Source organism: Chelon labrosus (genome assembly GCF_963514085.1).
Source record: "Chelon labrosus genome assembly, chromosome: 3".
NCBI classification, from domain to species: domain Eukaryota; kingdom Metazoa; phylum Chordata; class Actinopteri; order Mugiliformes; family Mugilidae; genus Chelon; species Chelon labrosus.
The window spans coordinates 11,989,482-12,059,916 of record NC_140339.1 but is presented as its reverse complement, the minus strand read 5'-3'; the positions used below and the strand labels follow the sequence as shown (position 1 = coordinate 12,059,916).

Genomic DNA, 70,435 nt, shown 5'->3' with positions numbered 1-70,435 from the left:
CTGTAATTACTAGCTGACAAACTGGTGTAAAAACCGCATTGCATTCAAGAACTGATGCCGCTAAGGGCGTTGTGTTAACACTTCATAAAGAAATGGCTCCAGCTCATCTGTTCAAACATGCAGTTTGGTAGAAGACGTCACTCTTTTCTTTGACCATCACAAGTATTTATTGTCTGTGATTAATCAACACAACATGATATAAGGTTTCAAAAAAATGCCTGTGTTGAATTTTAAGACATTTGCTCGTATCAGCATGGAGAAACGTTTTCTCTAAGGAACAGTGTGGTCCCTTCATCTTCCTATGATGTGACTGTACATGTGGCTCTTGTATGACGTGCATTTCCTGATACACATTTTGTTCAAACAGTTGTATCCAGATAGAAACTTTATCCCAGAGCTTAACTTTACGATACAGCCTGCCCTATATAACTATAACTATAACTCGGTTTTATCTTGAATTTATTTGTCCAAACCAGAAGACACTTTTTAACAGTTTCATTGATCTAACAATAGTTTAGCTGTTGTTCCATTCATTTAAATGCTGCATGTGTACAGCCATGCCCAGTGTAAGAGATGGAGAAAATATGATATTAATTATCTGAAGAAAGAGCAAAAGCAAAGTCCAGTTTTGTTTACTTCTGGTGCAATATTATCAAAAAAATGAAGAAATGTTTCTTACTGCTGTCCAAGTTAATCCTTGCATATTAGTGCTCCAAGTACTCGTAGTTAAAACTGTAAATTCTGGGCAGAATATCAGGTTTTGACAATTATGTTTTCTTTAACAACTATCTCATACTGAGCCAACCCCTCCAAAGGAAAATTGATGCAAACACGAAAGAACTGTAAACTGTTTCAGAATTAAATTCTGCTTTAAACCAAACATGGATAACTTCTGTGGGTCTTACTGCAACTTGCTGCTGTGCATCTCAAAAAGATTTTTCTCCCTGCAAGATTATTATCTTGGGGTCATCCTCGCTATAGAGATATTGGGTATCATCTTGTTCAAGCAAACAAAAACGACAGAAATAACGTCTATTAAAAAGACTCTCTAAAACCCAGAACTGTGTTCATTGTTCTTTGTTGAGTTATTTTCAAGCATCTGACATATGTAGTGCCGTAGGCTTTTTCAGTGGAGAATGGTAAATCAAGGCCACAATGCTCCAGTCCTTTCATGTCATTGATCAAGGGCTGTAGAACAGGATCAAATCCATCTTTTTTTTTTCAGATCTTTATTATGAAATAATGCTATCAAATGAATGTTCGTGAGAGCTTTGGTGGCATGTTTCCGAGGACAAAATACAGAAACCTTCCTACTTTGTGCATGCTCCCGTTTTGAACCCAGTGGATTAGTAATTTCAAAGTAGTAGCTAGTACAGCTGAATTCACGGAGAAGTCTGTTTTGGATGTTTCTTGCAATAACTAAAATCGTGGAAATCCTCAAGTACGTTTGTTTTTGGTAAATGTAGTTCCGTGAGCAATTTACAAATATCAGAATTATCCAAAATGTTCAACAATGTTCTCTTTAACTGGGATTTGATCATAAGTGTCTGTTGGTTTATTTCTCCTTGTATCAAATATAACTCCTAACATTAGTTATGAAGGCTTCACAAACCATCATTGCTCTTTGGAATATTTAATTTATTTGGTTTTAAAAAAAAAAAAAAAAATAAAAATAAATGCCAAGACTTTCTTCTAATGTAGTTCTTCCAGAATTTCCTTCAGGCAGAGCATACAGTACATTCATGTTTAACTTGGGGGTGAATTAAACTAGTAAGTTCTGTCAAAGAACAACTGTTGTATTTAACTTTTGTATTTATTTAATGTCTACTCTTCCTTGGCTTGTGTGCACTATCCTTTACTGTATGTTGCTGCAACACTGCAAATGTGGGGTAAATTACAGGATTATTGAAACTGTAGGCTACTATGTGTCATACCACTTACATGGAGTTTAGCTGAAGCAGGAATATGTTTTGCACGACTTGATCCAGTTCTCGGCACACGGATCAGCAGGACACCTTACAGTGCATAAAGAGATGAACACTGGCCACCACAGTGACCAAAAACTGAGAGAGAACAGCTACAGGTGTCCCCTCTCTCACCTGTGGGACATTTTTTTATGTAGGCTACACATAAAGTTGCAGAAAAATACTCGCAGAATTGTTTCCTGAAAATGAAGCACACTGCAAATAAATAAATAAATAAATACAAATAAATAGTTTCCTTGTTGTGTCGTTTTGCGCTGTTGTTGTCAATCAGGCTTGGATGACGCTTTTATGTTGAAAACCCCAGATCGGAAGTGTGTGTTGATCGACCATGTCAGGATCATAAAGTCGAACAGCCGTTTCGTTTTAGTTCATGTTGATGCTCCAGTTTTGCTAGTCCCTTGTTTTGTACGCATGTATCTTGACGATGGCCATGGCGGACTCTGCGGACGGACCCGAGGAGAGTTTCATACACCGAGCGGTCAGAATAGCAGCGGTGGTTGCTCTGTACTGGTTCGTGTCAATAACAATGGTGTTCCTTAACAGTCACCTGTTGGACAATCGGGACTTGGACGCGCCGCTGTTTGTCACTTTCTACCAGTGTTTGGTGACTGTCGGGCTGTGCTGGCTCATGCAGCTGCTGTCCAAAGTGTCCCCGGGACTCATCGACTTCCCGGCGGTCAGATTCGATTTAAAGACGTCCCGGGAAGTCCTGCCTCTGTCCGTCGTCTTCATCTGCATGATCACCTTCAACAACCTGTGCCTGAAATATGTCGGGGTGGCTTTCTACACAATCGGTCGTTCCCTCAGCACCGTTTTCAATGTGCTGTTTTCATACTTTATCCTGAAGCAAACCACGTCTTTAAGAGCTCTGGCGTGCTGTGGGATCATACTGGGTAGGTCGACTTCACTTTTCCAGGACGTGACAGTATTTTTATTTAAATGATCGGTGATTTGCACCTGACTGACAGTTGGCCTGTGTCCTCACACGCGTGTGGTTGAAAGAATACAAACCTGTTGCTCCACTTAAACCCGGTAGTGTGGCATAAAATACGCTTTACGTGGAATGCGCGCCGCCTCGTAAATCTTGCGCCAAGTCAGGTGTAAAGTGACACTCATTGTGAGATTTGGTTTCAGGAAGGGTTCAGGATGTGTGCGATCCAGGATGAGGACGTGGCGAGGTGTTGTGGGTGCGCCCACTACACATGCACCTTGAGGGAGGGCGCACCAGCGAGAGGGATGGCTTCAAGGCATTATGCTTAAACTTACTACTGCAAAGTCCGTCTACATCAGAGTCATTTCATTTCCGTTTCTTCGCCTCTGCAGTTTAAATGCATTTCTTGTCGCTGGTGTAGTGCGCTCTCATGGGCCCTTGAGAGCGCGCAACACCGCGCTACCACATCCTGAATCACACACAACCTGAACCCTTGATGAAACGAAATGTCCCTATATATCCAGAGATTTGATCGGGTCTCTCGTTACTCTTAAGCATTAATACATTTAGTAAATCATTCACTTTTCTTTACTTTTCTTTTTTGAAAAGACTGAGACACAGACTGTTCTGACAGTTAAACATTTGCACATATGATGAACATGTAAAACTGTTATTAAGATTAGTAATGTGCTAAATTTAGCTGACAGTTTTTACAATAATAATAATAATAAAAAAAAAAACACTATTTAGGGTGAACTTTTCAAAGCAAACTTTGTTGAACCATTTCTTTTGAAGACAAATCACCCACAAAACAATACAAAATTATGTTGATGTAATATGAAAAAGACCATCCACTGATGCTTGATTGTGTACTGTTATGTCTCAGTTCTTGACATGTCCTTGACTCTCAGGTGGATTCTGGCTTGGCGTGGACCAGGAAGGCCTGACTGGCGCCCTCTCCTGGTCAGGCGTCTTCTTCGGGGTCCTTGCCAGCGCCTGTGTCTCCCTCAATGCCATCTTCACCAAGAAGGTGATGCCTGCGGTGGACGGAAGCATTTGGAAGCTGTCCTACTACAACAACATTAACGCCTGCGTCCTCTTCATCCCGCTCATGCTCGTGTTTGGAGAGCTGGGCCGGATCGTCAGCTTCAGCCGCCTCGGTGACCTCGGCTTCTGGGGCATGATGACGCTCGGAGGGGTGTTTGGCTTCGCCATCGGCTACGTCACGGGCCTCCAGATCAAGTTCACCAGCCCGCTCACGCACAACGTCTCGGGGACGGCGAAGGCCTGCGCGCAGACCGTTATTGCAGTGGTGTACAACTCCTCCAGTAAAAGCACGCTGTGGTGGACCAGTAACATGTTGGTTCTCGGTGGCTCGTCGGCGTACACGTGGGTCAAAAGTCTGGAAATGCAGAAGTCTCCTCCCAAAGACCCTGAGAACTCAGACAAGGAGCAACTACTGTCAGGAGAGAAGGGCAACACGGGAGTGTGAGCTCTGTAACTCGGCAGGGTAACCTTCAGCTTTTATCCGTGCGGCGTGAGAATGTAAAATAATGAAGCACTTGTGTGAATCTGATTACTTAGGCCAAGGCTATTTATTTTCTTTTTAGGGCTGTTTTACAACTATTTTTTAAAATGACGTGTATTTAAAGATGCTGTCTACATGTGAAGAAAAAACAAACATATTTTTAAGAACTTTTTTTACACCTATTGTTTAAGTGTCTATACTACTGATGCACAGATCGATACAAATCATCTACCTGTCACCCAGCTGAATGAATCACTGTCTCAACTCAACACCACATCACCACTGGTTTCCAGTGGCATTGCATAGGTTGTATTTTTTTATAAAGATACCAAAGATTTGATGTTTTATCTTTGTTTGGTCTTCCTTTTCCGTCACTAAAATCTGCTCTTGTAACTTATTTTTTTAATATCTGCTGTATGTAAGCGTGGTGATGTGGTAACCTTGAAGTCTGCTGGTTTAAAACGTTCCAGTCAAACGCTCTGACTTTTGCACATCTGCGGTACACGTGCCTTTTTTTCTACTATATTTCTACACTCTGTCCAGAGATAATAAAATTGCTGTGTTGACACTGGAAATTTGTGTACCCCTGCTTCTTTAACACATAAAACAGACCAGGAATTATTAAAGAACAGTGCTGCCAGCAAGTGTCAGGTTATCAGAAAGTCTGCACCTACCTGAAAAAAAATCCAAAGCTTGCAGTTTGAAATTACATTTCAGTTCATTCAAAATATCAGAAGGGAAGACTTCATGTTTTTAATGTTAAAATAAGGAAACCATATTTTTTCACGTTCATAATTTCTATTTATAAAAGTGATATTTTGACTTTCTTGTCAAAAAAAAAAAAAAGAATGTGTTGAAGTATTTTCTGTCAATCCACACTCCCTGAATGGAGCTTTAATTTAGAGACTGTAATCAATTATTAAAAGAAGTGTTTATGACAAATCAAAGAATATCCGGATCCAGATTCTAGCACACTCCTCCAGGGGGCTATAGCACAGCATCTGTGAAAACTGTGTTGTATTTCATCCAGTATAGCTATTCTGTTCATCTTTATTTTTAAATATCTGAATATCAGTGTAGACGCTCCAGAAGTCCCATGATCCGAGGTACCACCTGCAGCATCTTCCTGCATTTTTGTGCAACCTAATAAAGCGTGAAAGTCTCCCCTGCAGGCGGGGGTCAGGAAGCCAGACCGTTTTGTGAATATTGCATCAGCTACAGCGAGGCATTTCTTCCCTTCCTAAATCTGAGCAAAAAGAAGCACGATGTGGGATCAAGCGCCCACTGATGGATGAGTTGTGTAGGCAAAATCAGGTTACACAACTTCTGTGTTCTAAGAGGAAGATGAGGAAGTTTTGTCCTTGCTGAGAGCACATATCTGCCATATAGCTTACACACTCTGCTAACACGGTACACCAGCAAACTGACTTATTGTTTTATGTAGCAGGGAATATAACACCAACAAACAGTACTTACTTATAAGAATTTTTACAGCAACTGAGCAAGACTGCAATGATAGAGCAGGAGAACGATGACAGTAGGAAGACAGAGGGTTGGACACAGAGTCGGGACAGAAATTTGAAGCACATGACACACTGTTGTTCCTATTTCTTATCAAACACAGCATTGTGAAGGGTGAAGGCCTATATTAAGAAAGCACATAAAAAAGACAGAGAGGCATTGCTGTCAGCAGGTGATGTAACAGATGAATGGATATAGCGCTGAGGAGTAAAAGCTCAGTCAAACATGTCTTAATATCTACTTTTATCTTACCAGTCTGTCTTCACGGTCAGATATAAGCAATGATCTTAAACCTGTACAGTATTTTATAAAGCTGACAGATAGTATTCAAGAGATCTGAGGCAGAGTATTATTGATTAAAGATTGGACTAAACAGATGCCTGCTGTTACCCATTGGTGGGAGTCTTAGTAAAACCACACAGAGGAATCTGTGCTGTTGCTGTTTTAGAAAAAGAAGGATGAATTTTTCAAATATGAGATACTGAGGCGCATACTAGACAACAAATAGTGTAAACCTGCCTTAGGGTTTAAATTCATAAATATTGATTTCATTTATTGGGATTACTAGTATTGTATTGTGAGTACTTTGTTTTAAAGTCAGTAACCCGAAATGAAACCTAAACCTATAACAACATGAAAACATGTGTCTTAACAACGTATACAATTATTGATCCATAGACAGTAAAGCTGCACTACATGGGTCTGAAAACCCGTGCTACTAGACGTAGTTAATAGACCTGACAAACTGGTACGAAACACCCGATGGCATCGTGTTAACACGTTGTGAAACTCTCTCAACTCCTTTGTTCTTTGCCATTCAAATCTGCAGTTTGGTGTAAGACATTACCTGTACTGTTTTCATTGGCTGTCAGAGAGTTTTAAGATGACTCTCTGGATTAGCCCAGTGACCTTTAAAGCGACGCAAGGTTGAGGATTTGTTTCTGTCTTTGGTGACCCACAGTGTAGTCTGATATCCTCAAAAAGGCCAACGTTATTCAAGTGAGAATCAGATCAGCTACCAAGAATATTTATTTTGAAAACCTGTAGCCTATTGTACTGCATGGTAACTTCATGGTATCTGATGACTTGAAGACTACACCCTTCCTTGGGGATATTGTTTCCCTATCCTGATACGAGCAAATCTCTTTAAACTTACAATATGGAAACACTGTTAATGCAGCAACAATAACAACCAGTTCTTAAAATATAAGTAATCCTTCAACGCGATGTAGAATACTGCAAGCAATATTTTAACAGGTGGAAACCATGCACCGCTACATGATACTGTCTCTTTAAATTTAAAAAGGGTCGAAAAAACAAGGAAGTAGTTAACTTGCACGAGTTTTCCGGTTTGCGATTGCACCTTCAAAATAAAAGTGATATTTCTTTTTTGTTTGCATTTGAAGTCAAAAGAGAGTTTGATGAGAGGATAGGCTCGTTCGACTTCATGCAGATCTGTGCAGATCTGACTTGACGTGATGCATGCTGGGTTGTTCTGCTCATAGACCTCGAATATGATTGGTTAAAATGAACTTGTTCAACCCAGCATGCATCACGTCAAGTCAGATCTGCACAGATCTGCATGAAGTCGAACGCGCCTGATGACTAATTATGAAATGAGATTTTAAAGTGTTCAGTCATTTTTTTTTAGGTACAGAAGTTAAAGATGGACAATAAGCCAGCCAATAAGATGCTTATATGGAAACACATATTAATCTGTAAGAGTAATGCACAAAGAAATCACGGATTCTGATTCGGTTCCCTTATTGTGCTTCATAAAATTTACATATCATTGGCCTTATTAATAAACTAAATCATAAATGCTGGAGATATTAGAGGTAAAACAACTTCTAATGTCTCCAGCATTTATAATTTGCAGTGTCTTGTGATATGTGTTGATAGGATGTCTGCCAGTGATGAATAATTTGTGGCTGGATTAGTCAAGGTCTACTTCAGTGTGTGTAAATTTTGAATTATTTGCTGGTTTTGGAAACTATCCATTAAATGTATGACTATATTTAAGATCAGGAGACTTTACAGGGTATGAATCTAGTCATTGTATACAAAACGTGCAGAGATACTTACAGAGATGCCACATATGAATATAGGATAGTGTAGAGAAAAGATGATTGCATTGGTGTGTGGTTTTGGAGGTTTGGATTGTGCTTTTATTTGGAAAAACTCAGATCGGAAGTGTGACTGTTGATGCCACTGGCGGAAGACGACAGTCATGTTTGATTCCTACAGTCAAACTAGTAGTCTGTAGCCTAATTTTAGCTAATGTGGCTGCATCAGTTTTTACCCAGACTGTTGTTGTCCCCTTAGCCATGAACAGGACACCGCTGAAGCGGTCCAGTATCTTGACGATGGCTCTGACCGGCTCCATGGACGGACGCGGAGACACTTTTGTACTCCGAGCGGTCAGAATAGCAGCGGTGGTTGCTCTGTACTGGTTCGTGTCAATAACAATGGTGTTCCTTAACAATCACCTGCTGGACAATCAGGACTTGGACGCACCGCTGTTTGTCACTTTCTACCAGTGTTTGGTGACTGTCGGGCTGTGCTGGCTCATGCAGCTGCTGTCCAAAGTGTGCCCGGGACTCATCGACTTCCCTGCGGTCAGATTCGACGTGAAGACGTCCAGGGAAGTCCTGCCTCTGTCCATCGTCTTCATCTGCATGATCACCTTCAACAACCTGTGCCTGAAATATGTCGGGGTGGCTTTCTACACAGTCGGTCGTTCCCTCAGCACCGTTTTCAATGTGCTGTTTTCATACTTTATCTTGAAGCAAACCACGTCTTTAAGAGCTCTGGCGTGCTGTGGGATCATACTGGGTAGGTCAACTTCACTTTTTCAGGATGCAACAGTGTTTTGTTAAAATTATCTGCGATTTGCACCTGACCGTATTCTCATTAGTACATTTTCTAAAATGGGTCAAAGGCTAAAAATAAATCGTCACCGAATACAGTCCTCATACACTTTTGTGGACACTAGAGCATCACCTTACCTTAGCATGCTGCTGCATCAGCCTCCACAAACCTGAGGTTTTGGGCCCTGCAGGAATTTGTCACCACAAAAAAACATTCATGATATTGTACTGAAACTACCATTTAGATATGGTTGTGCGCAACAGTTTCATATACTAATACTTAAATGAAAACAGTTTCATATACCTGAATGTTGTGGAGCCATGACTCTTATTTTGTGAACACAGGAAAACTTGAAGGCCTTATATTTCTATTGTCTTGTAGTTTCCTTTTAAAAGTACTCCCACTTAGATTTTGTGTACAAAAATAGCATAATTAGCGTTGAAGAGATTTGTCAACCAAACACAATGACAGCTTTTAGTCTCTAAGTCAGTTTGCTGTTTCTGTTTTCTTTTGTTGTAAATATTTACTCTGAAAAAAAAAAACATATTTAATGTGGGTTTTGGACATTGTCCACCAGCTACAGCAACAGTGTCAGCATGTGTTGTTGATATACAAGTCACAAAATCACAAAATCCCCGGTGTTCAAGATGTAACATACCCACTCAGTTGTGAAAACGCCGTTGCTAGGCAATTGTTGCCACCTGGTAACCACCATGTCTGACAGTTTAGCAAGCTAACGACTGGCTAACTTAGAAGGAAAAGAAGGGAATCCTTGGCGAATATCAACACCTGAAACCTCTACATGACTTAACCATGATATATTTACTTATCTCCACCATTTCTGAGAACTCCACAAGACACGTCACAACTAGAGAACTTGGAGCTATGACATTAGCTCATGTTCATGGGTGGACCCCCGGGGCAGCATGTGTTCACAGAAAGCTTGTCGCTTAACGCTGCGTTCACACTAGAAGCTACAACTTGGCCAGCGTGGTCCCTGAAGTGTTGCTCAAGCGACCGTTGAGGTTGTTGTTGACGTCATCTGTTAACTGGGGAAGCTAATGCAAACGATTGGTCGACACGACATCAAGGTGATATTGAAGCAGTTAAAAATAATATAAAACAGTTGTCTAGCTTCAGTTTGACTTGACACACGGCCAGCTTCTGCTTGCCGCTAGTGTGAACATAGCATAAGTGTTAACATCAGCCGTAAGCCTTGAGAACACCACTGCTAGGCAACTGACAATGTCTAGAAGGAACAGAGTTTAAAATTTAACCGTTACTGAAAAATAAACTTCCACATCCTCTGCCATTTTTTGAAAATGGCTGCATCAAACACACGCCACATCTCATGAACTCCCGCCTTTTAGAAAATGCTTATGTAGACTCTTCTTGTGAACACAATATACCTGGCCCCAGTCACTTCCAAGGCACTATTACATGACAGTTTCCTGTGGGAACCTATGAAAGTTTGTTGACATTTTTGGAAACAAAAGATAATTTTTACAGCCTGAAATTCAACCTGTATTTCAGATATTTTGTGAAGAAAGTGATGTACGTACAGTTTTAACAGTTATTCCCTTGCATGGCTGAAATACTGGTGTGACTGTTATTGAGATATATGAGTGCTAAAATTCAGCTAACAGTATTGAAAATAATATAAAGAGCACTTTTCAAGACAAAAGCAATCAAGCACGAAACAATTCAGAAATAAAAGAAACAGCTTCAAAACATCTCTGTAGTGTTCAGTCCTTCATATGTCCTTGCCTCTCAGGTGGATTCTGGCTTGGCGTGGACCAGGAAGGCCTGACTGGCGCCCTCTCCTGGTCAGGCGTCTTCTTCGGGGTCCTTGCCAGCGCCTGTGTCTCCCTCAATGCTATCTTCACCAAGAAGGTGATGCCTGCGGTGGACGGAAACATTTGGAAGCTGTCCTACTACAACAACATTAACGCCTGCGTCCTCTTCATCCCGCTCATGCTCGTATTTGGAGAGCTGGGCCGCATCGCCAGCTTCAGCCGCCTCGCTGACCTCGGCTTCTGGGGCATGATGACGCTCGGAGGGGTGTTTGGCTTCGCCATCGGCTACGTCACGGGCCTCCAGATCAAGTTCACCAGCCCGCTCACGCACAACGTCTCGGGGACGGCGAAGGCCTGTGCGCAGACTGTTATTGCGGTGGTGTACAACTCTTCCAGTAAAAGCGCGCTGTGGTGGACCAGTAACATGTTGGTTCTCGGTGGCTCGTCGGCGTACACGTGGGTCAAAAGTCGAGAAATGCAGAAGTCTCCCCGCAGGGACCCTCAGAACTCGGCCAAGGAGAAACTACTGTCAGGAGAGAAGGGCAACATGGGAGTGTGAGCTCTGTAACTCGGCAGGGTAACCTTCAGCTTTTATCCGTGTGGCGTGAGAATGTAAAATAATGTAGCATTTATGTGTGCTCACTAGTCAGCTAGTTGGGTTAAAGCTGATTTACATTCTTTTTGGGGCCTTTTTACAGGGATTTTTAAAATGAAGTGTCTTTTATGGTGTTGTCTACAAGTGAAGGAAAACGTTTTTTCATACCCACGTTTATCCAGACTGAGGTCAGTGGAGTCTAGTGTTTAATTTTGATTATAAGAGACTCATAATATTTTAGTTATGATTTCAGTGATTCAAATCGCTGCCGTTTTGTAGATGAAGGTCACTATTTCAATGTTTTACAGGTAGCCTCTGGCTTATACTCCAGATATGAACAAAGCCACGACAACAGGATACAGTATGTGTAATGTCCTGTGTTTTATGAAGGAGAGTGTATGAAGTTAATAAGACACCTTGTGTCATTGGCCAGCTGATATACAGTAGGCCATTTGTCATAAGAGAAAACACTCCTTAACCATTTCAGCTGCAACTGTTGCTGCTACAAACTGGATGTTACTTGCTACTGAGTCAGATTAGATATTAAAACCAGCCAGTCAGCGACCTCAGGTCTATGAAAATGTATTTGCATTTCAGAACAATTGTGGGGCAGACTGAAAGAGAGTCCTGTTAGAATATTCACGAGCAGGTCATTTGTTTCACATGTTGTTTGTAACATGGAAGAGGGACTAATCTATAACCACAATCTATAACTGCACCTGACATTAGGAATGGGAATTGAGAACTGGGCCCAGATTGCGTGCATATTTTCTTTACTTATTTAATTTTTTTTTTTTTGTGTAACAGTGGCTCATTTCAGCCCGTATGCTATCTGAATCCACATGCAGGTGTAAATAATTTCCTCCAATCTGCACCACATTACCATTGGTTTTCGGAGGCATTGCTCAGGTTGAATTTTCAAAAGTTAACCAAAATCCAGCACGGTGATATGATAATGCTAAACTGAGGGAGGCTGGATTTAAATAAACATTTACTTGAAGCAAAATTCTTTTCTTTTTTGTTTTTTTGATAAAATGCAAATGGAAACAGGTAGCCAGGGCACAGGCTGAAATCTTTAATGGATCTTTAATCCCTTCAAACTAAATTTGTGTCTGACAAAAAATCAGATTTTCCAGCGTGTAGCTGACTATGATTTCCCTCACTAATGATGTATGGTATGATTGCAGCCACCTGCACCCGACAGTTAATCAAAATGTTAATTTGTGTAATTTACCACGTCCAACCCGCCGATAAACCGCCGTCCCTGCGCATAAATGCAGCCTGTGTAGAGGAAGAAAGGAGGAGATGGAGTGGTTTAGTTAAATAAAGACAACAATAATGCCAGTGGTAAGACTTATAAAAGGATAAAATCAAGTAATGTGCTAAAACGTGGTTAAGAACTGGGGCTTAAATTTTAGCAGAGTAATAATGACTGTAGTCTCGGATGTTTTTCTTTGACTAAGAAAACCTGAAAGGTTGATCAGTGAGGTTGAGAACCAGTTCCAAATTAAACATAAATTAAAAAGTCAAGTCACCTATATATAGTCACATTTATATAGTCCAGACTCCAGACATTTAAGTAAGGAAGTAAAGTGCTTTACTTGTCATTGTACAACGTATACACTATACAGAATCAGAACCAGAATCAATAAAGGTAGTGCTATTAACAACATTTCATCAGTTCTCATCCCTGCCTGTCACAGACGAGACGAGAGGGAGGTTGTGGACCGTGGTATAAAATGTTGTTAAATCGTTGCAGCATTTCAGTTGATCACTTTTTTTCTTCTCATAAGAAAGATTGTACTTTGTTTTCACTGTTTAATAAGGAAACTTTAGTTTCTTTTTAATTTATAATTGTGATATTTTGACTTTCTCGTCAAAACAAAATTTCTGTCACTCCACTCTCTAGAGACTGCAATCAGTTAATAAAAGGCTGAACAAAAGTATCTCAGTCTAAGCTTTACATTATTATCTGTTTCAAACTCCTGGAGAAACTTTCTGAGAAGTTTATTTATGTTCTTATATCTGTATCTAAGAGAGACGGTGACACACTTTTGCTATCAAACATTTTAACCTCATAAAGGTCAACGCCTTATGCTGTTTTTCATGTTTTTTTTAGTTCCTAAACCGTTTTTGTGTGTGTACCTGTGTCAGGCTACATCCTGCTGGGGATGGCTGCTGCCATCAAGGAGTGTCATTGCTATGGGGTGGGGGTGCCTGGTCTGGTCTAGGTGGGTGGTACATGTCTAAGTAACATCCACATGAATCCAAAAGTTTCCCAGCAGAACATTGAATTGTCACAAGCTGGTCAGTGTTATTTACTTCTCCTGTCAGCGGTCATAATGTTATGCCTGATTGATGTACGTTCTCTCCATTTTTAGGGCCCCATTTAAGGAGCGGAGGTGTGTTTCGGTGAGTTGCCTCCTATCTGTTAAAATATTGCCAGTGTAGTTTGGTTATGGTCACTGGATGGAGGTGTAGCACTTCAGTAGATGTTGGAGCACGGTTGGATGAGACAGTCTGGGCTCTAAATGGAATATTTCTCTGAGCAACAGTGGGGCTAAAAATAGCTGACAGAGCACTGTGGGTAATTACATGAACCAAAAAAAAAAAAAGAAAAAGAAAAACACACACACACACACACACCGGTCTCTGATGTCAAGAACTCATTCCAACAGTGAATTTGGCCCTCTGACACCAATAAAAGTTTCATAACTGTGTCATAATGTGGAATAGACAATCCCCCACCCCTCGTCTTCCTCTCTCATGTCTGGCTGGGTCAGGTTCAACGTGACGGGACGAGAGAGAAATCTTCCGTGGTGATTGACAGTTCAAAGGGTGTAAGTGGGAGAAGCAGTCGCTCATGTTTCTTGATGTCTGTCAGATCAAAGTGGTGGTCAAAATGAGGGTGTCACTTTATCGATGGGAGAGTTAATTACCGCTGTGATGTTTTCACTTCAGAATTATGATTGAAAATATCTTGATCTCGTCGTAAAAAGTGTCTTGAACCTACATTAAGTGAGTTTTTCCCCACTTGTGGGCATCAGGATAATCTGCAAACTCCACCAACACATACATACATTTTGTCATATAAATTTGTCAGTCTCTTTCATTTTGTCTTTGTTTTTAGTTATTCCCCCTTTTGTGCTTTTCATCATACACAAATTCAGTCATTCAACTTTAAACAGCTTTCGATAGAAATTCTAATTAAGAATCTAACCACTCTGGATTTGTACGCAATATTCATTCACTCATTCATTCATCTTCTGTACCCGCTTATTCCTGTTAAGGGTCACGGGGTCTGCTGGAGCCTGTCCCAGCTGTCATCGGGCGAGAGGCGGGGCACACCCTGGACAGGTCGCCAGTCCATCGCAGGGCTAACACAGAGACAGACAACCATTCACACTCACATGCACACCTACGGCCAATTTGGAATCACCAATTAACCTAACAAGCATGTCTTTGGACGGTGGGAGGAAGCCGGAGTACCTGCAGAGAACCCACGCAGACTGTACGCAATATACAACATAAAAAACATGACTTGATAATTAATGCTAAGTCTATTCTAGTCTGATGTATATAACACGTAATAACATATATAATATGTGTCTACTATGTGCGTGCGTCTCTGGCGCTAATTACTGCCTTTCATTTTCTTAGACACATCTGTCACATTTTTATTTATTTTATTTTTTTTTTCCTCATTCCTCCCACGTAACACACTCAGTCAGGCTGGAAAGATTTCCACACACTAGCAGCTCAGCACCGAAAGCAATACGGATAAAGCAATGCGTGTGAAGTGAAACATGTTCAAATCGAATGTTTTTTTTTTTTGTTTGTTTTTTTTTTATCTCATAACCAAACTAGGCATGTGAATACAGAAACATTGACTGTTCTTTGTTTGCTTGACGTATAAACAGACAATTCTGTAGTGATATATAATGTAGATACGAATAATACGTTGTATTACTTCAAGACTACCCAGGTGGTTTAACCTTATGTGTTGTGAGCAGCTGCTGAGGAAAAAGTGAATCCTTCAGGTTGATCCATCCATCCATCCATCCATCCATCTATCTGTCTACTGTATGTTAGTGCCACATAAAATCTATGCATTGCAAGGACTATAAAATCAAAGTCTTGAAGTCACTCGGCCGCCTGTTGCACATCTTCTATCACAAAGAGCAAAAACAGATGATGAGAACAGGTACCAAAGCTCGGAAACATCTGAGCTAAGGTTTAGGTAATGGAAAAGAAACCTTGGACATGAGCTGCGCTGTTGATGAGCCGTCTGCATCATTGCTCCTGGCATATCTGCGGAGACTAACATCGTAAAGATTTAATGGCGTCATCGGAGAGGACATCTGTTATCTGTCTTCCAAGACACTGTAAATTTGCCGTGTCCTGTGTGACAGCTGGTGTACGATGATGTATCAGTAAACACGGTCTGGCACCGGTGATGCTCATTCAGATGTTCCTCTCACACGACTTGTGAAGTTTTTTTTCCTCCATGTTCTGAGGAGATTGATTTTGAATATCTACCTTGCAGCTTTGGAGAGTTCACTTTCCCTGAAGCCTCTCGCTAAACCGACAGATGGATTTTCCTCCTCATCACTCATCTCTGTTTTTCCCATTAGCATGTCTTTATTTCCGTCAAATGCATTTTCCACTCACTTTGCCAGAATTTTTCCCTCGTTACGATTTAGTGCTCGGCACAGCGGGTGCAGGGAACCAGTTGGGGATCCGGTGCTGATATGAACTGAACCGTCTCAAAGCAAACACAGGCTCTCACAAGTGAAAACCCAACAGAAGGAATGGGTTAAAGATCTCTGTCCTTTTTTTTTTTTTTTTTTTTTTTTTTTTTTTTTGCTGAGATGGGAAAAATTCCCCACACGTAGCTATGCTGTTATATTTTAAGCAGAGCAGAAGATTGTAGATAACGCTGAGCTTGTGCTGCTGTCTTGGGATTTCTTTGAAAGTTTGTTGCTGTGGGTTTGGCTGCCAACGTGCTCACTTTCCCCACAAGCAACATGCCCAGGCTCACTCTTCCAGACCCTAAACTCTTCTACCTCCTCCTAAATCTCTGTTTCTCTTTAACAGGGTGGGCAAATGGTAAGCGAAATGGATTTATTGCAGTCTTTATATAATGTTTTTCATGCTGTACATTATACAGGAAAGTCTTGGTGATTTTATTTTTTTATAACTTAGTACGCCTGTTGTCTTGGTTGCTGACTAACCGTGGAGTTATTCCACCACGGTGAGTCATTTCTTCTGCCTGTTGAGGCTTTTCTCACTTCGTGCCACATATTCTCAGATACACATTTAGACATTGGACATATCAGAGCACATTTAATGCATTTTATGGTGTCTGTTTATATCTGGGCAGACTTAAACCTGTGAACACAAAGGCTGTTATGAGCTTCAACCTGAGGAAGCTGGCATGCGCTGTGTTCCTAATGGAGAAAATCCGACATCTCCAGTGGTGTTTTGGGACATATTCAAACCCGTCTCTTCATCTCAAGCTGCTCAAAATGCGGCATAGTTGTGGGTTTTGCAACGTTTGGTGAAGCTGAAGGAAAGGGTTTTGGTTTTCAGACAGTATACGCTCCAGCTTGGCCTAAATAGCTTCACCTGCCACAGAATAACCTGCCAAGATCAGCTTCACCGCAGCAGCTTGTTCAGTCACGACAAAACGTTGCGTTGTAAAGGCTGATCTGTATCATCAAATGACACTAATATCTCATGATCACCACTTTCCACTAGTCACATTTCTTCAGCTGTGATTTATTACAATTTATTACAACCTAAGGCGCCACAAGTGTTTATTTTCCATCGGTTGTTATTGAGTTTGAAGCTTTCGCTTTGGTTCCAAAGCTCTGACAGGAGGCAACTGCCCGAGCTCTAAGTGGAACGCCATGTGTCGCCCGTGTTGCGAGTACCAACTCATCCACTGTCGGTGTCCCTCCAAAGAGTCCAGGGTAGGCTACACTGTTCCCTGCTGCCGCAATGCTCTGGATCAGTGTGACCCTTGTATCATTCACCCAGGTACTGCACACGCTTCGGTTTATTCTTAAAGAGCAGCTGCTGCTTTCAGTGACCAGAAAATGCATACCTTATTAGAAAAAACCTGTATCAAAGTGTTCTGTATAAGCTAAACTATTATAATAATTAAGAGTTGCAAAAGTTCTCACTCTCGCGCAGGATTAGTTTAACCTTCTGTCGGCTTTTGTCCACGCCAGGCTGCAGTCTGTTTGAGAACTGTAAAACCTGCCACAATGGAACATGGAAAGCTAATGATGACTTCTTTGTCGATGGAAAGTATTGCACGGAGTGTCGTCAAGGCTGGAGCGGGGGAGACTGTAAAAGTAAGATTGCTTTCATGCATTATTGCAGCTCGGCCTGATACTACGACAGAATGAGCCCAATTTTCTGACTCTTATTGCTGATGAAAAATCATGGATTATATTGAACTGAACAGCTGCACTCCATCATAGCCGAGCGCTGAAGTGTCCTTATATGTGATTTATACAATCTCTGGCTGAAACCTTGATTGTTGTTGTCTGGAGATTTTAATTTTAGATTGCATTTGTCTGTTATCTACTTAGGCACCGTGTAAAAAAAAAAAGACACAAAATTAGTTATTTCACAGTGATTAATAGCTCTCTCTTGGAGACTGGCAAACGTGAGCTTAAAGTGTCTTTCTGTATTGTACAAACAGGGTTATTTTTTATTTTATCAGTTTAAACGCAATCATTGTGCATTTTAAATTTATGAGGAAATGTATTATTAAGTTATGCAGAAAACATTAAGGGACTTTAATCATAATCAGTTTTCAGCAACATCTTTACTTGTAATACACATTCAGGACACTTGGGGGCGACAATGTGTTTTTCTTTTTTTCCTTCTGCCATAAAGATCTATGTGTAGTTCATTTTCACTTGAAGTACTGGTCAATAGCACTGCAACATGAAGCTAAGACAGAGGAAAGCGAACAGGTTTGCCTAGTTGCCTCTCCTGTTATTCCTTCCCATGGTATTTTGTCCTTTCTCTATTTTTTATGGCCCTTGGGAATTGCCTCTTTGAAACTGTCCTTTTATGCATTGTCAATTGGATGTGATACACAAGAAAAGGCTTAGGCACAACCTTTTTAAAGTGTTTAATAAAGAAACTGACCAAGCACTTATTTTCATTTAAACCTTTCAACTTTGGTCCCTTTCACGAATCAAGTCTCAAATTGCAGAATTGTCAGCATCTTGTTTTGTTGTTCTTAGTCGCCTGAAGAACACATGTCTGCACGAAAGCCAGCATGATGCCAATAATCACGATGATTGAAGGGGCTGGTTGGTTCCCGTAATCTCATATTTTTTGGGGGGGATATTATCTTCAAGCACAACACCTGTTACTGCTCCCAACTGCTACTCTGTGATAAACACGATGATGGGAATGCGTTTCCCAAGTGAAAGTAATTACAGTTCTCGTGTGGGCAGCATGTGGAGGAGTTATTCGCCGAGCTCAGGGTCACATAGTCCTGGAGAGCTACCCAACGAATGCCAGATGTGAATGGACTGTGCGAGTGGAGAGGGGCAGCAGCATCGAGCTCAGGTAGGCGACTTTTCCAAGGCTGTGAAAGTGAAAAGTTGTTAAACAACATACAGACGTCTTTTTTACCGAACAGTAGAGATTTACTGAGTTTGAAAACTTCAGGGATGATCAACGTGACCTCAAGTAATAACAAGTTATTAAAAAAGTCTGCTGAGCTTCAGGAGATATAATGATGAGTCAAGCAAGTCTGGGAATTGTTACATTCTGCTTAAAATTTGTAGCTGAACGTACCTCGAGGTCAGGATTGACTCAGGCTCATGAGGACAGGGATTGAAGGTTAATTATGTTATGCATCAGATTATTTTGCTGATTTGCTTCACTTTTCTACTTGCAACTGAAAACATCTGGTGATATGGTTGTGTGGCATATTTGTCTTCACGCACACACATAATCTTTATCACAAAACCAAGGTAACAAATTTTGTGTGTCCGGTAAAATTAGGAAATCCCTTTTAAATCTTGACGATGCATATCATAACTCAATAATCCAAGCTACAAGATAAATTTATTGCATCCTCAATGTGGACGTAGATCTATAGGGATCAAGTCTTTATCAACTGAAAAATGTGAGGATTAAGGTTAAAGCAGAATGAGGAGGCAGCACTGCATGATAGTCTTTGCACAAGACAACAGTATTTCAATATTCGTATCATTTCTCTTTTTGTGACTCTGCAGCTTCTCACAACTCAGTCTGGAGTCCGACCACAGCTGTCGTTACGACTACGTCGAGGTGCGTGACGGTGATGATCTGAGCTCACCTGTGATTGGCCGGTTCTGTGGGGATCGGCTGCCTCCCCCAATAAAAAGCTCTGGGAACTTCTTGCACATTCTCTTCTCCTCGGACGGCTACAACAACTTTGATGGATTTGTTCTTGCTTTTCAGGAGATTTCAGGCAGGTATAATTGCTGTTATAAATGCAAACTCGTAACACTGGTGGGCGTCATTCATGCAATATGGATGCAAGCTTCACAAAGTCACAGAAACACTTGCTCTCAAAGCAGTAGTGCTGTATTATACTGCATTGTAATGTGTAGTGCTCCTCTTATTTTACCGTCTCTGGACTGTATACGAGTGCGTACGGGGAGGGTTTCTCTGTAGAAACCACATACGAAGACTAATAACATATCAGTTGAATATAATCATATTCATGACATTCTGCAAGTGTCTACTTCAAATATCATGAATACATAATATAGATAAGACTCTTCTTCGCACTATTTGCATTCAGCACATTTGCTCCTGGACCCTTTTCTTTTATTCCTCTGTGCATTCATGTGAGACGGACAGTCAATGACACAGATTTATCATACCGACTCCTCTCCTCCCCATTTGCTGTCTTTGAAGCAAATCATGCATGTAGCGTGCAGGCCATTTATCCAGTCTTTCCCTTCTTTTGGCACCAGCTCTTGCTTACCTGAACATATCTAAGTGGCAACGTGCGAGTGAGTGTTAATGAACTCCTCTGCAGTATCTGCGTAAAGATGATCTTGCAGGACAAGCTTAGAGTGTTCCCCAGGGCAGTATCCTGGGGCCCTTGCTCCTTTTAAAAACCACCTGCTCAAGTGGTCTTTTTGTCTATGCAGATGATGCTCTATTATAACTATCGCATAGAGATAAAACTTTAGCTCAGAATATAGTATTAATATTCATATTCTCGCACAGTTGTTCTTTTTAAAGGTCATCACTCATCAAAGGTACACATACAATATTACTCAAATATATACAGTACCTATTAATGCTGTATGCAAATTACGCCCACGGCCATCAAATCTTCGCGAAATGAGTTTTTCAGCGTCAAATACATTATGTACACCTTGATCAAGTCGTGTAGGTTTGCCTTTCACAGCCAGAAATATATTTCCACAGTTTCCGCCATCAAGGATGCAGCATGTACACTCCCAGAAAACCCAAGCAATGGATATCTGCTGCCGGTATATGGTCCAAATGAGGAGCTTGTGTTCGTAAACTACTGGTGTCGTCCACCTTTCACACTGACTGGTGCCCAGAAGAGGACCTGTCAGCCTAATGGCACGTGGAGTGGCTCAACCCCCTCGTGCGTAAAAGGTACTTTTTCACCTAGGTCTCTGTTTTTATTTATTTTTTTTCATTTTTTTTTTTTTTTGCTTTGTTTTGTTTTTTTGCTGTTTGTCTAAGATAAATACCACATACAGAATTTATCGGGGGAGTTGTCTCTGCTCTGTTTCAACCACATACAGCCCAGACGAGCCCAAACAAGTGTGCTCCTCCATCGAAATTGCTCCATGGTTACCACAGACCCGCTCCTGGCGCAGCTGGAGGTTCAAAGACCATAGAGTTTTCCTGTAAAAACTCCTACATTTTAATTGGAAGCCACCTGAGTACCTGCCTGTCTAATGGATCCTGGAGTAGCAGGCCGCCAAAGTGTGTGAGAGGTAGCTGTTTTCAAAAACACACCGGAGTCGAGAACACGCTGTTAGACGAACACAAAGTAGCCTGTTTAGTTCAGCTTCATTTCTATGTGAGGACAGCATGAAATATGACACCCCTGCTTAAGTGGAAATGTACATATTATGACATGTGAATCAAACAGTTAGAGCCCTATGATGTGTGTACTGTCAACATATTTCAGCAAAGGAGGCTCAGGTAGCGATTCTTGCTTGATTTTCCCCTACAGTCTGTCAAGAACCCAAAGTGTCTGGACTTGTGCATCAAACTGTCGTGAAGCCACATCAGTTTTCAAGGTATCCTTTATGATGCTTATGTTTGTGTGTGTTTGCCTAATTTTACCACTGTGTAGGATTTCATTTTGGCATTCCACCCCTTTGCAGTTTATTCGGCTGTAAGGAGGGTTTAGTTTGAAAGAACATGTTTAATGGTCCCAAGAACTGGCTCACTCTACGTGCTGCCTTCAAAGCCATCCACTTCAGTGTTGTTAGGATGGATGGATGGATGGTGGCTTTAAAGTAACGCAGTCCGCAGCGTTTTAGTGCTCCTGGCTGGTTAAGCCTTTTGGATAAATACGTCCAGCATATGCAAATGAAATATAGCAATCACCACTTGAGAATGAAAGCAATTCATATCCTTAAATGTTTGTCAGATGATGTATGGATGACAGCATCTCTTTAAGTGACTGTAAGAGGTTATGTATTTGATTTTTTCTGATAATATAATGCGTAATAATTCCCAACTGCTCATGAGTTGTTGCCAATTTCCTCCAAAGAAATGTTCACTAACACTAAAATAATCATGCAGCACATCTAAAGTAGAGTTTGGAGGTTTATTATTGCGCCTTTTAGTAATGGCCTTTGCCATTTAGTATCTTTAAGTAGAAGTAAAGTAGGTTGAAACGTAGTTGTAGATGCATGGAGAAAGGAAGTAACATAAAGACAAGCTGCATCCCTTTCCTCCAGATACGACCTGCACGACTTGTTGTCGGCTGGCTTCACCCCGCTCAAGAAGGGCAAACAGCCCAAAGAGGAGCGGGATGACATCCCCCCGGAGGCCATTCCTCAAGGCTTTCACCCGGTTCACACAAGGATCGATTACAAGTGTGCTTCGCCTCTCTACCAGCACACGGGAAGTCCACAACGCACCTGCCTGAAGACTGGCAGGTGGAGTGGGCGCCATGTTTCCTGCTCACCAGGTGAGACCAGTTTAAACGGAACTGAGAGATGAAAAGCAGGTTTGGTTTCCTTTTAGACAATGGGACATTAAAAATAGTCTCCCTTTGACAAATGTAATTAGCAATGCATGACGTCATACTGAACAATTGATCTCAGTAGAAACATACTTTGTAAAAATAAACCGTCATTTGCGGCCACAGTAACCACTGAATCAACCAAAGTTCCACAGGCTCACTCAACGCTATCATTTTCTTTCTCCCGATCATTATCTTCCCACAGTCTGTGGCAAATTGGACACTTTCAGCAGACACAACCTGTCAGAGACTCAGTGGCCGTGGCACGCGGCCATTTTTATCCGCTCGCCCCCTGATCTCACTGCGAGCGACCGCATGTCCCGTGAAGGGACCGTGTTGGGCCAGCAGGGGGCCTCAGAGGAGTCCACATTCTGGTACCTGGCATGCAGCGGGGCTCTGGTCGCCCAGCGGAGGGTCCTGGTTGCAGCTCAGTGTGTGGTGGACGAGGACAGGCCCCTCCACCCCGCCCGTGTGAAGGTTGTCATAGGGATGCAGCAACAGACGTCCGGGCATCGGTTGAAAAGCCAGCACCATCTCAGGGTAAAGCACTAGTATAAATAACTAAATGTTTTCATTCTGTCATTCTGATGCATGTACAGATTAATAAATTTATGTATTTTTTTTTTTTTTTGCAATGATGCATGAGAGTCCATCAAAATAGTATGTCCTATCATTCTCCAGCCTGCATACATCTCTAGATTTGTTTTTTAAATATATTTTGCTGGTCACGGAACATTTATTCAGGTGTCCCCGAAAATTCAGTTTAAAGGCAAAAAAGCCAAATAATTTAAAGCTGACAGTCAAAATAATTCTTTCACACTTATTTCACTTATGAGCTAGAAGTTGAAAACGTTTAGCTTGCGTATACAGTACAAAAACTGTACCTATTACAGTCTATGCACAGGTTTTCTATCTTTTTACTTCCAGGTAATGGAGCATGGAAAAGTTTCTCACGATGGCAAAATATACCTAACAGCAGTGGCAAAGTATTAAGCGATGAATCTTCATTAAATAAACATAATCGTCTGGATAGGTTTTTATTTTTAAATGGCACACGATGAAATCCCTTGGCATCGACTGGCGCTGTTGATGTGCACTTAAGACTTAAGGGATACGACTGTATTTAGTTTGAAATATTTGCGCATCTTGACGCATATTATCTGATCTTGACACCTATTCCAAAAACAACAACGGCTCTTGGCGCGTTTTGAGTTGAATCTGGCGCTTTTCAGGTGTTTTGAATTGCGATTTTCTTCTTCAGCCTCGCTCTCTTTTTCTTCTCCAACAGGTTTCAGAGATTTTAGTCCATCCGCATTTCCACTCTGCGCCGGACTCTGACGTGGCCGTGCTCAAGCTGCAAGACAAGGCCAAGATCAGCGAGCGTGCGTTGCCAGTGTGTCTACCCAAAATGCAAGGTGGGGAGGTGACAGCTCAGGAGGCTTACGCCGTGAGGTGGAATTTACCCAGCGATCGCAGGCAATCGGGACCCTATGCGGCTCTGAGCCAGACGAAACTCGTTGAGCTGAGCGACGTTTCTCGGTGTGAAAGGGAATTTGCTCGAGGAGGAGCACACGGCACGGTGATCAGTGACAATACGCTGTGTGTCATTACTAAGCCGTCCAGTCCTCAAAGCCCTTGTCCCAGTGTTATTCCAGGCATCACGACCGTGCCAGCTGTGTTTTCATCCACAAGTGGTGCTTTGTCGGGTCACGAGGAGACTCAGAGAGCTTCTAACGCAGGCTGGCAGCTGCTTGGTTTAGAGAGTTTGATCCGTGAGAAAAACAACTGCCACCAGCAGATTTACACCGTTCAGACGCGAATTGCAAACTTTCGAGATTGGATAGAGGAGAACAAGAAGTAGACATTTATTATTTTGATTTAGTTTGTGCACTGTGTATGTCAGTCTCATGTGAACGTGTCTCTCCCGGCACTTTCTTTTCCCTCTCTCTCTTATGTGTACATGTTGTGGCGTTTGCACCTTCTGGGTTCACCTCCATGTCAAACAACTCACAGTGAGATGATTAGGATACCTTCTGATCAAATGTTTTGTTTTCAGAATAAAGCAGATACCATTTTTGGAGTCTTTGTTGCTCGGTATCTCAGTTCGTAGAATCTGGGTGTCCAGGTAGTGTGGCTGAGTGGTTCCCATCCTATAGTTTCTACTCTCCATCCTGCAGAAGTTTTCCTCTGCAAGTTACTGAATCTCTGCCAGCTTCAGGGACGCATTTGTGCAAGTGTGCATAAATGTTTTCTGCTCAGCTGAAGTGAAAAACTTTATTATTGCATGCACATGCACAGTTTCAAATTACCCCCCCAAAAACAAACAAAAAAAAAGGTAAAGGGGATTAAGGTACAAAGAGCTCATTACTTGGAATTCATTGAGAAACAATCTCCCTTATTTGCATGCATTTATAAGCTGTGCATGCGTGCGGCACATGCGTGGCAGTACACCGTGTACGGGCTGAACAGCCTCGGTAAATATGCACAAGCGCCTGTGTGTCTGCAGCGTGTGCGCATGTGAGGTTATGCGTTCGTGAGTTCCTCCGCGGCCTGTCCAACATGTGCTGTCATTGAGAAACACCACTGAGAGGATTTGCTAAACTTAGCTCTTACTCCTGAGACGCAGACGCCCGCTGTGCTCTCCCCGGCTTTGTGCAGGACACCTTTTAAGCCCGGCCAATTAAAGTGCAAGCGGCTCTGTGTTCGGCCTCTGCAACTTTGCAAAGTGAACTGCCGGGGAAATAAAGGGACTGGTGACCGGTGGTTTACGATGTAGTAGTTCTACCACAGGCGGAACAAAGGTAGAGGTCAAAACTGAAATCCATCACACTACAGCACTTGATTGAATCTGCCGGTCACTCAAAAGCGACAGAAATACTCACATGAGCAAACAAATCATGCAAGTGAATGCAGATGCATTCACAATCATTTATAGTTTTTGCATTCGAGTTAACACAATGGGCCTGAGCCTAAATGTTCTGCGAAGGCAGCAGTCCCATGTGTGATGTCACATGCTAAAAATGTGGCGAAAGTCTGCTAATCTATCACTCTTTAAGTCAGGGAACACCCCACCCACACCTGAGAGGAGGTACTGACATCTCAACTCAAATCCCCACCCCTCTGTGTGCGCATCCATGAGTGCACTGTGCAGTTGCAGGGCGTTCGTTTGGCTTGCTTAGGTTTCTATACCATAGTGTGGGAGAGACCTACTGCAGCACCTGACTTCTCTCCAGTTAACACTGCAAATATTAATGCTGCTTTAATTTCACACACACTTACGAGGAGAATAACTAAGGAACGTCCTCCAGTTTGAAGAAGAGAAGACTTTCACAGGTGAGCACTTGTTATTTAAGAATGCTAGAGGTGAACAGCATCCTTATGAGAACATATGCGCAGGCAGGCTGAATGTCATTTCCCACCCTGACGATGGCCGTTCTATGCCTGAACATGTAGCCATTATGGATTTTTACATTGTTAGAGCGGTGACCTAATTCATAGCACACCTGAATGTAATGGTTGCTTGTATTTCCACTCTTACTCCTGAGTGAATGGCTCATTGTAGGTCAACTCAGGATACTGGCAGAGTGCCTGTCGCTGAAAATCATCGGTGCACAAAGTCTTGAAATGAGCTGGGTTGGCTCTTATCCACCTAAAATGCTAGAAACACACAAGCAAACACAAAGTTAATGACTTTACAAGATTAATGACTCCGCGTCCCAAGCAGGGGACGAGTCAACTAATGCATTTTATGGACAGTGACAGTTTCTTAAAGTAATGCAAAACTGCTCGCCTTGGGCCACATGTGCATCATTAAAGATACGGTTCTCCGCGAGATTGTCTCCCACCACGCTCCCCAACGCGAGACAAGTCTGCAAGAAGATGAAGTTCAAAAGGATTGCTCGAAGGGTTTCAGTCTAAATCCTAAGAAAATTAACTAGATGTGCTGCAGAGCAGACAATTTCTTTTTCTGTGCTTCTCGTTCCCGAGCATAGCTACCAGAGGTGACTGACCAGTAAAGGGCACAAAGGCGTTAACCTCCCGAGGCAAAAAGTGCATTTTTAAATATACATACTTTGAAGCTATTTTTTAAATGTCATTATTATTGGTGGTAGTGGGGTGCTGCAGTAGCTTCATGTTTGTTCACTGTCTCCATACAGTTCATCAGTCAGACAAGTGAGATGTGTAAATTGCCGCTTGATTTAAAGAGGTTGAGTATTTTATTGCCCCAAGCAGCAGTGGTGATGCTCGTTGTTATTGAACACAGGACCGAATCATCTCTCCCATTTTAATAACATCTCTCCTTTAAAATCAGAACTTTGGTTAGTATAAAACTGGATGAAGTCATGCAAAGACCTAATTTAGTTATCCATTTGCTGAGCATCCATCAGAGCTTGTTCCAGCTACAGCAGAGAGTTTGAACCTGCCAGCCAGGCCGGGGCTTTTCTGTGCCGGCACTGGTTTTCTGCAGGTCTCCCATTTTCCTCTCGTACTCCAAAGACATGGAGGTTACTTTGATTGGCGACTTCGACATGCCATGGCAGACGTGAATGTGAGCGTGAGCAGTTGCCTGTCGCTATGTGTCAGCTCCGTGACTGACTGCCGGCCTGTTGTAGCCCGCCTCCCGTTCAGTGTCAGCTGGAATTGACTTCAGCTCAGCATCCGTAGCTTCTAAAAGGATAACTAGGTGAAGCTGAATGGATGGATGGATAAATGAATATGACAGTTAACTGCATTTGTTGTATATTTTAAGCAAAAATAACTAGTTTACCTAAATGCTATCTATACCTAAAGTTAAAGTACCCTATGTTGGTCATCTGCTCTTGCAAACATGAAACCTTTGCCTCAATAAAAATTCAAACTGCACCAGATTACAAAATAATGCACACAGCCAGTTTGAGTTTAGCAACATGACATCCTTTGCATTTGATTAAATTTCCTAAAAACAAACGGCACATGATTATTGGATGATCGTAAATCAGGATTTAAAAACAAATGCAATGTTGCAATTTCCACTAATTAACTGGTCTATTATTCTTCTATTCTTCATGTCATCAGGTGTTGTTTGCAGAAGAGGTGGTGAAGGTTCAGGTTCTGAAAAAAAAAAAACAACATTAACAACATTACGCATAATTAGAAGAACTTCCATTTTCCTGCCCGTGTCAACACCTCCTTTCAACACTGGACGCATTTCACCTGCAGCTACAGTTAACTGCAATAAGGGGCTAATTATATTCCATATAATGTATGCCTCGTAAAGTCAAGGATATGGTATACTTGGGTGGCAGGGTGGGGGTGGTGGGGCTGACTGAATAAATCACAGAAAGCAATTGTGAAACATTTCTGTGGTTTACTCCGTTTTCGAGCGGCTTAAATTCTTCATTATACTGTACAATTTAATCAGTGCCTCCTCTCAAATTTGTGTCCATTTAAAATGTTTTTTTTTTTTTAAGTCATTTAAAATTCCACCTCTTCCATTTGCTAATTCAGGGCCTCGGGCATGTAGCGAATTATTAACCTTTAAACGTGCAATTAGTCTCAGTGGGTGAAGAAAAGCCTCAAAAGGCGCAAGAGCCCCGAAAGGAACCTTGACGTGTGTCACAGATGTGGCCTCTCAGTTCTGATTTCTTTCTTTTCTTTTTCTTTGGCTGTCACTGCAAAGACCTGAACAGACACCACGTGAAAACTTACAATGACTTCACTTAGAGATGCTATAACGTTCTGAAAATTACACAGTATTTGGAACGAGATTTCATTTCTATATGCGTAATGAGCCAATAATTACCAAAAACACGTAATAACTGCTTAAACCTGCTAGCTACCATGATACGAGATGTACGTTTTTTTTAATTATTAGCGCCATCGGTAATTTCTGCCTCCAGCTCCAGATCAAGCATTTGCGGCAGAATGCCACGCCGCTCTTCCTCCCCAACTCCTGATAGAACAGGAAGCACATCCGCGTAATATAGCTGATGTTTTGCTCCACTCTCAGTGGGGAAGGACGGGAAGACTTTGTGAAATGAGCCCGAGTGGGAACCGCATTTCCTTCTCCACTTCAATCTAAAGAGGGCACGGCGGCAGAGCAAGTCAAGGGCTGCTCATCCAATGTGAAATTTTTTAATTGTACATCTCCTGCATCTGTAAGAGCTGTTAAGGCTCATAATCAGGAGACGCAGCTCAGATCCAAAAGAAGTCCTGCTCTTAGGAGACAGATGTCATTAAAATCATCACTGAAACATCTTCATTAGCCGCGCCGCGTAATTGCAATTCGTGCCTATGCAAAACAGGGTGGGTTGCTGGTATGTGCATCGACTGTTGTTGCATTTATGTATATCTTTGTGGATGGTATAAGCCTATTGTTGTTCAAAAACAGCACTTCTTTACATTTCCTTATCTAAAAACTCTGAGCCAACCACCAAAGCTAATTTGGATTACATATTTCAAACCGGAATCTCGAATACAAGCCGGAACTGTCTGAAAAAGGAAAATATGAACCGTTCATTCGTGCCTCCCCCTCTGCCTGAGTGCACGTGATTGATTTGTTGATTGGCCGCCTGCCCACACAGGAGCGCTGTGAAGCTTCGATCGACTCATTTCTCTCCAAATCAGCAATTAAAGTTTGGTTTAGTGCGAAAGTGTCAGACCCCGCTTTTAAAAACATCACAGCGAGTTCATATTTGTGTCTTATTAGTGTGAAAAGTCCAAATTGGTGGCCGTCTTCGGCCGACGAAAAACAAACAAACTACAAGATGAAAAGGAAAACAGTAATGGAAAACCAATAGGCTGATGAAAAACACAAATTACTTCGTCACTTCTGCTCGGTCCATAAGAACACTTTGAATAAATGTCCCTCCGTCGGGCAGAATAAACAGAGCCGGCATATCCAATCATTTCTGCATTGCTGCTGTCAGTGTGATTCATTAATGAGACGTTTAGTCTTGTGTTCATCATTTGTCTTCCAACGAGAAATAAATCCTTGTTTCCATTAAAGTTAGAGATTTCCACTCAAAATGAGTATTTTATTTTTTTTAGAAATCAATATGAGATTCTGGTGAACACTTGTTAAAAATCTTGAAACTATTCTTTTGAAGACGAGTAAATCTGTCTCACCTCTTTTGAATTCATCGTATCTATTATTTTTTAATATATAGGTGGTTTGCATTGGAGATTTACCGTGATGATAATCTGTAAATGGAAACTTTCACAGTTTAGGAGTGCGTCTTTGTGTTGACATCTATTTGATTTTCACGCAATAAAATCCCCAAAGCATTGACAGTTTGACACTTTGACGCCTGAAGAGTTCAGTTAATCCTCATCCCCTCACGTTTCAAGTCCGCTGAATTGTCAACGTTTCAGCTCCTAACCGACGCCTGAGCCGTGGTCCCCTTTCTCCGTGCAGTTAATGGACTTTACTCGTGCAGAGCAGCCACCTGTCCGTGTTACGTAACAAGGTTAAGTGCATGTTAGAGGTTGCATGCATTGCATTTGAATTTGCAGCCTGCAGAACTTCTGAAACGTCTGTGTTGCTGTGATTCCACCGGTGGGATATGCACTGCATACAAGAATACCTGTGAGACTTTACCCAGTAACAGAACACAATGAGCTTCTGTGCTTCTCTGTTGTTGACTGGCTTATCCTGAAAATCTGATCCCGGTAGTGCAATGAAGGGCTGCTAGTATCAGGTGCAGAGACTGATTTTAAGTTTAATTTAAAATCATGATTGCATGGATAAAGGCTGTTATAGTTTTGTCTTTTATTGTGTATATGCAATAACATATTTAAATGACATTTGATTTTGCTAAACATCTCTCCTTTAATTGCATTGCAAAAAACGGATTGATTTGTCGAATGTTACACCAATAGTCAGGTGTAGTCTAAAATAAATGTAAGAAAGCTTTAAATTATCTTTTCCCTGTGAATATTGTGGAATCGAACCTGTAGACTGTCCCTTCAGCACCCTGACAAAGGCCTCCTGCTAAATATCTGCAAAAATAACAAGTGGATTACGAGATGTGCTACCTTTCTTACACTTTTAGGTTTCTGCTATATTGTAGTAGTAATGTTTTGCCCGCCTTGTGTTTCATTCAGGGATTTTACTGATCTTTACAACTTTATACTTATTAAAAAACCTAAAACAGGATATGTAATAGCGAAAGAACAAAACCAGTCGGACATGCACGTTGCACTTATATCATTGTCTCAGTCGTGTTAATCTTTAGTTGTGTGTATATAATTAATATGAGGCCATAGAGAGAGATTAGGGAATAGTGTCCCTCAAGAGAGATTCAGCCAAAAACAAAGGTCTGTTCACAATCAGTTCTTCAGAAAAATATTTTCCTCCTTGCCAAGCAACACCCACTCTTGATTTTCGTACCATGTGATATGAAATGAAATGCTAAAACTTTAGTCATTCTTTTATTGAGTAGTTCAGTCACATTTGTTTGACCTGTCTGAGACCCTTTTACTCTTGACTTCATATTGATGACCCTTGAGCAGAATCTGCGGGATTTGGGATTTAGTCCAGAGATGTGTGCAAACATTGCAGCGATGGAAGTTTTTTCACTCTCTGTGTTATCGTTGAACTCATAAAAGGTTTGATCTCTTATCTTTATCGACACTTAGCTATATCCCAATAAAATATGAGACCTTCATTTTATTATTTTATGGAACATCTTCTAAGAAGAGCAGACTTGTTCTCTGAGTGCGTCTGATCCATTTCAGTGTGTATGTGTGCTGGATTAGGATGGCTCAGGACAGATTAGTTAATTATAGACACCTGCTGTCTAAGCGTGGCGTTGTGCTGTCAGGTGTTGCAGCATGAGGTGGGCTTGTTGCTGAGGGGAGAGAAGGCGGGGCGAGGCCCCGGGAACTGCACGGACAAATGTGTTGCCATGTGCTCTTAGACTGCCTCTCTTCTCCCCGTTCACGCTCTGAGAGCAGCTCCGTAATTGGAATCTTCACACATCCTTCATGTCACCTACTGGCCACACTTACACCCTGTAACTCTGCAAACTGCAGGGATAATAGCCTATTTCTTAAAAGCAGCTATATGGTCTTATAATAGTACCCTCGGACCGGCGATTCTCCTTTGGTACTGCCAAAGTTGATCAAATGTTCCTGTGACATTATACACGCTTTTGCAATCATCTCGCGCGCAACGCAACATTAAAAAATGAACGCTGCCATGGCAACACCACCGCCGTGACTACGTTCAAAACGGCCATGTCAGTCTGAGAAGCCACAAGAAGCCGCGGTGACTTCCAGGAAGAGAATAATCGCGCTCCTCGGTGACTAAGCAGCACTAAACAGCTGCACCTCTGCAAATACCTCACATCCACCCCTAACTGCAGTCGCTGCCGTGCTGAGATTCTGCTGTTTAATTTTGGAAACGGTAAAAAAAAAGATCTTGTGCTGAGAGCAGCAGAAGAAACAGTTCAATTTGCCCTGATTGGCTTTTTATTCGCCTCCAACCGCACCATCAAGTCATCTGAAGCTATCCAGTGTCGGTTCAAGCCGAGGTACAGATCTGACAGAAGCCACTTGCATGCGGTAATTGATGTCTGATTAAATATTCCAAAATGAAAACCAAAGGAGAGCTGCAATCAGCTTTTTTTTTTCTCTTTTTTCTCTCTAATAAACAACTTTTATTCCGCTAAACGAGTTCTCCTCGAAGCTTTTCGCTGCCTAATTCGGAAGTTACTATTTACTGTAAATTAATTGAGAACCTGACGCGAACCCTTGAATTTCTGCCTTTATTTGAACTGGTTCGTAGATTAATGAAGGATAACACGTGTGAATCCGTTTGCCAAAGTGGTCTCCATGTTTCAAAGGGCTTTGAAATTTGCAGATTGCACATGGGTTATTTTCAATCCAGAATGGGGTGGCAAACATGAGGTTATACATTTCCATCACACACTCTTATAGCACAAGATCTCCTTTCATGACAGGTATCAGACGTGCATCATTGGTTGCTACTTCTGATAACATCCCCCCGTGACTGTCCGTGAATGAGATTTGCAAGCCTTGTCACCTTTTCAAAGATACTGTGCAAACACTTCTGCAGACCTCTTGCAAGAGCAGCATGTGGACGCTCAGAAATTGGCTGTGAAAACCACGTTTGCATTCCCCCTCCCCGGCGAATTACGAAAACAAACCAATCACTTTGGGAAAAGAGGCAAACCAAACACAACAAGGCAGAGGCAGATATCAACAAGGATTTTCGCTGCCTCGTTAATCTCGGCAGGTTGACTCCACCCTTCCTGTCTGGGAGCCTTCTGTCAGACTTCCAGGACAGTCAGTTTACCTCTGCGCACCTCCCTGCAGCTGAACAAGCAAGCGTCTGTGATTGAGGATATACATCCCAAGCTGAGCAAGAAGTGATCTACGTATATTTTCTTTTTCTGAAGGACTGAAGACCCTTCTTTTCTAAAAGCACAAGATACTTTTTGGAGATTCTGACTGGATTTAAGAATGTATGAGCCATGACTTTCTTAAAAGTTTCTTTGACGCCAATGATTGTGTAGCACCTCTCCGCCAAGTAACATTTCAATCTCAGGCAAGGTACAAAACAACTGGTAAGCATTATTAGTGGCGTGCGGTGTTAGTAGTTCATGGGATGTGTCATCAACGGTGCAATTGAGAAAGTGGCATTGAAATGATGTTTTGTAGTTCATGTGTAGTTGCGCCCTGAGAAAAACATGATGCATCAGGTAAAATAGCACAGTGGCAACGGTGTCATTTCATATCCATAAATAATTGATTTAAAAATGTGCTTTTACATCTATCTTGTGTCCTTGGTGACGCTTTCATAGATTAAGTCTTTATTTTCACAGTTGAAGTCTAAAAAGAGCGTATACTTTCTGCTTTCTCAGACCTCTGACCCTTGTAAATCAGCAAAGATCACGACAGAGTGCATACTGTTTATGTGCACTGTTGTGTTCTGTTGGTACAATGTGTTGGGATTGGATAGAAAAAAAAAAAGCGAAAGTTAGTAATCTCCTGCATGATGCTTTCAGGCCCGTGGCGGTGACACCTTGACTTTTCTTGGGAAGCCCCTTTTCTGTTACATAACTCAATCGCTTGTGCGGTGGGGGTGCTAATTATATCCTCTTTAAAAGGCTTAAGCCTCATTAATGCTAGAGCACATTGTATCAGACCGGCGTGATTGACTTGGCGGTTGTTTTGTCCCGACCTTATGTGTCTCCTGTTCACTTTGATTTCTTGCACAGAAGGTTATCTAAATACTGAATAATTTAACATGTTGCCGAAGGTGGAAAGCAGAGCAGAATCCGTGTCTACAGTTGAAGCTTTGTCGCCTCTATCATCTCTGAACGCGTCATCTGCAGCGAACCGTTTTTAATGTAGGAACGTTTTTTTTTTTTTCTTAATCCACAGCCTTTGCTACAAAACTCTTATTTTTTTCTGCAGTATCAGCCGCCACGATTCGTTCCAGGTGTGAAAGTCATCAAGGTCGAAGTTATCCGAACGACACGGGCTTTCGCTGTTACATAACGTGTACGTCCGTGCTCTCCAGGGGATTTAAAGGCTGCACAGGGGAGAGTTGATCTTTAAGTCAAAGAGGCTTTGCGCCAGACCACAACAAACCTGACACTTGTTGCTTCAGAGGCCGATAAAGCACTTAGATGAAGAAGTGAACTCATGATCTGCAGTGAACATCCAGGACCTCTGAGCAACATTTCACCGAGCCCTGAAACAACCTTCATAACACTTCAGAGTGCTAACAAAGAAAAAGCACAGGCGGAATCACTGACTTTTTACGCAAACACGTGCGGTACACCGTGCAGTTTATACTTGTAAAAATGTCACCATGCAGTCTCTTAGTCTTAGCACATGAGCACAAAATCTTAAATTGCCATGAACTATCATACAAAGACATGCAACAGAAGTAACATGCAGCAGCGGCTAATTATGAAGGCCATCTGCAAGCATTTTTATATTTGCATGCATTCACAACTCAGGATGCAGAAATAACTGAATTCAGTTATGTGCAGGCGTCTCCATATATCACCCAATTTCACTGTAAGAGTTATATTCTTGTGCTTAATCTCTTTGCACTGATGACATTTCAAGATGCCGCCTTAATGTGTAGAAAGTTCAAATTATTCACCCAGGTCCAGCCACCACCTCTGGGTGCCCTGGTAGTACCTCTGCTGGGAATCAAGCCCCAGGACATTACAGCAAATAATAGTACCGCTGTGGCCTTGCATTCACTCTTCTCTTTTCCCTTAGCGCCAAGCGGCTGTGCATGAAGCGTACTGTCTGCATCCCCTCTATTTTCTATGTCTGACCAGCAGCTAAACGTGTGTCATTATTGAGCTGATCATTGTGTTAATTCTCGGCTCTCACTTATACCACCGCATCTGTCTTTGCTCGTTTCAGTGCCAACAAAATGCACAAGCAAGTGGAGGTCAGGATGGACGAGAGCCACATGGAGCCGATAGTGGTCACTCAGGAGAGCATGTGCAGCAGCTTCTGCGATAAGATCATGAAGAACATGGTCCTCACTCTCACAATCCTCGGTAAGTTGCTTCATCTGTCGACGCGCAATGCATTTATTTTCCACTCCGCCATATGCCGTTTTTCAGCAAAGTCTCCAGGGGCGATGCGTCCTTTTCCCAGCAGGCATTAGGCACCTTGAAAATATGTGGCAAAATCTGCGGTTGTCCATGTGAGACACAACGGTTGATTTGGAGACAAAGGCTCAGTGGAACAAAGATAAAAAGCTGCAGGGAGAATTAAAAATTTCCATCAGCATTCATAGTCTGCACGGTAACTCTCTCATACTGATATTTATCAAAAGTTGTCGCACCAATATGTTCAGCTTGTCCACCGTTTCCAACAATAGTTGTTTTTATTATGTTCTTCCAAATGACAGGTGGCTTATTATAATGAGATATCGGTAATCTAATTATCGTGATAGCATTTGTGTTCAACATGCAAACTTGCATGTGCATGAACAGACTGGAACGTGCTAGGTTGTAATGTTAAATGAGTCTCTAACGAGCAGAATGTGAGGTTTCATTCATCGTGCAGGTGTAAAAATATCCCATGTGAACACTTGTGTCCGAACAGGTGCTCGAAAGCGTTTTATCTCGTGCCTTCAGACTCACCTGGCCTTGCGCGTCACTTGTGTTTTCTCAACGTCTCAGGTGTGTTTCTGGGCTCCATCACCGGGATGCTCCTGCGGCACATATCACCTCTCCCTCCCGATGTCGTAATGATCATCGCCTTCCCCGGAGAGATCCTAATGAGAATGCTGAAGATGCTTATTCTGCCTCTCGTCGTTTCCAGTCTTGTCACAGGTGGGTGGGAGTCGCTGCCGCGTGCTCTGTTCTGCTGAATGTGCCGTCCTGAAGTGAGGTCACGCGGAGCTACTAGTTGTTACTTGGGAGACGGCGGAAGTGGGCATGTAGTTTTTCCTGGCAAAAAAAAACTGAACAACGCTTCTTAAAATACTCCTTTTGTGTGCAGGCAAATTGCTGCTCAAGCTGTTTTTGTTACGCGTATCCTACAAAATACACAAATGTTACTGTTTTCCCCAATATAAAATTAGTTACTCATACCTTTTCAGAAAATAAAAGCAAAAGTACAACATGCACTGATACAAGCGTATAGACTTATAGACATTTTCCAAACAGTATATGTCTTCACAGATAGAAAAGTCACAACCTCAACATAATCTCTTATAAAAGTAGGTAAGCTATAAGTGCCGAGGCTTTACAGTTCCCACGTGGCAAGCTGGTCTGATTGATTGGAAGGACGTTGCCAGTTCTGTGGGGTCAGCTGATCACACAACAGGAATTAGACTGAAACACTGCAAATATTGAATCTCGACTCTTTCTTTACACTATGCCAACAGGGCTTGCCGGTTTGGATGCCAAATCCAGCGGCCGTTTGGGCACCAGGGCCATGGTGTACTACATGTCGACAACAATCATAGCAGCCATCCTGGGAGTGATCCTGGTGCTGCTAATCCATCCCGGGAACCCGAAGCTGAAGGCTAATCTCGGACAGGGAAAGAAGAACGACGAGGTGTCCAGCATGGACGCTTTCTTTGATCTCATCCGAAACCTTTTCCCGGAGAACTTGGTGCAGGCCTGCTTCCAGCAGGTAGGAGTCTCACAGGAGTCTTTCGCCCACCACATAAAGTATGATTCATATGTCAGTTCCTCCAACAGTTTCTTTTTTCTTTTCTTTGCTCCTCGCCCAGATCCAGACGGTAACCACCAAAACCCAAGTGCCCACTAACAGGACCAAAGCACCTCCACAGTTCACAGTGAAAAGGTCGCTGCAGTTCAAGAGTGGAATGAATGTCCTGGGTAGGTGAACAATTTAAAAACACACCCACTGCATAACTGAAATGAACTGGTATAAAACAAAAGCTCTTTTTTTTGTTTTTAGTTACATAATAAGAAAAAGCACAAGCCTCCGTACGCCTGGATCCACTTTCTGCTGCCCTCAGTTTCAAGATGTCTTGCTAAATAAAACAAACTCTTTGGTCAATTCCTGTTCTCAGTTGTACGAGGTCAGCAGAAAATGCTAGTGGATGCACATACCAGAATGCTGTTTTAGATTTTACGTTGATTAATTTGTCTTGATTACCCCATTAGGCACGGAAATAACTATTCAGTCAGTCATGCACCACGGCACTAAATTAGCATCATTACGTTCTGTGTCTTGCAGGTCTGATCGGCTTCTTCGTTGCTTTTGGAGTTATTATGGGGAAAATGGGGGAGAAAGCCAAGCTAATGTTGGAGTTTTTCAACGTCCTGAATGAGATTGTCATGAGGCTCGTTGGCGCAATTATGTGGTAAGTGCAGTTCTCTGAAACCATTTTTCCACGTTGAGGTAAACTGCCAAAACCTTCCCCGTGTATTCTCACATTTCTAATGGTTTGCATTTCTGAAGCTGTACGTCTAATTATACATTTCTATAACCAAACACAAACTGTGTCTGTTTTCAGGTACTCCCCTGTCGGTATCGCCTGCCTCATCTGCGGGAAGATCATCTCCATCGCCGACTTGGAGGTGGTCGCGAGGCAGCTGGGGATGTACATGGTTACCGTGATAGTGGGCCTCATCATCCACGGAGGCATTTTTCTTCCGCTGATATATTTTGTGATAGTAAAAGAGAACCCTTTCACGTTCTTCATGGGGATATTCCAGGCTTGGGTGACCGCGCTCGGAACAGCGTCCAGGTAAATGAAGTATTTCTGCCTTTGTGTTTTACATCGCGAGCCCACGCCTTACTTCAGGTTATAATCCGGTCAAGCGTGCTGCACATATTGATGAATAAGTTTTAAGTGGTAACTTTGAATAAATTTTTGCCAGAAACAGCTTCTGACTTTGCCTCCACGTGGGATGTCTTTCCTTCTGTCTGTGTTTTAATTAATGACATGACACACGCTCCTGAGGCGAGCTCAGCCTTCTGCGTGCTCCGCCGCCTACGAGGAGTGATTTTCAGACAAAACAAACAAAACAATTCCACGAAACTTACACTTAAAGTGTGACTCAGTCGAATTAATTCTGATCTATAATTTGCCCATAATTTGTTCTTTAGTAGATTCCTATTTCTGTAAGTTGTGTGTGCCGAGTCGGTTACAGAGTTTGCAAACTGATTTTTACTTCATGCTGTTCCTGACTGTCGAAATGTCCTCCTTTTTGTTTTTTCTGCAGTGCCGGTACCTTGCCTGTCACGTTCCGATGCTTAGAGGAGAACCTGGGCATCGACAAGAGAGTTACGCGTTTTGTCCTCCCGGTGGGTGCCACCATCAATATGGACGGCACGGCGCTCTATGAGGCCGTGGCTGCCATTTTCATCGCTCAGATGAACGGGATTGATCTTGACTGGGGCCAGATTATAACAGTGAGGTGAGAAAACTGCTACAGAGCGGAACGTATTTTACCAATACAGCAGCTCAAACATGTACTAGAGCAAAAGACAGAATGGTTAAATGTTTTTAAATACCCTGTGTAGTGGTATATTTTCTTACTTCCTCCCGCTGAGAGTTGCATTTGTCTCCCGTTTAGCATGACAGCCACCTTGGCCAGTGTTGGAGCAGCCAGTATCCCCAGTGCTGGGCTTGTGACCATGCTTCTGATCCTCACAGCAGTGGGCCTGCCCACTCAGGACATCAGCCTCCTGGTCGCTGTCGACTGGCTTTTGTGAGTTCCACATCAACACCGCTATCACAATTCGAAGCACAAGCGGGACAGATTACAGACAGATTCCTGCACTCAGCAAGCACTTTGATTTTGATTCCCAGATTATTTCCACATCACAATGGCTATCCCTGACCACAATATATATATTCTCAAATGTATTTTTATTTATCATGCTTTCGGTTTTAAACTTTCTATAATCCAATGCATGAAAACTGTTGGTACATTTTCTTTGCACTTAAGACAAGCACATAGCAGCACAGTAGGTTCACACACAGAAAATGTGCTTTTGCCCAATAGTGTTTGTATTTAACATATATATTTGAGGTGTAAAACATTTATAAAATTCTGTCTGTTTTTATAGGTTCAGTAAGAAATACCATTTTACATTTCATTATTGTCATTATTCCCACTTAGTGACATTTTCTGCGCTGAATGCAAAAAGACAAACGGTACTGGCACTGGAATTACTCAGCGAGGAATTAACTGCTTCCACCTACACACATTTTACTTGCATAATTACAGATTGCAGCTCATATGAAAGGTGTAATTTGTTTTATGACTTTTAACAAATGACTTAACTTGAAATAACATAATCATTCCTACAGAAAGCACTTTCCTTTTCCCTTTGTAACTAACTTCAAGCTTAGAAACGAGACAAAGATGCTATGATGCCAATACTAACAGATACAACAATAGGCGGTTAATGCTTCTCCATCAATATGACGCCATATATAACAACAGCCCAGACCATACGCAGACACTAACGCTGTAGCCTTACGTGCACCTTCCCAGAAATGTAACTATGCATTGCGGCGACGCAAACCACAAGAGCTGTGATTGGTCCGCTTGGCAGTAGCGTGTTTCCACTTTAGTATTTCCAGCTGCTTCTACATCTCTGCAATTTTCAGAGGTTCGGAGACACAATCATTTGTATAACTTTGGTCTTCGGACAAATTTCGGCATATGTTTCAGTTGAAAGTGAAGCAGGAAGTAGAAAGTGGATCAGGAAGAAGACACATAAATTAACCCAGCTGGCAAAAGAGACACAGTGCCAACGAGTGTTTGGGTGACGTTTTTACAGAGCGAGTCACACTGACTGGGTTAATTTTTGTTTGTGGAGGTGTACGTCAGGTTGCGGGGTTAGGGTCTGGGCTGTCGCTGTAGCGTCTTCGTCAAATTGATGCAGAAGCGTAAACCGCTTATTAGTCAGGCTGTGCTTAGAGATAGTGGCTCCTATAGCAAATGTGAGCAAGCTAACGCTGAAGATAATCCATGCATTTCATGCGTCACATAGACACTAATTTATCACCAGTTCACTTTGACCAAGTGAGACAAAAGAGTTTGATCATAATATTCCACATGAACCCTTATGTTGGCTCTAGAGGAAATATCAAGGGATCTCCAGTCAAGGGATTCATTGTCTAATTTCATGACAAACAAACCAATAACTCTTGAAACATGCCAGTTTTAACCATAAATGTGGACTAACACACTTTTAAAGAGAAAATAATTGTTTTTATTGCTCCACTGTCCGTGTAGAAATGAATTTATCATTCATTTTGCTCTCCTCCTCAACATGCAGGGATCGCTTCCGTACTTCGGTTAACGTGGTCGGAGACTCCTATGGAGCAGGCATCGTGTACCACCTTTCCAAAGATGAGCTTGACAGCTTTGACGCACAACAGAGCCGGATGGATGAATTTGAGATGGCAAAGACTCAGTCCTTCTTTGAAAATAACACCAACCAGAATGTATACGCTCACCACAACTCAATCTTGATAGACAACTGCAAGGTACATTTCACGTTAACGGACATAGAGACCTGTATGTAGAGAATCCTCCCCAGCTCTGTGTTCCGTCTTTCTTCCTGTGTCTGTGTTTGTGTTTCTCTTCTCTGTGACTTCCTGTGTCGGTGTATTCGTGTCCACGTGAATAGTCATATTTTCATTGAAGAAAATATTTCTAAAAAGTGGTGAAAAAAACAACAGAAGTATTTCTATGTTTATTTATTCACCTGTACATCACACGAAAAAGCAGTTTTTGTGACACCAGGTTGATCTAAATCAAAGTTTGTTTTTTTTATTTTCAAAAACTCTGTTTATCTTATCTTTAAGAATCGGACATACCTGTACGCAATTATTCATGACTTGTATTTTGTTGTGTCCTGATTTCGTAAAGAGACTGTTTTATATATATATATATATTTGTCTATTTAATTGGACATGTATTTATGGCAGCCCTGACCAAATTACTGTTTTCAGTTATTGGTGATCTTTCCAATTTTTAATTTTTTAATTTTTTGGTATTCATAAAGACTGCTGTTTCACCGTATTTCGTCCAAAGTGATGCATACATTCATGAAATACCTCAGATCCTTTCCTAAATTTTGTCTATATCTATTTCATTGCCTGTATAATGATGAATATATGAGTAATTCGGTTGGGGAGAGAATCCATAAAATACATGGCCAACTTTGGAAAACTATCTGTAAATAATCTCACTGTATCATTCTATCAGTGTATGAGATGATATGCTTTTCAATGTTTGGGATTCACAAACTAAACTCAGCCCCAAGGTCAATGGCCTGACCTTAATAATGAAGCAATGGCTTCTCTGCTCCCAACCACTGATGGTTTATAAATATTGGTGCCTTGGCCCATGAAGTCAGTTGTTCTTGATAATTGCTTGCAGGTCGCCAAGGGCAAAAATGGCAACACCCGTGACTTTTCTCTTGTTGAGGAAGAGCCATGGAAATGCGAGTAAAGCAGAATCAGATGCCGCTGCAGTTTCACCAGCTTTTACTTTCTGCCGACACAACTATAAAAACACCACAAAACCAAAAAGTCACATAAACAGGAAAACACAAAGAGAAGAAAACACAAAGTGAAGGATCAGTGTGCTGCAAGACCAAATGGCCAGTTACCCGTCTGGGTGGCTACTGGAGCAAATCATCACCTTGCACTAACTACACACAGACTGTAAGGAACTTGTGCATTTCGCGCACTTGTAGAGAAGAATCAAATGTTCGGTTGACAACACTCAGGGCCTTACTTGGTGCTGCTGCAAGCTTCCTGTCCTGTCAACGGAAAAAAAAAGAAAGAAAGAAAAAAAAAAAAATCTTCTACCTTGTGCAACATCTTTTCATTTTTTTTCCTTTTGTATTGAAGTATTTTTGTTGTAGTTAAAAGGGCACCGAGAAGAGAAGATGGCCTTGCCAGATAAATTACACACAAGGACCAATCGAGATAATATAAAGCTGGAGTGAACTGATGTTAGAGACCAATATGTCTGACAGACTTCATTACTGAATGGTTGTCATTATCAGTGTTGTTCTTTGTTGATGATGTTTGAAACTGTCGTTTGAAGTAAATATCGGAGTGAAGGTTCAAAAAAATACCATAAACTGGATCAAACCGTGTTTCTTGCGGCATTATAACGGGGGTGCAGGACAATAGGTGCTTTCGGATCGAATAGTTCTGGGGACTCTCTGAGGGCATCCAAGAACTATATACCTTAAAGGGTGTTGTGTATGCATTCAAAAAATGAACCCTGAAGTGACTTAATAGCCAGCAGCACATTAACGTGATCTATTATTACTTTATTGTCGGCATTGTCAGACTTTTTCAATGGGTTTTGTTTCATTTTCAAGTTCAGTGTTAAAACTATCGTTTACATGCCCAACATCAAAGCCTGGACTTCACTGTTGATCCAGTACTCTGCGTTTTGTTAAGGCTAACGCAAAGAGCCGTTGTCTGCACGGCTAATGCTTTCCCAGAATTTACAGGTTGGATGCCAGCGCTGCACTTATGTGTTCATCCAATCACCGTACACTTATGTCACTCAAGGTAACTCTACTGATGGGGAAAGTACCTGCCATTAGTAGGCAGGAGCTAAAAAAAAGTCTAAAAACTGATTTCTGAGAGCTACGATTGTCCTCGGTTCCTGCAGTGCGGGCGCACAGAGAGGAGGATACTTCTCCTGCAGTTATAGGTCCGAAAGCACCTAGTTAGATACTGCCTCACCTTTGACTGTTTGACTTAAGGGATTATGCCCACATGTCACACACATGGGTCAAGCCTAAGAAGCGAAGCTTAGGACTTAAGAGGTGTGGCCTCTAAATGCGGCAGCAGATAGTACAGAACGTGACGCTGAAAATAGGGAACATGAAGGGTGCCCCCCGTTATTATTATTTATTTATTTATTTATTTTTTTCTATGTATGTTCTTTATGAGTGAAGCACTGAGTTTCTGTTAGTGGTCAGAAAGTCTGCCTGTGTCCCGGGAAATTTTGTGTTTTGATGTGTGTTTGCGAGAGGACGAGCCGAAGATTAACGAGAAAAGAAAGCTGAAAGTTAAGCGAGAGAAAACAAAGGAGGAAAGTCTCTCCCAACTCTCAGCAGGCCAGTGCATTGTTCAGTGTTTTATTTCAAACTGTTTATTTCTTTGCTATATGACAACCTTGCCTTGAAGATGTCACCTGCAGAGTGCGGTCGGTACGACGACTAAAACGCTTCTGGATGAAAGTCACCGCTAATTGTTTCAAAAGGACTCGCATTTTTGTCAGAGGAAAAGAAGCGGCCCCACCTTTCCAACTTTGCTACACAGCGAGTGAGGACGGCTGGGCCTTCCTCAAAAGATTTACTTGGACTTTGTGGAGTTTGGGTTTTAAGCGGTTTAGATATAAATAACAAACTCATGATTACGTCTAGGGATAATTAGCCACGGCTACATCTGCCTGGCGAGTGCACGCTAAAGCACTTGGATAAATCTGATGGTGTAACAACAAGGTCACTGGAAGTTGGTTGAAAATGTCACAGAGTTTGACCCTGTATAGAAACTCTGTTCAAACTGGACTATTTATTTCCCTGTCATATAAGCAGCGGCTTATATATTCATGTTTAAAGTGCCTCCTTGCACTTTGTGTATATACTCTCTTTAGACGAATTGTACAAATCAAATGTATAGAACATGACATTTTTGTCATCATAATTGTTTTTGCTATGCTAAACGTTTGTATTAAGACTATATCTATCATCATATATGTATACAGTATATACGCAACAATGTTAGCACAATGTTATTTTCTTTCTCTTATGGGCCAATAGGCTGTGAACTTAGAGTTATTATGGTCGTTTATTTACAAAAATCTGTTTTTATGAGAAACTACTGTCTGCTTCCAAAAGGTTTCCGGATTTTCTAGGGAAGGAAGTCCAACGTTTCGACCTTCTCCTTTCTTTTAATGAGAAAACGTGGTTGCCGATGCACTTCTAGATTTGGTTATTTAAGGTTTCTGAGCACATTAAGGCGGGTTTGGGTGCATGAGAGCGCTAGTGTTGGCAGCTACAGCGTGTCTGCATATTGTGAGACCTTAGCAAGCCATCTAGTGTTTGGCTCAAGCACCACCTTGGAAGAGTGTCTTCCTCATAAATTATGAGAAGGAGCTTGATCTATGTCAAAATCCCATTATCCATGAATTCATTAGACCACTGTTTGCTATTGTTCTAATTTAGACTATGTTCTTAGTCAGCTGGCATAGCGTAGCAAGTGTTTTCTATGGAACTGTACTTATCTTTAGGTAATAAAACTCATATTTTCTATGCTACTTTTTGATTCTATGCACACACACTGGTCAGAGGATGTATTAAACCCTTTTCTTGTGTCTGACCTTCCTTACGCTGCAAAACTTTCCCGACTTTGACTAAATCCAACTAGGATCGCATGGACTCGCACTGACTACACAAAATATTTGTCGGGCAAATGGACTGAAAGTGTGTAAATGTTTTAATACTTGTGTGTAAATATTAATGGAAACAAATAAATGGTTACTGATGAGGTGCCGTCGTGTTTTATTTTCTCATATGGGGGGATGATGCTGCGCAGAACGGCAGAAAGTTATGTCTGTTAACGGTTGAGTTTGTGGGACGAGCACTGTTCAGCGCCCTGAGCTTCCATCTCGAATGTGGGGAAAACAGCAGAGCATCTTAATATAAGTTACAATCCACAACACAGTCTTCAATAAGATTATGACAAATATACAATAATATTACAAAAACAAAAACACACTCAACATAGGATCATTTGAATCATTTCCTTGTCGCCGTTAAGAGACGAAAAGAAAATCAATTATTTACATTGGGAAAAACAAAAAACAAAAAAAACACTGCAAACACTTGACTTGAAATATCCGACAATTGTGCATCGTAACGACCCGGCTGACATGGGAATAAATATATCAATAGATACTGCTGTAGCTTCAAAGTTAAAGAGTGCTAAAAGTTTTTTTGGTTTGGCCCTGTGATGAGTCTTCAATCTCCAGTGCTATGAATAATTATCTGGGAGCTCGTCCAGGGGAATGACTGTGTACTCCGCTGACTTTCCGTTCTCCCTGGGCTTTTCCTTTTCCAAAAAAGTCTCCATCTCTAGCCCCCTCTGCTGGTTTGAGGAGTTAGTCTTGGTATCTAGCTGGGATGCCTGGTTTGGTGCGTTCCACCTGCAAGACAACAAAGAGAGGGAATTTAATTCTGTGCTCGGAAGAAGTTATGGTCAAAGATATAGCTATTCATTTTAAGTCTCACTTGTCTCTTGTAGCGATGGCGACGCAGACCATTATAAGGGCTCCAACACCAACAATAAAGGCAAGAATGATGATCCATCCTGGACATATGGAAGAGCAGGAGTTACTTAGATGTCTTAAGCTAAAGTTAAATCATACAGAATTTTGGTTTCTTTTTTAATAGCTTTTTTTTTTTTTCTAGACTCACCTGGTGTACTGTGTCCTTTGTGAAGTGAATCTGTTTCGCCCGTATTCATCAACTCATCTTCATGACAAGAAAAGAACATAAAATCACAGGGTTACTCTTCCACAAGCATTCAATAAAGATTAATTATACGTATGACTACTGACAGTAATAGGATATTTACCGGGTTCACTTATCAATGGACCCGATTCCTGGACCGCACTGTTATTTTCAGGGTTCACTTTTAATATGCTAAGAGTAGCAGTGGAGGTTGGCGCTGCAGTACTTGCTTCAACAGTGGAGCTATCGTCTGACACCAACACTGTGGAGGTAGTTCCTACGGTGGAGCTATCTCCTGAGCCTGATCCAGACAGGTCTGTGGTCGTTGTATCTGTGAACATACTAAGAGCAGCAGTGGAGGTTGGTAATGCGGAGCTAGTTTCTACGATGAAGCCATCTCCCGAGCCTGATCCAGACAGGTCTGTGGTCGTTGTATCTGTGAATACACTGAGAGCAGCAGTGAAGGTTGATGATGCGGAGCTAGTTTCTACGATGAAGCCATCTCCCGAGCCTGATCCAGACAGGTCTGTGGTCGTTGTATCTGGGAATATACTAAGAGCTGCAGTGAAGGTTGATGATGCGGAGCTAGTTTCTACGGTGGAGTCATCTCCTGATCCTGATTCAGACAGGTCTGGGTTATTTGCCAGTGAAGGTGTGATGTCAGACTGATGGCTTTGGACTGTAGTTGATTCTACACTGGAGTCAAACATGTCCATTGAGGGGGTAGAGCCCTGAGCATGTGGAGCACTCAGTGTTGTGGTTGGACTGAAGAGCACAGGGGTTGTGACCCTGTCATTGGGATCTCCTTCAGGATTGCCCTCAGTCAAGTTGCTTTCTTTGGAGTCAGAGGACGGTTGCTGAGATGTTTGAAAGGCTGTGTTTTTTTTGGGCGACTGGCTTGTAGATGAAATGACAAGGAAACCATCTGTGATGACCTCTCGCATATCTTCATCCTCAGGTTTCTTAGGTGTAGAGATAATGGTGAGGAAACTGTCTGTGATGACGCCGTCCTCAACTGTGGCAGGGCTCTGGGTCACAGCTAGGACTGCAAGAAGAAAGAAAAATCCATGAATCATGCGTTCAGCACTCAAGTATTTGCCTACCAGCAAGAGTGGGGAGGAAAGTTACCAAGGTTTTTTGATGTGTCACAAAAGCCCTACAGAGTGCATATGTGCTTTGCCCCAAATTCTTGTGTTGGCTTGCTTCGTGGCCAGCTTTGATAAGGTGTGGTGAAAGAGTACAATGATTAACCCAGATGACTAATCATGTACTAGCGGGTTAACAAAAGAGAAAGAGCCTCATCAAAGCGTAAGTTTTTAAGTGACACACCCAACGCAAAACATGACGGATCCTTTTCCCAGTTATAGTTGGAATGAAGCCATTGTCAGGGATTTGTGTCTTTAAGTAAGGAAGCAAATCAAAGGAGGATAAATCAGGCATCGAATTTCACACATAATTCACGGCAAATATGCATTGTTTTCACTCATTTAAATGCCCGCATCATATCATAGTAGAGTAATTTTATTGCATATTACGAGAGTCAGCAGTGGAGAGTAAATATTGTACTTTTTACTTCCCTGTATTTACCAATGGCTTTTACAATAAGATTTCTCCTTTCATTTCTATTGCAGTTTAATAACCAGTGAGATCGAATTGTCCAATATTTCACTAAATATAAGAAAAGGATTAAAGCATGGTCAAAAGCTGAACATGCATTTGAGTTTCATATTCATGCTCAACTTTTTGCGCAGTAAAATGCCCTAAAATGTTTCTAACACACTGACAGTATAGTATAGTGCATGTCAGTGTGCAAAATGTCACAAAATGCCTTTGGACGCCTTCAGTGTATTTTGCTGAGAAGATTTCTGCACTTATATTCTGGGGTGGCATTTTAAATGCTGTAATTAAGTGCTTTTTTACACCACTGACCACAGTAAGCCACAATCTGGGTTAAAAAGTTCATTTAAAAAGGCCTAAGAATCAGATCACAGCACGTCCACTCTGAATTTCTGCCCGGTCACGTTCAGCTCCACGGTTCTCAATGAAGTTACCAGTTGCCCAAACTTGCGTAACAGCTCTCTGCTGCTCTTTGGTTTCACCGCATTCAAGACCAGCGCATTAATGCACCTCTTGGAGCAGCTCAGAACATTTTTACAAAGACGTCTGTGTGTAATCTGGAGGTGCAGGTGAGACCTGCGCGCCAGCAAATGAAACACGACTCTTAACACATAAAGTTAGACCTGAAACATAAAGAGCATCTAAGGTAGCGGCAGGGGAAGTGCTGACTCACAGGGTGAAGAAAAGGACACCATGGCAATTACTGAAATTTCAGAGGTCTGAATTAAAGAATTGTGTGAGTGAAAACACATTTTATTTATTAACTGTTGATGAAGCCTTTTCTGTATGACGTTGCAAGGAAAATAAATAAATAAATGACATAAAATTAAATTGCTCACATTGCTAAATGATATTATTACTAAAAATAAACTATATTTCTTGCTATGCTAAAATATAGAGATTTGGTTTAAAATATAAGATGAATAACAGTGTTAAAAACAAGTATAATAATAATGATAATAATAATAAGATTACTTACTGTCAACAGGTGTTGTATGAACAACAGCAAGAAGTCCAAGAGCAGCCACCAATAGAAGAGTCCTCATTTCCATTCCAGAGACCGATGATAGAGCCACTGACTGAAGTTCACTATCAGCAAGGAGGAACTGTTCGCCTAAATTGAAGCAGATGATTCACTCCGTCGCCTTTTATACTGAGGGGCAGGTAGGTGTACATCAGTACAATGGCAAGCGACGCACAAGCACACACACACGAAGGCTGGCACACCTGTCAAACACACCCTCTTTCTCGCGCATTCTCACGCTTTTTCTTTTCTCTTCTTCCCTTTCCTCAGGCAAAATACACTAGCACTCATGACTAAAGAGAAAAAAAATATATATGTCAATGGAGCTTACTTCATTTCCGCGTAATAATAAATAAATGGCAACACTTGACAACACACGAGGCTGTAAATTTCAAGGGCTGTGAAACCGTCCATGGCTGTGATTATCTAATTACAAACAGTTTTAAATAAAAAGTTAGACTTTTTATTTAGAAGTGACCAGATTCCATAGGATGTGAACTTTTATTTGCTTACAGGTACAGTTTTTATATCAGTATCTAAAAAGCCGAATACTTTGTAAGATGTCGATGACAATAATATAAAACAAACAGTTGCATGCATCTATTTTACGAGTCAATAGAGCAAATGGTGCATATACAGATATACCTGACTTGACATAATTTATCAGAAAGAACATAAGAAGGAAGCATCCCAAGCAGAAAATTAGGTATTACAACATTAAATACAAAGTTGTAACCTTTATATCAAATGCTTTTTAATTAGGAGTGATTGATATGGTCAGGTAACTGATTACCCACAAGCATTCACATTCACACAATGAAAGAGGCAATGTTCACTCTTTATCCAACATCTTGTCGGATTGACGGGTTTTTCTTTCATAATTAAAGTAAATGCTAGAATGTAATCTGACTCCCAGTCGAAGCTGTTGACGAAGAAAGCGCACGAAAAGCAACCATTGTTGTCTTTGTCGGAAAAGGGACGTCAGAGGGAAAGATTATAGGTCTGCATGTCAGGAAAGACAGGTTAGGAACATGCCAAACGAATCAAGTGATCATCAGTGATCGCTGGGTTGTTATGTAACGCAAGTTCAAGGAGCAGTTTGAGATAATCTGGTGAAACTACCTTGGGCACTGTGTGAACCAGCGTACGCGGAAGTGTTAAATGTGTTGGCTGGCTGACATGCGTTGGAAACGGCTCAACATCTCAAAGAGACACACAATGAGTTATGTGCGGTTGAGGAGATGCATGTATCAACACAGCCTTTCTCATCAGAACTTCTTTATCGTTCCATCTTCCGCCATTCCCATGTTCCAGAAGAAGCCAAAGCTTTGAACAAAACTGGCTTTGTTTCAAAATTCGTACAGGGAAATTTAGACTTCAATGGAAAAAGAGATTTTTGCCACAGACTCAGCTCAGTATCGTCTCCCTAGAGGCAGTGTGCGTTGTATGTAATGATGATAACCGTGGTCTGCAGGTATGTGACGGAAATACTTGCGTCAGCCGGTGCGGAGCTATAGCTTCGGGTTGTCTGGCACATTCATGAACGTTGCGACATTTGTCATGAGTTACTCAGCATGTGTGGGTGAGCTCTCGTCCGGACTTGCAGTCCACGCCCTGTATAGGTTCTTTTCTGTTGCTCTTAAGAATGGAATTTTACTGTATACTCTCTGTGATTCTCAACGGTAATAACCGCAAGGCTAAAACACTAATCTTGCTTTCATTGACGTATAATAGTGTGTTTTCACTGACTAGACACTGCTAGTGATTCAGCATTCAAAGTGCGACATCAACCTATGATGTAGATAGATAGATAGATAGATAGATAGATAGGTAGATAGATAGATAGATAGATAGATAGATAGATAGATAGATAGATAGATAGATATGGAGAAAATGCAGTGTAACTATGGCTCAGTGTTTCATCATCCTTCATATTTCTGTGTTTTTCAGCTAACATGAGGTTTCATCACTCAATAATGGCTGAAGTCCCATCTCGGGCCGAGCTTTTCCTTTACTTTCCAAGATGTTTGGACTCGCAGCGGTATTTCACTGCAGTTGAAGATTTTTCATTTTTCAAAAGCAGGTCTTGAAATGAACATTGGCCCTGTGGTGTTGCGCTGGGTTTCCTTCGAAATGAATAAATAAATAAAAATTCAAGCGCATGTAAATCTTGAAATGTGAAAGCCCGAATTCCTAAAAAAAAAACAAAAAAAAAACACAAGCACTGGCTGGCCGAACACCTAAGGAGGAAACTTTCAGGGGATAAATATTAGATTTATTTATTTTTTCCCCCCTCAAGTGACACCTTCTCCCCGTCACTCTCAGTATTTCTAGATTTTTAAAGTCTTTAAACACGACACAGGATTTTCCTCTGCGTTCACGAATAGCGAACATGAACGGTCAAGCATTTGCAAAGCAGCATGGGTCTTTCGAGGGCATGTCCACTGGGCCTGTGCAGCCCAATTAGCAGCCATTCTCCCCCTGCCTCCCTCCCTTTTGCCTCGCTCTTATCTCATGTTTCATGGCAGCCTCCATTGTTCAATCTCCAAAATCCCAAGCCAGCCGAGCCTGGTGACCTGTGCACTGCAGCTCTCACATGTATCACCACCAGCAACAAGCAAGGCAAAGTAGTTAAGACTTCAGATAAATGTGCAATCTGGTTTTTTAACATTTTTTATTTTTTATTTTTTTTTTGCATCATCAAGGCTCACCTGAAATAAAGTTTTGGCGAGGGAAAACAGAATTATTTAGCGCGTGACTGCCATCCGGTTTATATCTTATGAATGAGACGTGAAGAATTTATAAATCCCAACAGAGAAGAAGATGAATGTTTCAGCTGCATTGGAAGTATTGTTTTCACTGGGTTTTTTTATGAAGCTGAAAGTGTCATTGTTCAAATCATCTAGAATTTTTCAGCACGCTGTCACCGAACACTTCCGTGTAATTGCCCATTGTTGTCTCACTTAAAACCGTGATTGCACATTTTTCATTTCAAGGCACTGAAGTGATTTGTCTCCATTGTATTTGCACATTTAAAACGTTGTGGTGAAAAACATAAAATGACAGTTCTTCTGTACGAGATTTCCAAAGGCTTACATAATATTTTTCCAAATAAAAAAAGAAAATACTATATATATATATATATATATATATATATATATATATATATATATATTCATATATATATATCTTTATATATGTCTTTTGCATTAAACAAATCAAAAATGAATCTGAATCAAGTGTGATGACTGTTTGTACATAGCTAATGTGTACGTAGCTGCAACAATCCAGGCTCATCAGGGAGTTGTCATGGCACGGCCGCAAATAACAGATATTAAAGTGAATTGATTTATAGCTGTGGTGCGTTGGCAGTGAAGGTAACCTGTGAAACATATCGGCACCAATCCAATATTAACCGCTTATCGATTATAAAAGCTGCACCCATGGTTACTCTGTGACTCCAGCTGGATGCCTGGCAGCAAAGTTAGGGGAAAACTATTTAACTGCAAGGCAGGTTTCAGGCGTCACGCTGATTTACTCAGTTCATCATCCAACCGTTTCGCTTAAGTAGGGTGGGAAAGAGTTGTTGTAAAGTTGTAAAACGCTGTATTAGTGTACAGTCGTCATGGTTGAAGTTTGGAGTGTGCAGCCAGTATGAAGTGTTTTCATGATTAATTGTTGTTCGTCTACATGTGGTGCCCAGCACGTCATTTTGTGAATGTTTTTTAAGAAGAATGTGACTTTCACTGGATTTTTGTTTTTTCACACCCACGAGAAAACTGTGACTACGCTCACTTCCTGAGAAATTCACTACAAGCCGAACCTGAAACCTGGCACGTCTTCAGCTTCAACAGTCATGTAAAAGTATATTCAGTGGTAGTTGTTGACTTAGTGACACACGCAGACAAGGAAACTATTGACCCCTGTCTTGTGCTTACGTGTAAAGGTGAGCAACAGGCACCAGTCTCTTGAAATTTTGGACAGACGTGATGCAGCATTTCTCGGTGAAACAGTGACAGCAGTCTCCCCCCCGTCTCCAAGTGAAAACCATCGCATTGTGATGCAATTTGGGAGTCCTTTGTGAACTGCACAGCTAGTCTTGCACAAATCAAATCTACACCGCTTTATGATTTCTTGATGATAGATAATTTTTTATCCCTCACCAGACTCAGTGACATCCGAGGGCCAAGATCTTTAGATCTCAGCATGATGATACCACCTTCTTCAGTAGCTGTGACACACTAGATTCTAACCATTGGCGCCTGAATTGGAGCATCAGATTCTCTCTTTTATTGATTTAAAGGTGTGATAAATGTGGGTGCTCACTTTGTGCATGTGACAGTTTCTAACAGTATTTGTTATAATTTGACATTATAATAAAATTATTCTGTGTGGAGTTTGCATGTTCTCCCTGTGTCTGCGTGGGTTCTCTCCGGGTACTCCGGCTTCCTCCCACCATCCAAAGACATGCTCATTAGGTTAATTGGTGATTCTAAATTGTCCGTAGGTGTGAGTGTGAGTGTGAATGGTTGTCTGTCTCTGTGTGTGGCCCTGCGATGGACTGGCGACCTGTCCAGGGTGTACCCCTGCCTCTCGCCCGATGACAGCTGGGATAGGCTCCAGCAGACCCCCGTGACCCTTAACAGGACTAAACGGGCATAGAAGATGAATGAATGAATGAATGAATAAAATTATTATAATGTCTGATTAATAATAGTTTTTTAATTAAATTTAAGACTATTTTTAATAGTCACAGTTTAAAGATTGTCCAACAAAGCAAACTGTTTCCATATTATTTTCCACATGGCTGTGGATTTGCACTTTCCAATTCAGTGCAGTTCCATTCATGTGGCATCAGTAACTATATGAACAGACACCCGAATTTTCTCAAGAAGTGTAGATCCTGAAGAGTGAACGCCTGTATGATGGTGGCAAGGAAAAAAAAACACTTGCAGAGCCCATCTGCTTGAGGTCAGCAGGAAGAACTACAGGTTTCTTACTCGGCATGGACCTGGTGCAACTGAAATCGTTGAAAAAGCTCCAAAATAGCATGCGAACCGTCCTGGATAGTCTGACTTAACGGTCGAGTGAACACATACAGTTTCATTTCAGTTAAATTTTTTTGTTTGTAATATGCGGTTCCACCTCGTTTAAAGCAAAGGTAGTCTTTTCCTCCATGGCTGTAATGCTTGAACAGCATTTCACTCAGCTTTGAATGAAAAAAAGGGCCACAGCAAATGAAAAAATACAATACTTTATGTTTATCTTTATCTTATCTGATGGCGTGTCCCATGACTGTTATATGTCAGTGCCTCTTCCCTGTTGATTAAGTCTTTTTTTTTTTTTTTTTTTTTTTTTGCAGCTGCCAAGTGTCCCGTATCCTCAATAGATATCACTGTCAGATCTCATATGTTTGACATTCTAAAATACTTCATCTCAATTTGGCATTTCCATTTCGCCCTCTTTTGATTAATGGCAGTTTATCCAGTAACTGTTGATACATTCACTCGAAACAACAGCATTACCAAAAATCAATCTTATGATGACCCCTAAAAGTCACAGGGTCAAAATTCGGCCCTTTACCAAAACACTAATATTTGTTCGTAAAGGAGCTATGCAGTTTTATAAAGCAATAAACTCAAACACACAGTGAAACTCATCTCATAGAGATGGCCAAAATGTAATATTAATATAAAGACAGCAGGTGTCTTTCCTACAGCCAAAGTAAGCCTGTGTTTATCACTGGTATCACTAGTGCAGCTGGAGAATTCGATAACACTTGACTCCGACTCGAGCTCGCTGACAAGAGGCAGACCCGCACTGACATTTGCCAGATTACAGACTGGCCAAAATGGGAGCTTCCACGGAGTACTCACAGGGCTCTTTGAAGTCACTCTTTCATTACGCACTAAGACTTGGAGTCCATTCAGCAGGTAAGCCGAGAAGTCAGGAGGAGTGGCTGTGTGGAGCAACAGCAGACCATTCCAAACAGAGATCTTTCAAACTCAGAGATAGCATGTTCGGACTAGATGCACAAACTGTTATGAAACAGATTTCTTTTAAATGCTTCATTTGTTATGAATAAAAAAATACAGTTTACGAGTACAGGTTGCATATAAAGTCACTCATATACCGTATTAGATAGTATTCTTCAAAAAAAAAGGGGGGGTTCATTTGAGGTTGGTTACGCAATACTCATTTCAGTATCTCTAGAGGAAGTTATTACTTAAAGCAGTGCATGATTTTAAGAAATTGTGCTAATGGTTGTTACAGTTTTGTTTGTCCCTTTCTTTACCACAGCCCTACATTAGGATCTCTGTCATGTGCATTTATTCTCCAATTATTGCTTATAACCAGCGGTTCTATGCTTTCATTTAAAACAGGAGTCTAGATAAATTAAAACTACAGCTGGAGAATACCTGGATATCCAAATTATCCTCCAGAGAGAAAATGTTTGGGCGTAATGGCGCTGGATAGGATATTTCTTAGTAAACGATCAGAGTAAATGGGCTCGGGGGAGTGGTTAGTGTTAGCTTCATTGTTGTTGCAGACAACATTATTGTAGACAGGTAAAAATAAAACAAAATGCAGTCTAGCATTTTCTTATTTTATTTCTGCTTTATTAAATGGTACCGCTCACTCTTTAGGGGAAAAGATTCCAACAACTCACAAAAATTGTACATTATTATATTTACATAATGGCAGAAGTGAGGTTGAAATTTTCCACATACAAATGATAATTCATCTAATGAGGTCTGAGCTGCAATTAGACTAGTTTCTACGCATGTTAATAATGATAAAATAATATAATACACTAATGTGGGCCATAATGAGTATTTTTTGATATTTACAAGAACAGTACTTCTATTATTTATTTCAAAATCATCAAATCATATTTATTTATTTGGATATTAATATTTGCCAATGTCTATCTTTTCTGTTAGTTAGGTAAATACTTTCCGACGTTCCTACACCACAGATACACGCATGATATGCATGGCATAAACAGAAACAACAAACAGCCCACGTTCACTCATAAATCATAACACCCTGAGGCGAAATATTTCAAGAGCACCATTAGCCTGTATATATAAGAGAAGAAGACAGGCTTGACGGAGAGATCACATCCGGGGACTTGGAGACGCGACCTGTTGTTTGGGTGTCGCACGCTGATGACGTCGCGTTAGCCCTTAGCCGCTTTGACATCGTGCTTTTTGACAGTATACTGACTTCACACCGTAAATCAGGCAAGTTGATGAATTCTGTGTTTATGTGCAAGTGGTCTCACGAGTGGAGGTCAAAACTAGCCACGTCGCACCGCATTACGACGACTTTGCGAGCTTCACTAACCCATTTTCAAAGTTAGTCTGACTGGTGCAGGTTAGCATCAGCTGCCAGCTTTCAACTGTAAGCATGGGATTTAAATCGTATTTTTATATTTTGTTTTCTGAAGGAGGTGACCACACAAACCTTTTAGTGCTGCAGTTTTAAAGCGATTTTAATGAGCGTGGTTTAATAAGTCGGGTACAACGAAGTGTTGTGGGCTCTGAATGTTTTATTGCGGTTAATGTAATACTCCCCCACCCCTCAGTCAAACATTGTATAGCTAAAAATAATATCTTTGTTATACTTTAATGGGTCCACTTGTTCCAAAGTGCATTTCCAGTAACACACACACGTTAACACGTTAACGTAGGCTCAGCTTTAAGCAGCTTCGCAGAGGGTGCATCTTAACCACATGGCATTTGTTTACAAGGAAGTAGGATGGATGTGGTGACATGGTGTACGATGAGAGATAGTAGTCCTGAATTAGTTTACACTAAGTTTTAATTCCGGCTTGAACAGATGGCACCATTCATGTAGTTTTTTGTTAATTATTGAATAAACTGCTTATTGCATATTCAAGTAGCTGTGTGGAACTTTGTAAGTAATGGCCAGAAATTGAAAAGGCACCTCTAATTAAATCCAGTTATCTCTGTGAGTCTAGGTGGATGGAAATTCAAGTTTGACCCACTAGAATTGAGTGGCAAAGATGATATTAAATATACACTATAAAGCTTAAATCTTTTCCCATGTTTTCCTTCTTTTATTTTAAGGGCAGAGCTAACAAAGCTAAATTCCAAAAGTAATCCAATGGACAACCTAACAGAAACATTTAGCCATATGCTGCCGCTTCAGTCAAACAAAACAGGCTATATACAGTAGATGGTATACCAGTCAGTCATGCATGCACTTCTTGTGAATGCATATTATGTATATATATATTTTTTGCTCTTTACCAGAACATATTGTTATAAAAGTGACCTTAATTATTGAGAATCTCGCAGATAGACCTATCTGAACTGCCTGGAGAAACATAGACTACTCATATCAGTAACATGCATACATTAACCATGTGTTAAGTTTCTTTGCTAATGAGTGTGTGCTTATTATATGACATTAGATGTGAAGCAGAATATAATAATTAACTTACAAAACAAACTTTTCTTTTAATTGAATCTTAGCCACATTGGCCGGTTTGTTATTTAATGTTTTGAAGTCCGTCGGTTGTCTTGGCTGAATGTTAGTTTTGCAGCTGCAACTGGAGAAACAGTATGGTAACACACAACCTAACAAACGGTTGTTACATCCCTCCTTTTGTCATTGTTCACTTTATCTTGTTAGTGGCGTTGCCTTGGCAATCCATAAATTTAGAGGGACGAACTTCTGGCAGCGCTCTGAGAGGAGTGTTTAAGTTCAAACAAAGGGAGGGTGTTCTTCACCTTTAATGACATTATGTGACTTTATAATTTTCTTTTCTCCCCCAATAAAAATTTGAATACAGTTTTAATGACTCTGGGTTGTGACTAATCCACGTGCGTGTGCTGCCGTGCACAGAATTCCCACCGCAGCTCCGACAGCTGGTGGCATGAAATGGTTTCACTTGTGTTTAGACGTGGTAGAACAAGTCACGAACGACAGACTCACAACTTGATGCACTACTTTTACTCATACAGTTATTGATAATTTTAGGGCTGCAACTATCTTTTCAGTCTGTTAATCTGTTTTATTTTACCTGTTCGGAATAACTGTTCAGAACTGAAAGATCTTCACTGTAGATGGATTTAAAAGGTCAAAAGCAGAAAATACTTACAGTAGAGAGGCTGGAACAGATGAAAGTTTTCCCTAAAAACCTCCCAAAATAGGAATCCATTATCATATTACTGCTGATTAATGTAGAAATCCCTATATCAAAAGAAAAAATAAAGGGAGATATAATATACATTTTATATGCATTCCCTTTTTACATATTCCATGTCACATCCTGTGCATAAGGAGAGGAATTACAATTTCTGTGTTTGAGTATGTTGTTCTTCACTGAGAGGAATTACTTTTTGCACTAGAACAAAATCTCAATACAGAAAACAACATTTTACCTATTAAATAAACTTGCACTAGGACTCTTTTTATAGTACTGTAATTTCTGCTACATCAGAACGAAAAGTAATGCTGATGACTGCCTAGCAGTAACATGCATTACCTGAATCGTCTGTAGTGTACTAGAGTGAGCAGTTAATTGAATATACCAGAGAATGGCTTGCGTGCGTCACTGTTTCTTTTTTTAATTATTGTATTGTTTCCTTGAGAATTCCGCTTAATTGTAGACTTGTAGTACTTGTAGAGCCGCGTCGTGCACATTTTTCTTGCCCAGTGACAAAATTACAGTTAAGCGCTCTTTAGTGGTTGTTGTCTAATCAGTTGGTACTTAAAAAGCCACAACAATTCATAACTCATATTTGAGATTTATATATACAAAATGCTATTTACAGCATGTATTATCCCCTCCTGTTTCCTGTTTGTTAATTTAGAGGCTGCAAGCAAAAGTGTCAAATTAAAAATGCCCTCACATTACAAATGCCTAATGTAATGTGAAGGTTTATTCAAACTGAATAAATACTTGGTTAACAAAAATCTCACAATAATTACACGACTACGGCCACTGAAAAAAAACTATAAACACTGAATGATAATGCCGTTTCAGGAATGACAAAAACGCCACTGATTACACCGCGCTCACACACATCCGCAAATGTTTTGCCAACTACCAGTTATTGAGGTAACGGTGGCCGGTTATAAAACTGCAACGGAAACCCGACCTTGTTCTGTAGCCTCACATTCACCTTCAGGCAATTTTAGCTAATAGCTTTGGCGTACACTGAGCTTAGTTAAACCAGACACTGTTTACTGTGCGCTAACAAACATTGTTTGTTCGTTGTCAGTATTTACTGAGAAATCTGCCAAAATGATACCACAAAGAGTCTTTGTAGTTTCCTGCAGCACAGCTCATCCATTTAAATCGTAGACAGCCACGGATATAACCGAATGCACAGCCAGTGCTAATGTCCCTGCAGCCAACGTGCCCAAAGGAAACCCTTAATGTGAAAGGCTGCCTGTCATGGCTTGTTTTGTTGATTGTTTTTCATTTTCATACTGGCAAAATAGGAAAAAAAAAAAAAAAAAAAAGAACTCCCCCGTGCACGTCCTCATGAAAACTAATGACAGTGCTTTGTATTTAGTATTGGTACGTCTAGGCTGCTCTCTGCTCGGCCGCACCGAAATGCAATACATCTTTTGTGTTTGTTTTCTGGGTTGTGATTTGATTCTAATGTAGCATGGAAAATCCATGTCACAATGAAAAACGGTTTGTTTGGTTTATAGAGACAAAAGGCCAAATAATTGTCTTTTAAACATATCCTTGTTGTTTACTCATGACTGAATACACAGAGTCAAAGGACATGCGTAAGGCCGTGTGTGTTTTATGTGACCGCATTTGCTTGTTTGTTTTGTTTTTATATAGTTATCTTAAGTCTTCCAGCAGGTTCGTTTGACCTGTTCAGTGTAACACACTAAACACAAAAAGGTGAAGGGGAACCCCCCCCCCCCCCCCCCCCCCCCCAAAAAAAAAAAAAAAAATGCCTTTTTTCATTTTCCGTGTCCGCTTTTATCTGTTTAACTATCTTTCCGTGTGGTTACTTTTGTGGTACTTTTTCCTTCCTTATGCATTCAAGGGTATTGTGTAATCGTACAAACAGAAGTGTGTCAATGGTGACATAATATTTTAGCTACCCTGCTTATCCACCCTTCAATCAGAGGGAACTGGATTTCTCCTTAACAGACGTGGGAGGACAACAAGGAAGAGAAATTAGTGAGAATAGAATGACTACCTTATTCTTCTGTATTTCCCCAGTATCTGGTTCCAATTGAAACAAGGAAGACTTTCATTAAGTGCTGTTTCCTTGTGACTAAAGAGCATTAAGCACGTCTTTTATGCAAATCACATGTTATTGCCAACCTTTGTCAGACTTCTTCTCTTTTCACTGTGAACCGTCTCTTAATTTGATCAATGGTTTTGCCACAGGAGATGTCGTCTGTGTGCGGCACCAGCAATGGCGGCCCAGACGCAGGTCAAGAGGTCATGGCTAAACAGGCAAGTATAGCATGGCAGATTTTTGTATGAAATGACGTTATAGATGTGTACCTCAACCTGCCAAAGTGAGAAACCACAAAATATTTCATTAGCAGTAATGAAGTACGCATTGGTTATTGTAAATGCTAATATGTTTCTTAGATTGTTTCTGTTATCTGTGTAAATATGTGTTGTATGTAGTTCACGTGCAAGATAAGATTTAAAGTCATCCCGTGTGGTATTTAATTGCTAAAGTGTCCCCCAAGACTGCCTCTGAGTACCCATTAGTTAGTCCTGCTGAATGCATTAATCTAAAAGCTGGCCCCAAATTTATAGTTTAATATTTTTAATTAAAAACGGTTAGCACAGTATTAATTTATTTTTGTTTTGTGCCAATTCTACTCAAATAAGAGTAATTGGTGTTTTTGTTAGAGACTGTTTACACTGTGGAATAATACACATTTCGTGCTGAGTTGAGTGTGTGCAGAATTAAGTCTAAATAAATGAAAGGAACACATCAACCAGTCCAATGATATGCCAAAATTGTTTTTAATAGTGGGATAATCAGTCTACCAGGAATATTGGTAGGATCCATTCTTTGTTTATTTTGTTCTTTGATTATATGTTGTCAATGAGGAACACATGGAGCTAATTTTTCTGGAACGGCAGTAAATGCAATAAATTGGTGGTTTTGTACTGGTACCAAAATACCCAAAATGCCAGCACTTGCATTTTAGATATACACTTAAAGTTTATTCACATAAATTGAGTGTTAAACTTGAGTCATTATTACTTGGTTATTGCTTTTGTGTCCCTTACAGGAGAAGGAGCATCCACGTGTACTCATTCCTGAGTTATGTCGGCTCTTCTACCAGCTGGGATGGGTGACGGGGACGGGCGGCGGCATCAGCCTAAAACAAGGGTTTGGACTCAGATATAGTTCTTCTATAATATTGTTAATGCATAACTGTAACCACTAGTCCACCTTAAGAGCTTCTGAAAGGCAGGCTTCATTCCGGCTGTATCCACCGATTGACACACCTCAAAAAAGAATTACAAAAATTGTACTGTGGAGTTTTCTTTTAAAGAATAATTGTATATGGACAGAAGTGCAGTGAGGCTAATTGGAGACATGTTTCTTTTTGACAGTGTACGCAGATCTAGAGTGAGGACAGAAAGCCCCAGTTCTACTGTAATGAAACAGAATTCATATTGAAGGCTTTGGCAGGTTATTACAAACATCTTTGAACTGTGTATTTCTGGTCAGCAGCTACAAAAAAATGAACCGCCCATGAGTAAATCTGTCTAAAATGTGGAAAGGCAGACATTTATTTAAGCCAACAAGGGGAGTTTGATGAAACCTCCACTGAATCTAAATAAGACTCAATGACTGCCGGTCTGCATACACTGATATTTTATTCAGATAGTAAAACAGTGATGCTCTAAAATTATTCAAAGAAGAATTTCCTTTCATCTTGTAAATGATTACACCTTTAGATTGAAATAGAAAATAAGCCGTTCTAAGCTCCACTGTATCATTCCTCAAAAAGGCTGTGACAGAATGCTAAGTATTTTTGCATATTTGTTTTTTTTTTTTAATAACATTCTGACAAGCTGTTTCAACTGGAGATCAAACTACATTATGAAATAACAAAAATCAGATGTTCTCAAGCAAATAGGCAATAGATAAATCTGTCTGAATATACAATACAGCCGTGTCGTTGGATGTTTTACACAAAAAAAAGTGCATTTTCTTCAGCGAGAGTTGTTCTCCATTGGAATTTTCGGAGGCTTTTTGTCCACAGTTGCTTAGGCTTGACTCAGATATGACTCACAGCCTGAGGCAGCCTTGCCAAACCTTGTGCTCAAAATCAATAAGCTGCTTCTTTATCTGGAAATGTTTGTTGGTAGCAAAAGAAGCGTTCAGTGGCTTTATCCTCTGCATTCTATGTGGAAAAGTTTCTAAACATTTAAACAAAAGTATGATCATTGCAAAGAGTTGGAGAGGATCAACTGAGGCCGTCTAAATGTGCAGTTCTGCTTTTATTGTTTGTTTGTTTGTTTCATTTCAGCCGTTTTACAGCAGCTCACGTGTCCAAGGCCATAGAATGTTCAACTTTCCAACAAAGACATGCTCCGTTGGGGAAATGTGTTATGTTGATATTTAATAATCCAAATAAATTAGACACAGCAACAATTAGAAGTTTTAAATAAATGGTCAACTCGCAGCCAAACAAAATATCTGCGGTTAACTGACCCAGATGTATAGATAATTACTTACAGTTACTACTTTTGGGACCGTGTTGTTGTTTGGGTCCTGGGTTCATTCCCCTAAGAGCTACTTTAATGTTCCTGCCAATGATATATGTATCAGTGCGCTTGTGCTCTAGTTACTAGGCATATCCCGGTTTTGATCGTATATGGATTATGGTGTTTTGATGGAACAACGCAAAAACTGGTTAATCATATCCGTGCATACGTGATAAATACAAGTATTTAATGAAAAATACTGATATACTGTACAGTATATGTGGTAACGTGAGATACATGGATTTTCTGCGCCTTTCTGGGAAAGCTTAGCTTTTGTTGCCCAATGGACGTTGATGTCAACACCACCAGCAACTCCTTAAGTGACTCAGAACATCTTCTTTGTTTTTGATGTTTGGACACATGGTAGTGTTTCTGTTAAGCCATTGTTGCCAGAATTACTCCACCTGTTGTACCTGTTGAAATCCTGTACCTTGATTACTACATTTGAGAGTTTTCACCATCTAGAGTGTCGAGTATATTTATTCTATTTTTCATCCAGTTGTCTGAGGTCGGGTGGCGTTGGCAACAGGCTCTCCCCGGCAACACATTCCAGTTCTTCCTGGGGGGAGACGTTCCTAGACCTAAGCTTCAACCATAACCAGCATGTTAACACACTCATTTGATATTACAACATACCTTTTTCCTTCTTGTGTAACTCGTAGCGACCACATCTACATTGCACCATCAGGCGTCCAGAAAGAGAGAATACAGGTAAGAAGGTTCTGCCCATGATGTTCTTCCCCTTCGTAGAAACGTTGAGTGGGAGTTCAGATTGAGCAGTATTCAGTCGAAGATGTATTTGTCAAATCATAGCTTTATAATGGCTTTGTGTTCCTCAGCCAGACGATATGTTTGTGTGTGACGTGGAGGAGAGGGACATCAGCTGTCCACCTGCCTGGAAGAAACTAAAGAAAAGCCAGTGCACCCCGCTTTTTATGAACGCCTATACTATGAGAGGTTAGTCACTTACACGTCACAGTAACGCTCGTTCTAACCACGGTGTGGAGTGGAGGATAGGGCTTATAGCTGATTTGAATAATAAAAAGGTTTTTATTATTAACTAATTTTCAGTGCAATCCGTGGCACAGAGAAAGAACAAATAGGCTTTTTATTTAATTACAGGTGTTTCTAATTTAAAAGGCTAAATGCAACTGGAAAAAGTAGTGCATGTTCCTGAATGCTGTGGTTATGTTCACTTAGAGTGGTACATCATTTAAAAATGATGTAACAAATAGCGATGGAAACTGTATTGTAAAATCAACAATGGGTTCCAAATAGTTTGCTCTGTTTTGTTTCCGCTTTCATTTACCCATTACATTTGACACAAAATTCATTCTATAAACGTGCGTTTCATAAAATGCCCCGGAAAGGGCTTATTTGGAATAAAGCTTGGCTACAGGAGTTTTAAAATCCTACCCCGAGGTCAGGTGGCATTGCACATTAAAAGATAATTCTATTCTTCTCTGTCTTTCCAAATTCGCACACGCCATATCCTCCTGACTACTAGTAGTTCAAATTTGTCCTCTGTGGAGGACATTTGTAAACCTGAGTATCTCCCACCCACTGGATACTGCTGAATTAACTCCTTTTGCTATCTACAGAGGACATTTAGGGTTTTTCAATGATGCCATATGTGAAGGGGTTGGGTCTTGGTACCTTTCTCTGTCTTATTAAGGAGAATGTCGTCCATCAGTTATATGATATCTTAAAAAAAAATGTTTTCAGTGTTCTAATTACCTTACAAAGATGGGGGAATTAAAAAAAAAAAAAAAAAAGGAGGATAATATTTGTGTGGAAAAAACTAAACTAATGCCGAATTCTAAGTTAATGTTGCTGAGAAAGTGCTTGGGTGGTCAAAATGGGTTATCTGTAGCGTGCCAGCTAATGATAGCCTCATGAGCTATAATGTTTCCTGTGCTTCACCACACCATCAGCTGCTCCGTGTCATTCTAGACTTGTTGTGATTGTTCTGACAAACTCATCCAGATTTTAAATCCTAAATATTAAATGTCGAGACAGCAATGATGAGTTTCCGGACCGTAAACCCTCACATTACCTCGTAATCCGGGCTAAATCTCTGTACAGATTGAGGTCCGGACTAGATTTTCCCTCCTGATTTCTAGTAGAGGTGAATCTGGGGATAAAACGGCCCTCAGCCAGTGAATTCTGTGTTGAGCTTTAGTTTACCCTGAAAGAGAAATTATAAATTAAAGACAAGAGTATCATTCTTTTTTGAAAGGTAAAGGTCTTTGATGTGGAGTATGTGCTTTATTGAAATATTGTTTTTGAATATTCCATACAAAAGACAGTTTTATAAAGAAGCAGACAAGGTTACATTACGTTGTTCAATAAAGGCATTGTAATATATTATTAACCAATTCCTTCATCCTTCACAAATAATGTAACCTCTAAACGAATTTCAAAGAATAATGTCTCATCAACTTTGGGTTGCAGCGTGCCTCCTCTTGCTTTGGTACAATCATCATTTGAGAGAGACAATACTATTAGGCAATATTTAAAAAAAAAAAACACCCAAATGTGCTTTGCCTTTGCTGAAATACAGGGGCCCAGGCAGTCATACACACCCACTCCAAGGCTGCTGTCATGGCAACGCTGCTGTATCCTGGCAAAGAGTTCAGGATAACGCACCAGGAGATGATCAAGGGGATTCGTAAGGGCACCTCAGGCACAAACTATCGGTATGTAATCAAGCAGTGAGGATTAGAGAAGTCCAAAGAGCTTCCAAGTGTTTTTATATCTCAGTCAAGTGGAGGGTTGGGAAGTTGCTATGAAAGTATCTTGGCACTCACAAACTTAAATCCAGTGGTTGACACTAGACATGATAAAATGCTAACGCTATAAGTTGACAGTGTTTTTCAGTCCCAACTTAACATGCAGATCATATGCCAAGCACTATAAAAACGAATGCAAACTTGCCGACCAAGAATAATAAGCCAAGCGTGGGTTCTGGCACAAGTTCATATGTTGATGGTGACAGAAATTCCCGTCATGTCCTCGTGTGACAGCAGCCACCTTTTCTTAAACAAACATGTTTGTCGTTTTGCCTTTCTTGGGGTTAAGAAAAGCATAACCATGGTACATCAAAACTGTGTGAAGAGTATCATTTCATCATAGGTGGTGTTGATTTACACGTAACACACACGAGGATGTTTCTCAGCCGTGGTCTCTTTTTACATCAATGTGCCCAGTCTTGCTTTATTTTTCTCAACAACCCTGATAGTGGTTCTGCACAACCATGACATTAGCAGAAATCTGGTTCACTGCCAAACCATATTTGAAAAGTATGGCAGTGAAGTACTTACTCATCCATAACACTGAGAAAGGAGTATATTGGGGTATAACGATATTTGTATTCGTTCTGCGGTGTCACGGTACGGGCGTCTCGGTTCGTTGCACGCAGTCATACGGCAAATACGTCTGAAGAAAAAGTCAAGTCCTCACTTCAATCCGGGTGACAGTAATGAGCCTAAAAGCTTCCAGCAAACGTCATTAGACTACAGAAGAAGAAAAACAGACGAAGAAGAACAGTAGTGTGGGAACACTTTGGTTTCCCGGTGCAACCCGGTCCACCACTTGCGTCCCATCGAGTCGTTTTTCAGTCTGTTCAAAATAAATGAAAAAAGCTGGTCATGTGTGCGTTTTTGTTGTTTTTTTTCCCGTTGTACCGAACCCGTACCGACGTACGCACCGGCTTGTGTGTACCGTTACACCCCTAGAGGATATGTTGGAATGCTTTTATTCAGTTCTGACCCTGCACGATTAGGGCAGCAACTGGAATAACTTTTGTTGATTCTTAAGTTTTAAGGGTCTGAGACGTCAATTAGTTTTGTTCTACTTACAATCCAAAACCTAAACATATATATTTTACCCACAAAACAAACTGAATATCCTTATACGTCAGAGGCTTGTTTCAGAAACTGCTGGTACTTTTTTGCTTCATACCTGCCCGTTCTAAGTGCAAGGCCTGATTGACAGTCACCGTGTTGCCTCCATTTGATTTGATTGGCACACAATCAGAGACACAGTTGAGTAGACCACGGTGTAAATCTTTGAGTCCCAAGCATGTAGAGCCCGAGTCTGACCGTACTCTTAATGTCAAAAGTGAATGCCTCGAAAAGTCGTCAGCCGCGGTATCATTTATTATTTTGTACCCTTTATTATACACAGGTATGATGACACCCTGGTTGTGCCTATTATTGAGAATACACCAGAGGAGAAGGACTTGAAAGACCGGATGGCTCGGGCAATGGAACAATACCCAGACACGTGCGCGGTTCTCGTCCGCCGGCATGGTGTCTACGTCTGGGGCGAGTCATGGGAAAAAGCTAAGACTATGTGAGCATTTTCATCCCAACACTATTAACCTTTTTATATGTTATTTTATGACCAAGAATGCATTAGTATAAACGTTTTGAGGGAGCATGTCACAAATGAAATTAAAATCGCTGCGTTTCGTAGGTGCGAATGCTACGACTACCTGTTTGACATCGCAGTCCAGATGAAGCAGTGCGGACTGGACCCTTCAGCCCTTCCACTGGAGGAAAAGGGAATAGTTTGACGTTCACTGGCTCTTTTTAAAGATACATTTGTTGCAGAAAGGTTGGTGGTGTTCAATCAGGGGAGCAGACTGTAATCATTTGCCTTTCACGCTGGCCCGCTTCCAATTTTATGAAATTCTATGTTAAGGGCAGAATCAGGGTTGAAGGAGATTGAATGCCTGTGATGTGCAAGTACCTGGAGGTAAAATGTAAAGCACTGTGGGACAACCCAAGAGTGAGCTGCTGTCAAATCAGTGTCCTCAGGTTCAAATGCTTTTCTATTCAAGTCTCACTGCACTGGAAGCAACGTCTTGTTGTATGTGAGGCACGAACGTACCGTGCATCTCAATTGATCTGCAGGAATGCTTAGCTTCCTTTGCTTCAATCAGAAATGAACGATGGAGTTTTCTTAGCAAGTTGCGGAAATTGTTTCCCCTTACATGAACCTCCCAACTGCAGTTAAAATAAACCAATTTTCTAAAATAATTTCTTTCTCAAGCTCTTATTCTTTTACTACATATAATGACACCTGGTGTTTAGTGTAAGCTACAAATCATACCTGAATTTTTAAAGACATTTTGCAGCTCTGCCCACAAATAAGACACAACAATGATTTGTGAAAAAATACAGCATGCACACATGTGGTTGTTTTGTCAAACACCTTTTACTGAAAATAACCTTGTGGCGCATAAAAGGGCTCTTGCTGTGTTCATGGACATCCTTTACTTCCCGCACCAGCATGCAAGCAGTAGGGAAGTGCATTTGGTGCAGACCTCGCACAATGCCTGTGTGTAGATCTTTGCACAGCATGAGTTCAGTTGTCTGCATTTTTCGTTTTCCCCCCATGAAAGCCGGCTTTTAACAAGCGCTCTCTGCTGCCACTAACCCATTGCTTCCACCACTATACTCGCACAAAAAGCACTGTCGAATGTGCCGCAGGCTTATTTGAGTGATAAAAACAAGACGTATACAAAAACATGACAATGAAAAAGTTCTTTTGCGCTGCACTAAGTTTGCGACGGTTTTACATTCCTCTGATTAATGAGGATTTCATACAAACTAAACTTAAGTCCATTAACATTAAAATGACATTGTGAATCTCACAATGTAAGACTCAATGTCTCAACTGAAATTACTCCTGATTTTTTTTGTTTTTATCTTGAAAATTATTCACATTTAAAGCACAGTCAAAGTCAGGCTGTAATCTGACGCCAACATTTTGAGAGACTCAAACCTTGCATACCAAAAGTTCTGTATATTATAATTTCCAATATTCATTCCATTGTGCTTTCATATTAATATTCATTAGCTGTCAGCCAGAAAAGTTCAGCAACAGACACGTTAAGAATAGAATATGAAGACAGACTCATGTGATAAGAGAGTTCAGAGGAGCGCTGTGGCACATTATCCACACTGTGGATTGGGGCCAGGTGGGCATAGATATCTTTCTCAGAAATACCTGGTGTCTGGGCACAACTGCTGCGAGTTACAGGATTATATTGAATAGTGAACGTAGCCCGGTAACTATAGAGTGCAGATGGTCACTTTAGAGATAAGCAGGAATAAATGTTACATTCATTTTCCATGATGTGTTAACTGTAGTGGTGTGTAGATGGTACATTCTGGGATCAGTCCTCACAAATGAAGTGCCCAATCCGTGTCTCTAAACTTCCTTCAAGATTGAATTTATATATGTAGGCTATTTTCTTTCAGAGTGCCATTTAAATGTCCCCTTTTTCCGTTATTTTCCAGCTTATACTAATGATAAGTATGATAATGAGTGAAAAAGAAAACCTACCTAAGCTTATATCTTAGTCTGGAAGGTCGTGAGGAACCACAGCTATTTGTTTAACAGGACTAATCCTACTGGCCACTACGGGTAACGCATCATGCAAAATAAAAGTAACATTTACAAAATTCCTTGTGCATGAACATCAGAAAGTCTCTGGAATCAACCTCTTTCTTGGCAAAAATGGAGATGAATAGCACTTTGACTATTAGTTCAGAGCATGCACTGAATCGCCTGCTGTAATCTGTAGATAGTAAAAGACCCTGCTTCCTTTAGGCCTCCCCAGGAAAGCACTGAGTCTCCTTCCTTCATATGTTTGATGGCTGTTTTCCTAATAAAGCTTATTTAAATCAATGTTTTTTTTTTTCTTCACAAACCCTCAAATGGTGTACGCCATTATGCTGCCTGGACAGCCACGAAATCACTGTTCATCACTGTTCATCACTGTTTTTGATCCCCTCTTCCTTTATCACTGTAGCCATTAGCAGCCCTTTTTGAAACACATTATCAGTTGCTTTGCAGGGCATCTCATTATAAACATTGCAGAAAATGTTATTTTCCCCTGCCTTTTCAATCAATTGAGGGATGTTTAACAGTTCAAGTGCCGTAGTGGCGCCTCTCAACCCATAAATTATGTTCAAGTTATATTAACGTGTTTGGCACCCATGTCTCGGGAGAAAAGGAACACTCATTGCAGCACCATATTTTTTATGATATTGATTAAAGTGTAAATGTGTTTATGATTTTTAGCTTCGGTAAAAGCCCTGTGACAGGCCAAATGGTTATATAAATTAATAATATTGACGTTCAGACAGAAGCACTGTAAGCTTATGTGTATCAGCCACTCATCTCCCATCCGAACAGAAAACATTTGAATCTCGCTAAAGAGGCTTAGGATAAACATAAAAAATTACGCGCTTGCGTTTTGACACTCTTTGACGGCTCCCTTCTGACATGTTGCGCCTTTTCTGGCGTTTTTGCCTTGTTTATACAGTACTAAGACAAAATGACATATGGAAAGAGGGGAGCTAGTACATGGTAATAGTACATAGCAGCTTCACTCTAAATTACCAGTGTACACAGAGTTCTTAGGATGGTTATAGAATATAGTAAATTGTCACTTTTATTCAGTGCGCTAAAGAATGATATAGAGCACAGTGTGTAAGCAGTTTAACATGGTGACCTTTATTCAGTGATTAACTGACAGCCTATCTGCAATAAAGCAATATGGATTTTCTTTAGGGAACCTTGTCTTGACAAGGGGAGTGATTAAGCAGCGGCCACATGTGTATGAATAGCCAACTCTTGTGCCAGTCAGCCCACTGAAAAGCATACCGCTCTTACACATATTTTCAAGTCAAGCTTGTTTTTTGGTTTTTCAAAAATGGCACCAATGCACAATGGGGTGGATCTACCGTCAAACCCGCAAACCAAGCAGTTGTGATGCAGAATATGCCGAAAGGTTACCGGATGGCTGCCTTTCAGTATATTCTGCAACCACAACCATAAACACCCTTAAACCTATGTGCAGTACAGTGCATCTACAATACTCCACGGTCCTTACTTTTAATTTATGTGGTCTTTGTGGTCAGATCAAGCAGTTTATCTTTGTGCTTTTTTTTAAATTGCAAAGATAAACCTAATGGCTCTGATGAAAAGTTTACATACCCAATGTTTAGCCCTTTAGACACGCAGGTCGACAAACTAAATATCTACTGAAGATACGTTTCCACACTTGTTTTACTGTAATTAGTGTTTATAAATAGTCAACAGTTTGCACTTTGGAGACCCCTGGGCATTTTATCCAAGGCCACAGTGGCTTTGCTGGATACTAATGCTGCCGACATGGGAAATCGGGTACCCAATATGCTTTGCGTTCAAGTGGTAACATCAGTCGTAAGCCATTAAAACACAGCTGCTGGGAAACTGTTGGCATCTAGAAGCTACCCCTTGCTAACAATTTAGCAAATGACACGGTAGCTTAAAATTAACTTCATACTCGTGAACACGGTACACACAACCCCATTTGAAGGAAGTATAAGCACCTAGACGAGGCTCTTTCTCCTTCACAAAATGATTCATGAAACAAAAGGCCAAGCTGTCTTGAGTGGGCACCACAATCCTCAGTATCACTGAGGCACGTTTTGGAGATCCAGAGCCTGCATGCAAGACAATCCAAGAATTTAATGGATCTAGAGGCCGTCTTCATCA

General features: G+C 41.0%; 6 protein-coding genes across 6 annotated transcripts; 5 read left to right on the top strand and 1 right to left on the bottom strand.

Moving 5' to 3' along the window:
• Window positions 1-2,229: 2,229 nt before the first annotated feature.
• Window positions 2,230-5,247, top strand: slc35c1 (solute carrier family 35 member C1). Its single transcript, XM_084541158.1, has 2 exons — window positions 2,230-2,878; window positions 3,828-5,247. Exons 1-2 carry the CDS (start codon window positions 2,410-2,412, stop codon window positions 4,406-4,408), a joined length of 1,050 nt encoding a protein of 349 aa, XP_084397284.1. The 5' UTR covers window positions 2,230-2,409; the 3' UTR covers window positions 4,409-5,247.
• A 2,833-nt stretch (window positions 5,248-8,080) lies between these two features.
• On the top strand, window positions 8,081-13,175 carry LOC311485618 (GDP-fucose transporter 1-like). The gene is made up of 2 exons (XM_084541157.1): window positions 8,081-8,800; window positions 10,611-13,175. The coding sequence occupies exons 1-2, from the start codon at window positions 8,293-8,295 to the stop codon at window positions 11,189-11,191; spliced, it is 1,089 nt and encodes a 362-aa protein (XP_084397283.1). The 5' UTR covers window positions 8,081-8,292; the 3' UTR covers window positions 11,192-13,175.
• Window positions 13,176-16,141: 2,966 nt separating this feature from the next.
• pamr1a (peptidase domain containing associated with muscle regeneration 1a) lies at window positions 16,142-24,582 on the top strand. Its single transcript, XM_084540996.1, has 11 exons — window positions 16,142-16,336; window positions 17,099-17,269; window positions 17,464-17,589; window positions 18,712-18,826; window positions 19,501-19,718; window positions 20,693-20,890; window positions 21,043-21,237; window positions 21,480-21,546; window positions 22,216-22,448; window positions 22,708-23,042; window positions 23,791-24,582. Exons 1-11 carry the CDS (start codon window positions 16,255-16,257, stop codon window positions 24,361-24,363), a joined length of 2,313 nt encoding a protein of 770 aa, XP_084397122.1. The 5' UTR covers window positions 16,142-16,254; the 3' UTR covers window positions 24,364-24,582.
• Window positions 24,583-34,893: 10,311 nt separating this feature from the next.
• Window positions 34,894-41,855, top strand: slc1a2a (solute carrier family 1 member 2a). Its single transcript, XM_084541816.1, has 10 exons — window positions 34,894-35,038; window positions 35,669-35,821; window positions 36,379-36,629; window positions 36,730-36,838; window positions 37,203-37,329; window positions 37,483-37,716; window positions 38,195-38,389; window positions 38,549-38,683; window positions 40,266-40,476; window positions 41,375-41,855. The coding sequence occupies exons 1-10, from the start codon at window positions 34,909-34,911 to the stop codon at window positions 41,444-41,446; spliced, it is 1,617 nt and encodes a 538-aa protein (XP_084397942.1). The 5' UTR covers window positions 34,894-34,908; the 3' UTR covers window positions 41,447-41,855.
• A 1,719-nt stretch (window positions 41,856-43,574) lies between these two features.
• cd44a (CD44 molecule (IN blood group) a) lies at window positions 43,575-48,205 on the bottom strand. Its single transcript, XM_084541858.1, has 5 exons — window positions 48,076-48,205; window positions 45,604-46,524; window positions 45,444-45,500; window positions 45,258-45,336; window positions 43,575-45,172 (listed from the first exon to the last, which is right to left on the bottom strand). Exons 1-5 carry the CDS (start codon window positions 48,146-48,148, stop codon window positions 45,001-45,003), a joined length of 1,302 nt encoding a protein of 433 aa, XP_084397984.1. The 5' UTR covers window positions 48,149-48,205; the 3' UTR covers window positions 43,575-45,000.
• A 7,001-nt stretch (window positions 48,206-55,206) lies between these two features.
• apip (APAF1 interacting protein) lies at window positions 55,207-66,921 on the top strand. Its single transcript, XM_084541698.1, has 8 exons — window positions 55,207-55,367; window positions 59,519-59,587; window positions 60,388-60,488; window positions 62,539-62,587; window positions 62,716-62,833; window positions 64,440-64,575; window positions 66,065-66,232; window positions 66,356-66,921. Exons 2-8 carry the CDS (start codon window positions 59,522-59,524, stop codon window positions 66,453-66,455), a joined length of 738 nt encoding a protein of 245 aa, XP_084397824.1. The 5' UTR covers window positions 55,207-55,367; window positions 59,519-59,521; the 3' UTR covers window positions 66,456-66,921.
• The last annotated feature ends 3,514 nt before the right edge of the window (window positions 66,922-70,435 follow it).

Excerpts from the sequence above, each read along its gene's own strand:
- LOC311485618 (XM_084541157.1), top strand. The coding sequence starts at position 8,293 with ATGAACAGGACACCGCTGAAGCGGTCCAGTATCTTGACGATGGCTCTG. Across the intron at positions 8,801-10,610 it reads GTGCTGTGGGATCATACTGG|GTGGATTCTGGCTTGGCGTG; the intron begins GTAGGTCAACTT and ends CTTGCCTCTCAG.
- slc1a2a (XM_084541816.1), top strand. The coding sequence starts at position 34,909 with ATGCACAAGCAAGTGGAGGTCAGGATGGACGAGAGCCACATGGAGCCG. Across the intron at positions 38,684-40,265 it reads GTCGCTGTCGACTGGCTTTT|GGATCGCTTCCGTACTTCGG; the intron begins GTGAGTTCCACA and ends CTCAACATGCAG. Across the intron at positions 40,477-41,374 it reads TCTTGATAGACAACTGCAAG|GTCGCCAAGGGCAAAAATGG; the intron begins GTACATTTCACG and ends AATTGCTTGCAG.
- pamr1a (XM_084540996.1), top strand. The coding sequence starts at position 16,255 with ATGCCCAGGCTCACTCTTCCAGACCCTAAACTCTTCTACCTCCTCCTA. Across the intron at positions 21,547-22,215 it reads AAGCCACATCAGTTTTCAAG|ATACGACCTGCACGACTTGT; the intron begins GTATCCTTTATG and ends CCTTTCCTCCAG. Across the intron at positions 23,043-23,790 it reads AAAGCCAGCACCATCTCAGG|GTTTCAGAGATTTTAGTCCA; the intron begins GTAAAGCACTAG and ends CTTCTCCAACAG.
- slc35c1 (XM_084541158.1), top strand. The coding sequence starts at position 2,410 with ATGGCCATGGCGGACTCTGCGGACGGACCCGAGGAGAGTTTCATACAC. Across the intron at positions 2,879-3,827 it reads GTGCTGTGGGATCATACTGG|GTGGATTCTGGCTTGGCGTG; the intron begins GTAGGTCGACTT and ends CTTGACTCTCAG.
- cd44a (XM_084541858.1), bottom strand. The coding sequence starts at position 48,148 with ATGGAAATGAGGACTCTTCTATTGGTGGCTGCTCTTGGACTTCTTGCT. Across the intron at positions 45,337-45,443 it reads CAAAGGACACAGTACACCAG|GATGGATCATCATTCTTGCC; the intron begins GTGAGTCTAGAA and ends CCATATGTCCAG. Across the intron at positions 45,173-45,257 it reads GCCATCGCTACAAGAGACAA|GTGGAACGCACCAAACCAGG; the intron begins GTGAGACTTAAA and ends GTTGTCTTGCAG.
- apip (XM_084541698.1), top strand. The coding sequence starts at position 59,522 with ATGTCGTCTGTGTGCGGCACCAGCAATGGCGGCCCAGACGCAGGTCAA. Across the intron at positions 62,588-62,715 it reads TCCAGAAAGAGAGAATACAG|CCAGACGATATGTTTGTGTG; the intron begins GTAAGAAGGTTC and ends TGTGTTCCTCAG. Across the intron at positions 62,834-64,439 it reads GAACGCCTATACTATGAGAG|GGGCCCAGGCAGTCATACAC; the intron begins GTTAGTCACTTA and ends GCTGAAATACAG.